The sequence below is a fragment of the Dermacentor andersoni genome, chromosome 10 (assembly GCF_023375885.2).
Source record: "Dermacentor andersoni chromosome 10, qqDerAnde1_hic_scaffold, whole genome shotgun sequence".
In the NCBI taxonomy this organism is placed as follows: Eukaryota; Metazoa; Arthropoda; class Arachnida; order Ixodida; family Ixodidae; genus Dermacentor; species Dermacentor andersoni.
Window position 1 is genome coordinate 129,150,484 of NC_092823.1, and position 72,089 is coordinate 129,222,572.

General features: G+C 43.7%; 1 protein-coding gene and 1 long non-coding RNA gene across 2 annotated transcripts in view; both read left to right on the forward strand.

Annotated features, from left to right (window-relative positions):
• Positions 1–26,049: 26,049 nt before the first annotated feature.
• Positions 26,050–56,691, forward strand: LOC126546257 (venom metalloproteinase BumaMPs1-like). Its single transcript, XM_050194408.2, has 14 exons — positions 26,050–26,150; positions 27,563–27,732; positions 29,823–29,915; positions 30,036–30,150; positions 30,692–30,751; positions 35,703–35,836; positions 36,838–36,909; positions 39,245–39,366; positions 42,311–42,363; positions 45,323–45,431; positions 48,478–48,645; positions 50,217–50,358; positions 51,670–51,783; positions 56,553–56,691. The coding sequence occupies exons 1-14, from the start codon at positions 26,102–26,104 to the stop codon at positions 56,595–56,597; spliced, it is 1,446 nt and encodes a 481-aa protein (XP_050050365.1). The 5' UTR covers positions 26,050–26,101; the 3' UTR covers positions 56,598–56,691.
• A 7,907-nt stretch (positions 56,692–64,598) lies between these two features.
• The window catches only part of LOC129380338 (uncharacterized), an 8,688-nt gene continuing 1,197 nt past the window's right edge, over positions 64,599–72,089 (forward strand). The window contains exons 1-3 of the long non-coding RNA XR_008608331.1: positions 64,599–66,224; positions 68,046–68,119; positions 69,117–69,197. This is a non-coding gene — a long non-coding RNA (uncharacterized lncRNA). The remainder of the gene's footprint in view (positions 66,225–68,045; positions 68,120–69,116; positions 69,198–72,089) is intronic.

The window sequence follows — 72,089 nt, forward strand, 5'->3', positions numbered from 1 at the left end:
GATATGCAACGTATGGCTAATATCTGTCGAGAGGAAGGTGACAATGTATGGTTCAATCGTGATTTGGGAAGTTACCGCAAAGAAGACAATGGGCGAAGAAAAAGACAACAGAAAGCTTCGTGTTGTCTCTTTCTTCGTCTTGTGTGTTCTTTGCGGTCACTTCCCAACTCGTTATTTACCAACTGGCCTACACCCACACTCTCTTAAGTTATGGTTGAAATTTTGCGTTAAATAATTCCGGTTTTATGCAGTTCAATGAAAACAGTCAAGAGGTAGTTTCAATACAGGGCCAGAAAATATCTCGGGTAAAAGAATGCATTGGTTTATGCATAAACGAAGGCAATAGATATTATGTAAACACAGGAAAAAAACAATAACAGCAAAGGGGAAGAGAAATGCAGCGATAATGAAGCACAGAGCCCTATGGTATACACTATATATGAGGTGCTCCGGGGTATGCGAAAAGGTGTAGTGGTTCCAGGACTTACATTTCAAAATGCGGTTGTTTGCTTGAAGTCAGGGGTAGAATCAGGACTCGATGGCAACGAAAGGTCAGTAGGACGCATCGCATTGGGCGCTTGCGGGAAGACTATAAATGACGCGGTGCAGGGTGTTTTTAAGTGAGGGTAGCTCAGAGTAAAATTGATGATGAAGTACTACTTATGAATAGGGAAGAAAGTAAATGGGTTGGGAGGGTGTTCAGATATTTGTGCCGAAAAAAACACTGATTAATAGTGGAGGAAAAGAACTTCGGAGCTTACCAGGAAGCATGCGACAGGTATAGTAAGTGACGCGGCAACAAAAACGTCAAGCGCAAGGTCAGAGAGGCTGAGACAATCTCGTGGGTGGCGGCAATGAAAAATAAACCTGGTATTACGAACTACTTAAAAGGGAAAAGCGAAAACACGAAAGAAACAATTTATGATAACTCAAAGGAAAGCTCTCTACTTTTCGAAGCCAGATCAGCATACCTTAGAATTCGCACTTACAAAGCGAGGGACAACAAGGAAAAAAGCATGTGCTTGCTCCGGTAAAGCTAGGGAAATGCATGTTTTATTAGAATGTAAAGGTATCTGCCCAGCGGTCCATTGGGGCTCCTCTGACCTCCTTGAAGCCCTTGGGTTCAGCACGAGCAGGGGGAAAGCAAACATGTCTGCAGTAGAGATTAGTAAGAGGCGAGTTCAAGTTTGGAGGAAGAAAAGTAAGGAAATGACAAACAACGGAGGTGCACAAAAACAAAGTTCCAGGTGGATGGATGAATGAACTTTATTGTCGTCCTTTAGGGTGCGTTAGCGCTCAGTGGGCGGCTCCAACGTCGGGACACAGAGGGGCCTCTCCGGGGCGTCGTGGGCCCCCTGAACAGCCCATAACTGTTCTTCGAGGTTGGGGCTGCGTAGAAGTGCATCCCAGCGTGAAGAATGTTGCTTTCATTGCCGCGTAACGCGGGGCACCCCCAGAGCATATGATCTAAGTTTGCTGAGTCACCCCATAGTGCACATGCATTTGTTGTCTGAATTTCGGAGTAAATCCTGTGAAGAAGTAGGGGGTTTGGGTATGCCACGGTCTGTAGAAGCCTTAGCGTTAGAGTTTCCTATAGCCATTCAGAAAATTTCGTGATGGGAATTCTTCACTTTTTTAATATAGGTAGGACATTAGGCAAAAAAAGAACAGCTGGATGGCGCAATCCACCATCCCGTTTGAAAGGTTACACTTATAGCATCGATCCATCCATCCATCGCCGTGCGCCGCCAGGGAAAGAAAGGTTTTTCCTTTCGCCAAGGAGAGGAGAAGAAGACGAGGAGGCGTGCAGACGTGTCTTGCGTGCGCTCCTAGGTTTTTCGATGTTCCTGGCGGATTTATGCCTGTGCTCAAGCCAACTTCGATTGGAATCATCAGCGGAAGTCGCCAGGATCACCTGGATACCAAAATTGCGGCAAGTGAACCCAATTTTCGCATATTTTTCGCCTTTGACGCGTCGTCCCGGCGGCTGCGTTCGACCTAGCGTCGACTCCGACCACTGCCCGCCGACCAAGCGTCGGTGCGCCGCGCAGCCGACCCCTGGGGCTTAGCACGGCTGGATATTTTCGGCGAAAATGGAGGTTGTTGTCCAAGGGGAGGATATTTCTCCTGAAGAATTTTCCGAAAAGGTCGGTTGGTTCACGATCAACACAAACCAGCAAGGCGGCAGCCGCGAAGGAGGAAGCCAAGGTGTCGGCTCGGATCGAGGGAGGAGACAAGATGGCGGCCACGGCCACGTGAGCACCAAATCAATCAAGATTGCGGGGAGGAAATTGGCGCTGCGCTCCGTGGCGTCACAGCAACCACGCCTACCTACTGGCCTGCATAAGGTGATAATCCGACCGAGCGGTGGATTGAAAGCTCTATCTTTGGGTGGAGACGTGAAGATATATGAGATTGTTCGAGCCGCTGCGGGCGTGAATTTGAAGGAGGCTATGGAAGACATTATTCAACTTAACACCAAGCAAAACACCATTTTGGTGGGCACCATGAGTGAAGAAAGAATGCATCGGTACCTGAAGATAAAAATACTTCAGGTTGATCAGGCAAAATACGAAGTAAACGCCTACCTGTCAGCCCCCGATGGTAGTGGCAAAGGAGTTATTCATGGGATCCCGGTGGAACACACGGAAGCACAGATTCTGGACAACCTGGATTGTTCAAGGAACCCCAAAATCAGAGGGGTCAGAAGAATGGGGAAGACATCTACCTCAGTTCTGATACTCTTCGTAAATGATAATGTGCCGTTTTGGATCTATTATGGAGGCGGGCTCCTCAAGTGCTTCCTCTACAAAAAGAAGTTTGAGGTGTGCAACGCATGCGGACATCTTGGGCACCGCTCTGATGTGTGTCCGGACCCGGACGACGTCAAGTGCCGCGGCTGCGGTACGGTGAAGCCACCGGATGGACACATGTGCGATCCCAAATGTGCTCTTTGTGGAAAGGGACATGAACTGGGCAACAAGAAGTGTCGCGAGATCTACCGAACTCCGTACATCGTCAGGAAACGCCGGTGGGAGCGGAAGCTCCAAGAAGAGGAGGCGAAGAAAACACCCCCGTCTGGGCGAAAAAGCCGCTCAAGAAGCCGGGAGGGCTTCCGGAGCCGCTCAGACTCCTTCCCTCGCCTCGATCACCCGGGCCGTTCCAGCTCCAGGGGCCGCTCGAGCTCCAGGGATCGTTCCGGCTCCGGGGTCCACTCCGGCTCCAGGGCAAGATCGTCGTCAAGGCCGAGGAATGAAGCCAACAAGCAAAGGGAGGTGAGCTGGGTAGATAAGGTCTCCCCAAAAAATACGGAGTCCGAGGAACTCGCCAAGATGAGAATCACGGTAGAGAAACTCATTAAAAGAGTAGATGACCTCGAAAAGGAAAACGCTATGCTAAAAAGGGAGAAGAAATTAGCTAACGCAGTCAAAACAGCTAACACGATTGTAACCCACCCAACCGTTGAAAGCACTGTGGCGATGCAGGTAGATGACACCCGCTCCCCACCTCTGAAAAGGAAACCAGGCGCGAACGCGCCGCAAGAACCCACAATGGCAGATCTGTGCAAAAAAATGGACGACTTCCAGGCGAGCTGGGAGGCAAAGTTCGCATCAGTCATCCAAGCCATCCAGGCGCTATCGGAAGAAAGCCAGAAACACAGGGCCGCGTTGGTGAGCATTAATAACTGGCAGAGGGAAACAGAGCAGAAGGTACATGGTGGTTCTCAGACGGCTGCGACCCTAATACCACTGGCTGATAATTCACAATTCAATCATGGCCAGACACAATAAACACACAATTTGGCAGTGGAATTGCCGTGGGTACCGTCGCAAAAGGGCGGTCCTACAGCAGCTCCTTCTTGGCAAAGACAATCCGGACGTAATCGCTTTGCAAGAAACTGCAGGGATGGCAAAATTATCGGGCTACATATCATTTAGTACAGATGATGGAAGATCCGGAGTAACCACCTTGGTCAGGAGAAATTTGGCAGTCGTTAAGCACGACACGGAGGTTATCAACGTAGACCACGTCCTTGTTGAACTCATTCCGGCAAAAAAGAAAGAAGGCAGCCTCTTTATTCTCAATATCTATAGCAGCCCGAAACAAAGGAAGGCCCGATTTGGGCCTCTTCTCCAAAAAAGTCTGCGTATTGCCAACGGGCAAGCTTTGGTAGTGGTGGGAGACTTTAACGCCCAACACGCTGCCTGGGGGTACAGAAAAGAAGGAGTTAAGGGAAGGGAACTCTGGCTGGATGCACAGCAAGAGGGGCTCACCTTAATGACCGACCCCCAAACCCCCACTAGAACGGGTAATAGTGTCAGCGTAGACACCTCACCCGACCTCACATTCGTCAAAAACGTGGGAGATGCAACCTGGGTTAATACCCAGGAAAACCTAGGTAGCGATCACTTTATTCTCGAAACAGTGGTGAGCGCAGGCCCTGCCAGGAGAAAAGGCAGAAACCAGCTAATTGTTGAATGGGATGCCTTTCGCAAAATAAGAAGCGAGACGGCAGTGAGTGAGATAAGTGATATTGATGAATGGGCTAAGAAACTGGGCCAGGACGTTAAAAACGCAACCAAAGAGATAACGGAGGACTCTGCACTGGAGATAGCGGACAGCCACCTCCTCCATATGTGGGAGGCTAAGCTCAGCATGGAAAAACGGCTCAGGAGGCAAAGGTGGAACCGCAATCTCAGGAGACGGATCGCTAGGCTCAATAAAGCTATAGAAGATTACGCGCTCAAACTAACCAGGCAGAACTGGGAGTCCACCTGCGATAGGATGGACGGAAATATAGGCCTAGCTAGGACATGGAATCTACTCCGCTACCTGCTGGATCCACAGGGCTGCAAAACAGCGCAGCGACAGAACCTTCAAAAAATTCTTCACTTGTACGAAGGTACGGAGGTAGATCTAATGAAGGACATACAGGAGAGATACATAGGGGACACTAGCAAGGAACCCCTACCTAACTATGAAGGCGTAGGCAACTCCAGCCTAGACGAACCCATCAGCGAGGCGGAGGTCCGGGCGGAGATTGCCAAGCTCAAAACCAAATCAGCTTCAGGCCCGGATGGCGTTAGCAATAAAATGCTTCGCAATCTAGACGATAACTCTATAACTGCATTAACTAACTTTATGCAGAAGTGCTGGGAAGAGGGTAAACTACCAAATCAGTGGAAAACCGCTAAGGTGGTGATGATCCCAAAACCAGGCAAGAAACTCCAGATAGAGAACTTAAGACCTATCTCTCTAACCTCTTGTGCAGGCAAGCTTTTGGAGCACGTTATTCAAACGCGGCTCAATAACTACATGGAGGATAATGACCTCTATCCGCATTCGATGGTGGGCTTTAGGCCCAGGCTCTCTACCCAGGACGTGATGCTGCAACTAAAACACCAAATCATCGATGCGGAAACGGGGGACGCAAAGGCAATCCTAGGGCTTGACCTAGCGAAGGCCTTTGATAACGTCACACATAAAGCCATTCTTGAGAACCTTCAGGACTTGGGAGTAGGCGTACGAACCTACAATTACATTAGGGACTTCTTGTCCGACCGAGAAGCAAAAATCCAGATTGGAGAATGCCAATCGGATGACATTAAATTAGGCAGCAAAGGGACCCCACAGGGCTCTGTGCTCTCGCCCTTTCTTTTCAATGTGGCCATGATCAAACTCCCTGAAAGACTGCAGGCTATTGAAGGACTAAATCACAGCATATACGCTGATGACATTACGTTGTGGATAGCTAGGGGCAGCGATGCCCAAATAGAGGAAACCCTCCAAAGGGCTATCCAGGCAGTTGAGGGTTACGTCGGACCTAGGGGACTTAAATGTTCACCGCGAAAATCGGAACTGCTTCTATACCAGCCGAAAAGCAGGGCCAGTAAGGAGGAACCGCAAATCTCTCTCACGGCTGGGGGGATCCCCATTCCAAAAGTGGACAAAATCAGAGTTCTGGGACTTTTGATTCAGGCCAACAGCTTTAATGGCGAAACAATAAGGAAACTAGACGGCTGCGCACTGCAGACCATGAGGCTGATCCGCAGGATCGCCAACAGGCGGTCCGGGATGAGAGAAGCGAATCTGGTTAGGCTAGTCCAGGCCTTTGTGATAGGTAGAATAGCTTATGTGGCTCCCTTCCTCAATTTTAGGTCATTCGAGAAGAAGAAGATTGAGGGCATCATACGTAAAAGTATAAAACAGGCGCTGGGGCTTCCCATCCGCACTGCAAATGAAAAGCTTTTAGCTCTAGGGCTCCACAACACTCTTGAGGAGATTATTGAAGCAGTGAGGATCTCGCAGTATGAGAGACTTGCGGGAAGCCCTACGGGCAGGAAAATCCTAGCTAGGCTGGGCATAAACTATGAGGGGCAAGAAGGCATCAAAGTCGACCTGCCGCGAAGCGTGCGGAATCGACTAATAATCCCACCACTACCTCAAAACATGCACCCAATCCATCACAAGGAACGCAGAGAGAAACGGGCGGAGGCTCTTGAGAAGCGTTTCAAAAACTCGAAGGACGTGCTCTACGTTGATGCTGCAGACTATGGCAACGGCCGCATGGCGCTAGCTGTAGCGAGCGCTGAAACTAGATTGATAGCCAGTGGCACAGTTCCAACGGATTGCTCTCAGATTGGAGAAGAGTCTGCCATAGCACTTGCAATTGCAAGTACTTCAGCCAAAATTATAGTCAGCGACTCTAAGGTTGCGGTGATGAACTTTGCCAGAGGCAGAATTTCTCCCGAGGCGAACAGAATCCTGCAGACCTGCAGAGATAGCAGGAAAATTGAAATAATCTGGGCACCTGCGCACGCCTCCCTCGCTGGGAACGAGGCGGCCCACGAATTAGCTCGAGGACTTACATTCCGAGCTGGTGGGCTAGCCGAAGGCTTCACGGGGCGAGACCGCTTAGTGTGCTACAGAGAGATCACACAACACTACAGACTAGGGCGGGTTAAATATCCTCCGGCTGATGCATCCTTAAACAAGAGCCAGGCCTCCACTTGGCGTCGCCTGCAAACCAACTCGTTTCCAAGCCCGGTGTCGTGCAGCCTCTGCTACCCGGGTCAGTACTCCAGCCAATGTAAGCTATGTAAAGCCAGGGCTAATCTTAATCACATTCTGTGGGAATGCCCACAGGCTCCCTCTGAGGGAAGGATAAAGTCTTTAGAGCAATGGGAGACCTTATTACTCAGCTCCGATCCGGAGATTCAACTGAAGACCGTCCAACTGGCCGAAACCACCGCTAGGGTCCAAGGACTCCTGGCCGTCGTCTAGGTGGAAAGGCTTAAAGCCTTCCCTACATCTGTTGGACAAATAAAGTTTTACAATCCAATCCAATCCTTTCGCCAACATGCGTGACGTGCGTGCGATGGTCATGGGGTCGGAGGATTTCCACAGGTTGTATATCTACTCTTTCAATTACCATGTATTTGGTTGCCAACTTTCTTGACCTCTTTTTCCATTCTGTGTCGACGCGTTTCAGGTACACATGCTTGTGTACTACAACAATGACTGTTGATTTACCATTAATATATTGTTGGGCAATTGTTGAAACTCATGGTTGTGACCACATGAGTACTTTCATGCGTGTTAGCATGAAAAAAAAAAAACAACCTGTGTAAACTGGTACTGTAAATATTTCTCTCCTTTCAATTCAATCCCTTGCATTGTATGCTTGTAGAATGTGTTTTTATGTATTTATATCATCCTTCAATGTACCTCATGATTCCATGCATTTCATATTTGATATGCACTTCTTTTCTTTGAACGTATTTAATTACATTACTGTATGAACGTATTCCCTCCTGCCTGGGTCACAAGTTGGCCTGCAGTATTCTGTAAATAAAAATAATAATAAATAAACGGACTTCAACAAAATTTCAAAAGTAATTGAGTTCGCTCAACATTTGCACAACAATATTACCGTTGAATGTTCTCAATAAACAATTTATTGGGTAATCTGTGTTGATTTTTGTAGTTGTTTTTTGTTGTGTAGCAGTTGAGTCCAGCATATAATAATTAGGACTCGCATATGAAGACATTCTAAATATTTATTGCGAAGCGTTCCAGCCTCATTTCTGTCACTTTGCGGCAGGTAGGTTCTTCTTTCGGCTCGCTTTCATAAAAAGAAAGTCATGTGTGACGGATAAAGTGACATCGAACGTCGGCCGTCGATCCCGGTGCTCTAACAATTAGGCCACGAGCGCACGCCAGTAAGTAAGCTCTGAAATGCTTGGCGCGTGCGCCGCGTGCCACTTCTTCGTGCTGTTGCTACAGCTGGAGCTTTGAAGCGCCTATCTCCGGGACCGCCCCACTTTCGTAGCTGTTTTCGCTACGTATAAACTGCAACGTTACACGACCTTCATGACCGCCCAAGTTCATAACGATTAAACATTTCTTCGCCGGCGTACAAATGCCATCGTCGTTTTAACATGCACTAGATGACATAGCCATGGTTACGATCCGAAATGAGCACGTTTCGGGGAGCAGAAGAATGCAAACTTCACTTGCAAACACGGTCACTACGCTGATGTGGAGCTCTCCACATACTAGACAGGGCGGCAGGGCGGCCGGCGATAGGACAGGCGCCGACCTGCGACGACGCTAGCTTTGAGCATCTGACGCGCTGTGGGAACCGTAGGATGCAAGCGCGCACACGCTGGAAACATACACGTGCGAGGCCTTCGAATTTCCTTCGACGCACCCTCTGTCCGGAAAGCAAATATATTTTTTTTATCCAACGGCCAGGGTACTAGAGAGCAAACAACAAACGCGCTTTGAGATCGCAGCGCGCAGCCGCTATAACCATTGACTTCAAAGAGCTTCGGATTCAGCAACAGCAGAAACAGTATCACAGCTAATTGCTGTATTTGCGGCTGCTCCCTACTCCCGCCTTGCAAAAGCATGCCTTTCATTTGAGCCTCGCCGAACTGTCGTCCAGCCGCCTCCCAAGCGTGAATGTCTCGTATGTTCAGTTAAATAAAAGAAAACCAAAGGGAAATGAAAGAAATACAGATAACGGACTCATATCATACCTTACTTGGCACCTTGTCATCTGCAAAGGTACTATAAACTATTTTATTATTGTTATTTTTGTAAAAATAACCAAATTAGTAATAATTTGGATTTATAGGTAGCGCTACAAGCGGCAAGTTAGTGTTCGGGTGTGTGTGTGTGTGCGCAACGGCTGTTGTCCCCGTTGTCACTTCGTTTTCAGCCGACTTTTGCAGCAGTACACATGGTTAACGGTAGTTTCGTAGCCGCAATTTTTGGCCGTAGTATTTATTGTTTAGGCTACAAATTAGGTTCTTCAAAATTTATAAAGCGTAGCAGATGAAAAATTATTACTAAATAATTAGCGATTTTTCAGTGCGGTTATTTTGTGTTTTAAAGGTTTTTATAACTCGATACGATAGTGAAGCTGTGAACGGCTTTCGGACTCAGTTACTTGGTTGCAGTTGTGTGGTGGTTCACGCCTCGCGCTCTTCGACGGATGGGTGGATGGATGCAAAACTTTAATGAAGGTCCTGAGGTACGCGACTGAGCGTGCTGCGGGCCGCTCCTACGTTGGGACAGTCAGGCCATGCCCGACCACCGCATCGTGGGCCCTCTGGACAGCCCATAGTTGCGCCCCGGCATCCGCGCTCTTGATAGCGGAGAGCCACCTGTCCTCATTGATTTGTTCTGTGCCTCGTAACAAGGGGCAACGCGAGAGCATATGGTCTAGGCTAGCTAAGTCGATGCAGTACCTGCAAGAACTAATGGTATAGGTGTTGGGATAAAGCTTGTGGAATAAAGCCGGTGGGATACGAGCCTGTTTGCAATAATCTTAGGGTCAGCTGGTGCCTGTGCTCTATTTAACTTCTTCTGTGGAAGGGGAAAGTCTCTCCTGCCGAGATAAAAGTGCTTCGTAATTTCATTGTGTGTGGTCGGTTGATCACTGTTCTCCACCACTGCGGGCCGGCGTTGGAGTTCTCCATGGTCGCGGAAAGCGAGACCTCGAGCCTTGGAGTAGGCCAACTCGTTGAGGTTTGTGGGGCCTCCCATGACGGATCCCATGTGAGCGAGGAACCACGTGAGAGTGTAGGTGGCAATGCTTTTGCCGTCGAGGATGCGACAGGCTTCCTTACACACGGCGACAACGCTGAAGGCGCGGATGGCTGCCCTGGAGTCGCTGAAGATATTGGCATGTTTGTCGTCCAGGAGGGCCAAGGCAATGGCTACTTTCTCGGCCGCACTCGACGACGTGCTCCCTACCGAAGCGGCGTTAACTGTCAAGCCCGTGTGGTTGATTGACACTACCGTGAAATTGTTGCTGTTCCCATACTGGGCCGCGTCAACGAAGCAGCTGCCGCCAGCAAGCGGGTAGCTAACCGAAGGAGATACCTGAGCGAAGATAATCTGATAAGGCTAGTCCACGCTTTCTTGTTATGCCATTTCACGTACGTAGCGGCCATGATAAGGAGGGGGATCATGTCTAAATGCCATGATAATGAGGGGGATCAAGAGCGCGCTCGGACTACCAAACTACACACGCACCGACCGATTCCTGCAGTTGGGTATTCATAATACCCTGGAAGAAAGAGCAGAAGCACAAGAAAGGGCACATATTCTCAGGCTCTCCAGCACCAGGGCGGGCAGACGACTCCTAACAGAGATGGACGTCCCCCCGGCCACTGTCGAAGACACCTACCAGGGCCTTCCGAAAGAGCAGAAAGATAACATCATCATATCGCCCGCCCCGCCTAATATTCATCCCCAGCGCAACGTAGAAGGAAGGAAGGCCAGGGCGGTGGCGCTCCTTCGCCGCGCGCTTTTTGATGAAAGAATTATTTCATTTCGGACATCATGACGCACATTTTAGTGAAATGCTTTAACGACAACAAGTGGGAAGTTTATTCGTTGAAATCGTTGGCTGAGCCTAGCTACTAGTCTTCGACTGATGTGCGAGCCTGGCTGTTTTGATGAGTTGCGCGGTAGAGGTCACGATGCCTGTTGGAGGAAACGCACCCCGAAACAGTCGCAGCCGAACTTCTGCACACAGGTAAGTAATCTCGTTTTCTTGAGCACGTAGCTTTTTTCTATTTTGACATTGACAAGCGTGAGATGTTAAGCACACCGTTCACTTTCTTCAGGCAAACCGCATGCCCCGGAGCGAAAGCGCGCGATACGCACGCTAACTGCCACCGCCACTTCGTTTGAAACAGTGGTAGGCGAAGAGGCAGCAGCGCCCCACTTGCGTAAAATTGCATTGCTTCATTTGTTCCTGTCTAATAACTTTTCCGTAGCTAACCTTAATTTGTATGATAGAACACAATTGGAACATAAGGATCAGCTTCTCTGCGCAGTGCAAATTTTGTGCAGTGCCCACGCCATCTTTCATAGGGGTTCACGAGGGCCGTCTAAGCGCTTGTTATCGCATTCCTATACGTGAGAGGCGCGCTGCCTTTCAAGGTATTTTGACAGGCATTACGAGCTTAGAACCGCGGCAAATAATTGTGCAGCAGGTGTGCAGCTGTGCTATGCTTGTACCACACTCGTACCGGAAGGCAGTGATGCACTTCACGATTACTCACTTCTTAACTATGGCGGCCGCCGTGGCGATTTGGGCCTGTTGGTAGCACTCCGTCTTTCCGGTATTCTCACGCACTTGCGATATTTAAAAGCTTTACTATGGTGGCCGCGTGACTGATTTTTGCTGTGCGGGGAAGGTGAGTTACAGGTGTAGTTTTTGTGTTAAGTGGCCTCAAACTCGTGTCGAACATCGAGCCGCATAAATGACACATGGAATCGCTTCACACTTCTTTCTTCCGACGCCACTGTGTCACATAAGTCATTTTATGTGTACTGAGAGGATCTTGTGAAGTGTTATGCATGTCATGCTGCATTGATAATGTGGGCCAATGAGGGACGGGAGCTTGTTCTAAAGCTTCTTTAAAATTAGCCATTCATGCCTGAGCAGTCGGAGTAACAGCACCACTCCCTTCTGTTACCTTAAGTCACAAGTACATCGCTATATGTAACACGGTTGGCGGCTATCTGCCACACGCTCACATTTTGCATTTTCGAAGGCTGAGGACGGTCACGTAAGCTGTACTATAAAGTCATGCTTGACACATATTTGAGACTCACATTTTAGTGGAATACGAGTTGAATATTGTATTCAATGCGGGCTTGAACAAAATTTGGGCGCGGTTTACATGCGTATCTTGTACACTGCGCAATGTCCCTCATTTCCACTTCTTTATGTCTAATATAGGGCACCATGTGCTCAAAGAGCTCCAAGAAGAAAATGAAATCTTTAAGGCTAGTTCGAATGTACCTCGCCGACTCATGACAAGTAAGTTTTGCTGAGTAATTCATAAAATTTCTAATCCAACGCATGGAGATAGGTGTTAGTTATTCATTACTTCTGTCTTAGATCTTTCATGCATGGCTGGCCTTGAAGTATACTGCTTCTTGATAGAGGCAATAAAATGGTAGAAAAGCCTCGTTAATACATGCCAGATTAAAATGTACGAATAGTTAAAACGTGGTTGCGACAAATATTACCGACCTGGTTTTCATAGTGCTTAATCTATTGGCAGATTGCTTAACCCTTTACTGCACCTTGTTGCATTTACGCAACATTCTGATGAACGGCGTTAAAAACCGAAGCAAAGTCAGTTTGGAGCTGCCTGTACACGTTGTTGCATATCCGCAACATTGGCCTGTAAAACGCGCCACCTTGTGCTGCAATCTGTGCTAATCCTTCGCATCTTCTACCAAAACAAACGTGGCGGAGGCTGCGCGCGCCCGCGAGCAGTGATATAGGTAAGTTTTACAAATTGTAAATGTATTTCTCCATAGGACAAAGCGCAAAAAATATTCTCACGCTATGCTCCACATCCTTCTGACTCTGTAGGTTCAAAAAAACATTGTCATTTCGGAATAGTTTGTTCCTGGTGACACAACGTTGCTATGTTGCACAAATGCAACAACGTGTACATGGTTTATTTTCTTCGGAAAAGTGCAATGACTACGAAACGCTGGTATGGCCCAGCAATTCCTCCTGATGGTGAAGGCAGTGGCTATTCAATTAGTCACGACAGCCACGAGTGTAAGTCCGTTTCGATTCAATATGCGGAGAAGATGTTCTCTGGTCGAATTTCCTTTCTTCTTTTCAAAAGTACGCTGTGCCTCCGCACGTTGCCGTGTCACGTCGTCACGAGCACAGCTTTACGTCTGTGCTTCGATGTTCTACATTTTGACAATAACCCGAAAACACTGCATTGTTTCCTGGCTGCACGGGAATCTGCATGACGCACTGCAGGAAGTGTGGGAACCATCTGTGCTGCACAAGCATGTACAAGTGCTTCTCTTTGTTCCACACTAAATCATAGGTGCACCAATGATTGTCTCGTGCAAATAAGCATCTGAGTATGAATCGCACTAAATCTATCTTTTCCTTTCAACTTCTTCTTTATTTGCACATTGTTGCAAATATGCAACATACCCTTTTTCTGCAAATTGAAACCACAGACATTCGCTAAAGTAAGTTTCCATGGGAGTACAGGTACTGTTATGCTTCCTTACAACTCCATGAATAATATTTTGAGGAAGCAAAAAATTGTGCAGTAAAGGGTTAATCGACACTGGTACCCGTCGCAATATTCCGGTGGCTGTGGCATTGTGCTGCCAAGCTCGAGGTTGTGGATACGATTCCTGCAGTGGCCGCCGCATTCCAAAGGAGCGGAATGCAAAAATGCTCGTGCATTATGCACAGTATGCACGTGAAATTTTTCCAGAAAGTCAAAATAATACGGAAAAAAATTATGGGGTTTTACGTGCCAAAACCACTTTCTGATTATGAGGTACGCCATAGTGGAGAACTCCGGAAATTTCGACCACCTGGGGTTCTTTAACGTGCACCTAAATCTAAGTACACGGGTGTTTTCGCATTTCGCCCCCATCGAAATGCGAAAAAATAATACGGAGTCTCCCACTACGAACTGCCTCATAATCAGATCGTTGTTTTCGAATGTGGCACATCAGAATTATTTTTTTTTATTCCATAGTGGCTCATCGTATACCATACGGTTAGTGTGATCACCTTTTGTGCTGTAGCGGTTAAGCGCGCCTCGATTTAAATTGCGGCTAATGATGCGGCGCACCGCGAAATATATTTCGGCTCTTCGGGATGTGCGGAGAACGGCCAACCGATAGGTCGCAGCTTCCGCTTGGTGACTGTACACAGATACACTGCGCAAATGAACAGAAGTATGGTGACGACGTCGGCAAAGAACACAGTCGCCGACGGGCTCGCCTAATCGCCTATCACCGCCAAAGCTACCACAGTAAGCATCTTTATCTAGCGTGGCGTGTTGCCGTTGGAAGCGTACAGTACACTTTTAATAGGCGATAACCGAAACACGCCACCGTTCTCTGCTGCCTCTTTGAGCTGGATCGATCAAAATGTGAGTTGCTTGCAGCAGCGAAAGGAGCGCCAAACGACGCGTTCTCGCCTCAAGCCAAGCGCCGCACTCGAGCACCGTTTGCTCGGCGAAGAATGACGCATGCATGAATGACCGCGCAAAACACGCAAGGGCATGTACGTGACTTTCTGCACACAAATCGCGCGGGATGATCGGAGCTACGCGGGAGCGGATACTAGGCTTCAAAGAAGCGGCACAGGTTCTCACTCGTACAGGCACACTCACGCTCGCATCGCTCTCGGCGTATTTTTAGGTTAGTCCTGGTGCTAGACTTCTACTTAAAGATTCGATATCTGCTTGGTATCCGCTATGTACGGTCGTGTGGTCTTTAGTTTCGCGAAAGAGCCAGGAATATTTTTCCCCGCTGTGAAACAAACATCACTGTGCGTGTCTCAGGTAACACTTACCATAGCAACCCATTTCTTCCTTTTCTTGACGGCACTCGTAAAAAGCCGAAAATTTTTGCTTGCCAGTATAGTGTGTACTTCTATTTCGTGCGTAGTTGTGTGCAGTGCGTGGCAGATTCTTAATCCACGTAATCTCATTTTCTGTCCGCATTCCCATCTCTCAGGTTACACATGCAGCAAATGCCCAGGTGCTAAAGTTCTACGTCAAGAGCAGCTTGGCGTCGTGCAAGAGACACCCGTTGATATGCGGCTGATTCACTGGGAAGCTCGCATCCCTCTTTCCACCCTCCATCAAGTGGAATTTTTTAACAATTTTTTGTGCTGCTCTGTGGGGTAATATCTGCCGCATGGACGCTGTGAAGGCTTACTTTCGATTTGCTCTGGCTTTTAGTTGTAGAGGATTGGCTACCTTTTAAGGGGAGGTATTGCCTCTTTCTTGTGGGAATGTTTACCAGCCTAGCCAAGTGATACGTGTGTACTTGAAACAGAAGCACGAAAAGAGGAGGACGGTGGACGACGAAACGGATAGGAGCACACACGAGCGCAGGCTCAACAAAAAGTTCATTTTTTCAGACAGAGGTATTAAACACACTGGTCAACTTGACAAAAATAAAAAGCTATGCATGCGTGGTAGAAACAGCCACCCGCGACAGGAAAGAAATATGGAAAAGCCATGTCATGTAGAAAAAACGTGCGTGAAAAACGAAAACATTGTGACAAGTCCTTCGAAAAAGCGACATTTTTCCGATAAGTGATACTTCCCAACGAGAAATACTCTTAAGAACTGCACCTCTTTCCCACTAATGGTAACAGATAACTTGGTTATGCATTTGTTTCGTTTGTGATCAATAAATATTGCTTAACTCCTCTGGTGTTGCAGTATAGGGCAGAAATAACGATTGTTTCATCACAAACACCAGAACACAAGAGTAATTATGGAAGCATTATTTATTGATCACGAGGAAAGTGCCTAAGCAAGCTTTGTGTGAGCTTTAGTAAGAAAGAGTTGCTACAGTATTTCTAGTTAATATCGCTTACAGGACAAAGCTTTCAGTTTTCATTTGTATTTTTGTTTTTGAGGCACATATTTACTCTACAGGACATGTCTTTCGTTCCTTTTTTGTTGTGCCGGTCTGTTTCAGCTGCGCATCAATAGCTTTTTCTTTGTGAGGGTGGCTAGTGTGCTTAAAGTCTTTGTCTTCACGAATAAACTTCTAGTTGAGTCAGTGTTCATGTGTGTTCCTACCTTAATTCATCCTTCTCGTCTCTGTTTGAGTGGTTGTCAAATATGTATGTACACCGAATTGCCGAAGTGTCGATAGAATTGATACATGAAGTTATTTGCGTTGTTTATTTCTGGAAGAACGCTATAGAGTGTCATCTTGTTTGTTTTTAACACTGATGTACATTTTTCTCGTTCAAATTCAAGGAGTCCCCTGAGGAAGCCAGTAAAAGTGATGGTAACTTTATTTGTGTGTAAGATTTATGAATTTAATCCATTCAAAGCGTGACATGTCACATGCATGTTTGAAGGTACGAAGGATTCATAGTTTTTAAACATACTAAGCTCGACTTTTGGGTTCTCATGACACTGCTTTTTACTGTACTGCATTCTCCAGGCGCAGGAACCTTTGTTATGCCGTAAGTGCATGTGTTCTTTTTGTATATATTGGAGTAAAAATTTACGTGACCTTAAACATGCATCTATATCACTTTGCGTGTATTTTTTTTTCAACACGGGTGCTGTATCTCCCTCGTCTTTGTTACTGCTTTTTCCCCATTTTTATGAAACTTTTGTCTATTTTATGCAATAAAATCCTGGTGGCACTTTCGTAACATTTTACCTGCGCAATTGAGGTAATTGGTGTTTCGTATGTGCATTTATTTGCGTTTTTCACTGTCTCACCAATCTGGCTGTCCAGTCAATGGAACCTTTTCTCACCCTTTATGACTATTTCTGGGCTACTTGATAATGTAAGTGCAGATGACCATTTATTTGGCTGTTTGGAATTGTGTTAGCTGTGTGTTACTACCAATTTTCTGTGCTAAATAATTATTTTTCTCTTATCGTTCAAGGTATTAGCCTCGCCTTATCTCTTTATTGACAGAGGTACCACTTAATTGCTCGGTATAGTGAAAAAGGGCTCAAAAAGTGCTTTCATTAGCTTTGTGCAAGTCCAGAAACATTAACTGAAAATCAGCTCACTAAATTGAGGAAATGCCACCACTAAACTCTTCTGTACCACAAATTAACATAATTAAATGGTGTACAGTTAGTTCTTGACTTGCGCCAGGGAGTTAGGCTGTATTCAGTACACAATAGCTTTACAAGTTTATTTCTGAAGAAAGGAAACCTGGCTCGTCAGAAACGCATGATTCAGATGTTCATCACCATACCAGAGAACTTTCTAAATGATGTCTAATCAATTAATAGCTAAGCTGAGTGAGGTGATCTTATAAAATAATTGGGAAACATTAAAATATATGCATCTCGAAGACAAAAAGCTCAAACAGACAAGTCTACTTTGGTACTACATTTAATTTTAATTGTGCTGAAAGACGTGTGCTAAACCTTGTTATATATTTACGTGAAGTCATTTGTTTCTAGTCTGGTATTTTGCCGTAACTCTTCCTGTGATGTGTTGGTGTTCGAAACATTTTAATGTAACGTATTCAGATGTCTTGTGTGTTCACACATGCAAGCCAGCTTCATGAGTTCACGTGTTCAAAGTTTTTTGTTACAAGGGTAAGATCGAGCCCTGCCTTTTGAGTCGCTTTGCCTTCTAGTCATAAACTTTAGTCACAAGTGAAGACCACAATGATTGTTCTGATTGAATTCAAATGTATAATTTTTTTCAGATGTATTTAGACTGTTAAGCGTGCTGTAGGTACTAGCCTTTGTCTCCAGGTTTCATGTAGTTGTGCATTATGTACTGCAATAATCTTTCATGTGCACGCATCTTTAGTGTAAATAAAGGTACTTCAAATTTATCAGTCTCTCCTTTGATTTTTTTTTTTGTGGTAGGGAAAGTTGTGAGCAGGCACCGGGGCATGCAAGTGTGAATATCAAAGCAGTTTCAATATATGAATAAAAGTCCACTAGCCCAACGAAATGTCAATCATATTTCAGTGACCAGTTCTGAAATCTAAATGCCATCGCAACTGGGGAACAATGTACTTGTCGGTGCTGTGGCAATAATAACTCAACAAGTCAACAGAACTACCACAACGTCAGTTCAATGCAGCATCAACGGTAACCCAACAATCATTCAACAAAACGAACACAACGACCTGTGTAAGCACAATAGACTTTCAATGGGAACTTAACAATTATTCAACATTGAGACACCCAATGGTGTTTCAATTAAATTTCAGTGGCCAATGTTCAAGAGTCCTCAACACTGAACCCAATAATTCTCCAACAAACTCTCCATGATTCCTCAGTGCAAAATTCAACATTGACCAATGATATTTCAATACCTTCTCAATAATTTTTTGTAAGGCTTAGCCATCCATCCCTTTCACCCGTGTTCCCGAGTCTTTCTTCAAAACTAATTTTGCTCTGCGCTTCTCTGATTTCAAACGAGGCCCAACTTATGTCACCCTGCACTGCCTCATTTGTGATTTTGCTTTGGGCTCCCAAAGCCAACCTGCGTACCGATCTTTCGTTACCTTCCAACCCCTACGAGATAACCGATTTCAAGCATGGCGTTTGCGAATGTTAGCATTAGAAAATGAAACGGCACCTGTTGCGAACTATGTTGACCTTAAAATGCGACATCAGCATTTCACATTCATGAAAAGGGCCTTCTTTTTCTCGCCACCTATGCCAACACTACGAGTCGCATCACGTTCTTTCTTTAAACCGCCGAAGTGGCGACCGGCGGCAACCACTCTCGTCCTCTCCGGTCGCAGGGACAGAGGTGATCGTATCCGACACCCTGTATCCTAGCAGGGTCACACAATGACTCACGCAAGTTGGACACCTGCATCCTCTGAACAGCTTGCTTATTATATAGAGCTAAATAAATAGCTAAATAAAGAGCTAAGAAAGTTGGTTGTGGCAGCGGTCCCGTATTTCATACAATTTGTCATGTTGAGTGCCATTTCTACGTGCATTATCTTTCTCAGGAAGATAGAGTTCGTAAAACGCCTGATGCGTACAGAACTACCCGAACGAGCACTGGAGGCCCCCTTGCTCGCCACACAGTCCGACTAACAGCGAGTATGCGTCTTTGTTCCGGGACAAGCCAGTTTACGCAATGCGTAAGCCTTAACATGCCTACATATATTTTGTGCGTTACAAAACACTACCGAGTTCCAAAATATCGAATTCTGCTATAAACTAGTAAGTTTTAGACCACGAACAGATAATAAAAACGTCCCACATATTTATTAAAGGCTCTCTCAATTTGCTCATTCACGAAAACTGATTGAAAACGGCAGTTCTGCACAATTCAACGTAGCAGAGACGACTCTCCTATGTAAAATTTCGCACTTTGTCCACAAATGATCCCTCAAGCACTACTTGAAGAATCTAACCTGCCGTCACACCTTCGAACAGACGTGCAGACAAATTAATTGGCCTGGCCAGTCGTCAATGGTTGCAAAAGCCAGCACACACGGGCCTATACATGGTTCCGAGCAAAATAACGTATCGTTCTAGCACTAGTGCAAGTAGTAAATGGAATATCAGGCGGCAGTGTTTCGGGAAAATATTGAAAATGAAAATATTTATCCAGAGTTTAAGAATTAGTGCTGCCTTTTGCTGAGCACGCACAAATAGTGTTGCGTGCGTGCGCTTCCGCGTGTTTAGGTCTCTGTGGCATTAACGTGAAATCACAGGTTAGCTGTTCATTCATATTAAGGTGGTAGCAGCGCTAAGGAAAAGCACAGCTGATGGGGACTCAAACATATCTTTTGACAAACAAAGAATTACATATTTCGATGGGGGCAAAATCCACAAACGTTCGTGCACTTAGATTTCTGTGCATGTTATAGAACCTGAATTGGTCAAAATTAATCTGGAGTGACGCACTATACGGTGTGCCTCATAATCAGATCGTTATTTTGGCACGTAAGACGTCAAAAAAAGTATCGAACAAACTGCGTAATAGAACCAAATGCTAACTACGCGAAATCTCAGTTATACATCGTTGTGTATACTGGCGGATATCGTGATATGTACAATTAAACAACTCAAAATTGTTGAGGTCATAGTGATTTAGAAGGGATGGAAGAGTGTATGAGAAGCGTCCTTTTCCGCAGTTTAACGGACTGTGTCTACCTGCCAATTTTCTCCATGACGCGCGGGAGAAATGAAATGCTAAACTCGTAAGTTGGCTAAAATGTACATTGTTTGGTGTTCTTAAGAGTTTCTGATTTAAATCTTGTGCTTAATGTATAACTGCATATCTGGTGTACCTTAATTATTCTTGAATCGCAGAATAAAACGTTAGTATATGACACAAAATGCGCATTGAAAGTATTGCAAACGCATTTTTTATCAACCAAGTACATTTCATTTAAAGTTAGTGACGGTCATTGTACCCTATACTAGTTCACAATTATTTAAACAAGAGCTAATGAGCGAGTAATATTGCAGATGCTTGATTCCTTTTGGAAGCAAATATCAAAGTCGAGCACTTACACCTGTCAGCTGAGCTAATCTTGAAGGACATGCCTAACATGGAAATTCCAGCTGATATTCCGGAACAAATTGTGCCCAGACATTTAAATTTGTTAGCAATTTCCATAGTGCGAGTACTCAGTACTATGTCTTGATGATATGCAATTATTTTACTCTATGGCCGGAATTTAACAGCTTTTGTTTTATTTTCGTTAATACGCATAGCATTTTCTGTTTTCATTGTGCGGTTACAAGTTATTACAAGTACCTGCATATCATGCCCTGAAAAATAATAATGCTGGAATCATCAGCATATAAAATGTACACCCTTGAGCAAACGTATACGGACCACAGGGTCGCCGTAAAAAACAGAATTTCTTCGCAATTAACATGCATAAGCGGAAATTGACGAGTGCGATAGAAAATTCGTAGCGCCAAGTTTGAACTGCACTCTTTGATTTCAAGTTGAACTTAGAGACAGAGGGGAAAATGAGTGTTATCGTGCAATGCTTGGTCCGTATACTTTTGCTCACGGGTGTACTTGGCTTCGCAAATAATGATAACGTCATGAAGACAGACGTTAAATAATAATGGCCCTCAAACACTGCCCCGAGGCACTTCACACAGTACAGGTTTCACGCCGGAATAGGAGTTTCTTATCCGTAAGGCTTTTTGTCTATTCGATAACAGGTATGCTACACCCACTTTTCCTGGCTGACTGTTATGCGTTGCATATTGCAATCACTCAGTTCAGCCCTTGGGCGCGGCCGGGCAGCCACCATTGGGGGTATGAGCCACCATAGTAGCTCATACCCCTACACTAGAGCTTTATGCGTTGCATATTGCAATCACTCAGTTCAGCCCTTGGGCGCGGCCGGGCAGCCACCATTGACCTTTAGCGCAACCACGTGACGTGACGTCACGACAGCCGGAGGAAAAGCTGGGCCCCAACACAATATGCAACGCATTCTTGGCTTAACCAAGCTAAGCCTGGCCATTTTTTTCATGCTCCCCTTTTGGTTCATCGTCTTCTTTGCTTCTAACCTGAGTACGTCTAGAGGACACCCAGTATCGACCGTTCCGGTGGCTTAAACTTCAAAGATTTTATTCTTGCGATGGCTGGAAGACTTCTTGAGGGCATAGATTTGCTTTCATTAGAAATTACCTTCTATTGCAATAGCAAATACATGGACCTTCCAGCCGAAGTTTTACCGTTGTAGAACAGAGGACCTCTGGAACAGAAGCTTGATACCCCAACCATTAGGCCACGGATGATTGCCTCAACTTGCTGAATAGAACGCCCTACGTTTGGCCATTTATTTAATAAACAAACGTATCATGTACATGCCGCGCTGATGACCGTGTCCGCAAAGAATTACAGTGTTACGCGCCATGAAAATAGCTGAAATTTCAAAGCGAACGCCGCTCTTCTTCTCTCTACAGTGTATTTACTCCCAGAGCACTCCCAACCAGAGAGTCATGGTTCCACGCACCCGTTCCACTCGCTGTGCAGGTTTTGTCACTCACCGCGACTGATGAACCAAGACGGAACGGTGAAAATAAGGAAGCGGTGCTCACGCCGTGGCACGTCCCTCAGCTCCGGCATGGGAGAAGACAGGGAAAGAACACCGCTTCTAAACGCTACTGGAGACAGAAGGAGAGAGTGACTTCGTTGGCAGTGAGTGACTCTTGCCTCCATAATCATCGGATTTGAAAGTTTATTTCGGTAAAACGCTTCTTAGACAGCGCTTTGTAACTTCCAGTGTATGACTGAAATTTACAATGGGGCCATTGTCAGGGGCCCTTAAAGGATTGCCGACGCGCAAGAGACTCTTCATAGCCGCCAATCACTGTTTCTTTTTCTACCCAGCAGGATATACCTTGCGTGCTGCCTCGCACCACTATGCCTCACAGGCGTATAGTTTGAAAAGTCGTTGTTACTGCCCCTCCAATTCGTAGCTCATACCCAGCAAGGGACATTGGCCCCGAAATCTGTAATAGATGGAGTGTTTGCTGCCCGCCTAATTCGTGGGTATGATGCACACTATGGAGGATTCGCCAAGAAATGGGTCGGTTACTTCAAGTTATAACCACAGAAAGCTTTCAAGACTGCTGTAGAGTAAGTGCTGTTGAAAGGTCAAAGTATATGTAAAAATGAAAACACTTATAAGGAAGGATCAATCGTCATTAGTTGAAAAGCACACACAACAACAAAAAAAATCGAAAAGATAGACATTGAACAGGGCATTTCTTTGGACTACATAAGAAATTCCTGCACTGTGGGGCGACCAACCTTGTAGCTGAATCCCAGAGTAGGGGTCCCAAAAGAAGCAGTCCGAGCGCATCTCTAAACCTTGCTATCACTCTCAATGCTTCACTCTTCGGGCGAGTCTGCCAGTTTTTTATTAGCCTAGACTGTGATTGGCGGCCTTAACTACACTGCGGCTGCCAGCCTGAATTCGGCCAGTTAGTGCCTTTTGCAGGTGCAAAAGGTACTAACCAAATGATGCCGGTAACAATCCACGGCTATAGAACAAAAAAATTGAAAGAGAAATACGTCAGTGGCACGAACAGTCTATACTATCTGCCAAGGAAATGGGCATACTTGTTTGCAAAGCTATGACTACGTGCATTTCCCTGGCGTATGTGCGGCCGCGCCTTTTATTGGTCAGAACCATTTATTGGTAATGAGGGAAATATGGGTTTGATTCCTTCATACGGCAAGTTTTTTCGTCCCCTTTAATATGTCAGTTTAATTAACGATAACAACTATAAGCCCCCATGCGCTGTCTGGCATCACTGCCTGTTATTTCGTACGATTGGGAGTAAGAAAAAAATAAAGCCAATCGGACCTCCTTATTCCTCTCGTTCAAACGTTTTATTGCTGTTATTAGCGCCTGTACTGTCTGTTACGGCTTTTCTCTAATTTTATTATTGTTCGTTATACTAATTTATTAATAATGAACATGAGACCGATATTTTATTACGCTTTAAAGAAGATTTTAGAACGTTTGTTTGCTAACTTTCTTGCTTTTTTGTTTCTGTGTTTGTTTGTCTGTGCGGATGGAATGTCCTTGAGTGAGACACAGTCGCGTGTCGAGGAAGCCTTTTCGTTAGTTGCCTGAAAAAATTGTTTGGCCTTCGTGTTTGAAAGTCTTAGACAAACGTGCTCTGCGCTTAGGATAATGTTATTCTTGTTGTGTAGAAGAAACGCGGCAATCTGTCAGGAAAACCGTCAAGTGACGAATTTTGTCAGATTTGAAGCAGGCTGAAGGTGTATATACGTGAGTCATTTTTTGAAGCTTTCTGGCCTTAGAACGCGCCTCGCGTTATTTTCTGGTTCGTGACACGAATGTAACGCATATTTGTACTCTTATGTTGACCTGCTCGCTGTGCTCTATACCGCGTCGCACAAGCGCGGTATAGATGGCACTGTGCATTTTGCAACGTCTTTATTCTCGTTATTTAGAACGCTGTTAAAGCCACACCGATGTGGTTACGACGTGTCAAGCGCATACTCGAGCAAGTTGATCGACTACCTTTGGTATATAGAATATGCAGCAATTCTAGGCATGCCAAGCGAGAAAGAGGTCTTCAAAGTCGTGCGCTGCATTGCCGCACAATCCGTGAAAGCCTTTGCCGTGTTCGATTGTGTCGCTGGCATTTTTTGAAGCGCTGCTCGTTAAGTAACATGGGTGGATGCCAAGGGGGATGATGCCGTTGTCGCCGATAGGGACAAAGATCACAGCACTTACGCTTTATTTTGCAATGGCATTTCACGCTAATGAGGAGTAAAGCAGAGCAACTGTGTAGACTTTTACTTTTATGCGTCCTTTGCTCTTTTTTTTTTGCAGCATCACGTTGCGTTATAATAGTAAGATATTATACACTTTTTTTATTTTTCTATAAGGCCGACGGTCCCCCCTTGCGCTAAATTCGTGGTCGAGTTGTTTACGTGAAATTGTGGCATTCCTGACAACAGCAAATATATAGAAGAGTGAAAGCAAAGAAAGTATGTATAGAAAAGCCGGGAGTTTAACCAGGAGCTAGATCTGGTTGGCTACCCTACACGAGAAAAAGGGGGTACGGGTAGGAAAGAGACAGAGAGAAAGTGAAAGGAGGAAAGCGAGCCGAGCAACAACGGAGTAAACTCGGTATGCTACCCACCGGTAGGAGACGGTGTACTTAAACTCTATAACATGAAGGCCTGTAGACGACAAGAACTTAAGTTGCGCAAATGCGATAAACAGGGCCGCGGCAAAACGAGGTGCCTAAAGAGCGTCTCAAAGCAACCATGAAAAGGTCATATAATGTTTGCTTTTTTTTTGCATGCGAGAATGTAAGGTTCGCAAAATGACACGGTGAATGTTCTTTCTTCAGAACGCTGTATTGCCGCTAGAGGCTAACAAAAGGATAATATGCGCTCTGTTTATGCTTTGACAATATGATCGCATTTTTAAACGTGTTCCCGCGATATCCCGCATTCGGCCAAAGCTATAGCAGTAACAAACCAAAGCACTATAGGGCACATTCCTTTGTTGTTTGTTAAGAAAACAATGGTTTGTGGTGTCATATGGATTGCTACCATTAGTTAAGAGGGGACTTCGACTCAGAATGGCATTCGTGCTGGAAATGGGAATGACCGCGTTGCCGAATGGAACGGCTTATTTAGCTTTTTCCAAATGTGACCCAAGAAGCTTCTCGGTTATTCGATTTTTCCGGCAAATGGCATATCCAACTATCTGGTACTTCGAATTATTCTTCTATTTTCTGTTTTCCTACTTATCCGGTCATACATCTGAAATTCTTTGAGGTGCACATATACAATTTGATAGCTACAACTAGCATCATTCATCACACTAATGCCATATACATTCCGGACCAGATTAGTTTTATTAAGACTCTCTAAGGAGCACGAGCATGTACGCCGAAGTGACCGCAGCATTTTATACAGGGCTGCAAAATATCAGAAATACAGTGATGAACGCGTCTTGCCCGTATAAAGCTCAACATTACTCCAGTGTTTTCATCAACTCTGAACTATGGCCAACCACTAAATGTGAGAAGATCTTGTTTGCTTTCGGCCTCTGTAATGTACTAGCTTGCTTAATGTAGTCGCCATGCGTTTCGACCTGCGTAATTTACTACGACACCGCTAGCTTTGCTTCATAAGAACATCAGGAGCTATGCAAACCTTTCTTCTTTCTTTATTTATGTTTGCTTTGAAGCACAGAAACAGTGGATTTGATTTTAATGTCTTGTAAAACGTCAAGTGAACGCGAGTCATCTGCCCTTTCAGCAAACAATGGCCTACTTCAACGATCTAGAGCGAACGACGGTTAAGATTAAGGTTGCGGCTTTATAAAACGCAAACATCTTCAGTCTCTCTATGAGGTCACAAAATAAGCTCGTTTCGAGACGTGGCCTTTGTTCAGCAGACACCTAAAAATTAATCGCATACGAACGTTTCCATGCTATACCGTACACAAACATTTATGCAAAAAAAGAAGAAAACTGCGCAGGTAGAGTTTGATAAAACAACAGCAGTGAAAATCTGGCTAGCTAACTGAGAATGACGCAGCATGCTTTTCGTAGCTGTCGCTTGCGGCTTTCTTGGCATAACGTTCGCAGGTGAGTCTACACCTCTGGGAACTATGTGCACATAAAATAGCTCACCACTAATATTGAACCAACATCGCGGCCAAAACCCTAAATCCGCGTTAAGCCCACATTGGCAGTTCATGCTAGAGGCAACGCATAATATTCACAAGCTTCGAGCTGAATTTCACATAAGAAAGTGACAGTCCAACATAAAAAAAAAACGAATGTCTGAGTTTAGTGTGGAAAAAATGATTGATAAGCTCTGTGAATGCATCTACATTTTCCTAGCTTTCAGCGCGTACCCGCTATAGTGCGATTAGTGGCTTTGGCATTCTGCTGCTTGGTTGCGAGTTTGATCCCCGGCCTTAAGCGGCCAATCCTCGGTCTGAGGGACGTGTAACAACTCTCGTAGAATTCGGGTTCGCATTGGAGGAACGCTAAGTGGTCCAATTTAATCCGGAGCACTCCATTTCGTCGTCCCCCATAACCCCCCTCCCTCCCCCCCTCCCCCCCGCCCCTGTGGAGATCTGGGCATTAAATCCCTCAAGTTGATTTAACGCATACCCTATAGACATCCACCATGGAAGTTTTCTACCAATTGGTTATTAATCATTTTTCAATAGTTCTTAGGCACTCTGAGAAAAAGACACACGAAAAACACAAAGGGCACATAAGGCGCTTCCAGTGTCCCTCGTTGTATCTAGCTTGCTGTCGCTCGAAGCCGACATCTCTCATATAGCCGTCAGTTCGACTATGTAAATTACGACTAATATAAAATTTATAGCACGAGTTACTGTGGCCTTTCACTTGCCGATAAAACGGATCGGCTACTTGAGACGTGGAACAGTCCTTGGAATTATTTACCATCACCGTACTAGAGCTACGCACATAACGCGTTTTCACAGTCAGCCTCCGTTGGAACGGCATGGTAGTGTCGTGGGATCGAACCCGTAACTTTGTGCATAGTTAGCCAATATGGCGAGTGCTTTGAAAGTTCAAAGTCCAACTTTCCACTACATAGTCTGTAACTACGGCGCTCGCTCTTCTCTTTTTGAAAAATTCGACTGCTTAACTTCCATATACTGCCCTGTGGGTTTTATCAATCAGTTTTGACCGTCTGGTATTTTTTAACAAGCACCTAAAGAACGATGTACTTGCATTCTACACCCTTGAAATGCGGCTGCCAGAACCACAAATCGAGATGGTGAGCTCGTAACTAGCATGAAAGATTAAGATGACTGCATCAGGTAAAAACAGAGACGCCAGCACAAGTAAAAGGAAGGAGACGGGACAAAGCCCCATCTCTTTCCTTTCCAGCGCAACGCCATAGCTAATGAGCCACTGTGGTGATTGGCTCATTGCGTTTCAATGGCGAATATCTAAAATCAAACGGCAAGAACCACGTAGTAATCACTAAACTTCTTTCTGTGATTTTTTTCTAGCTCACTTCGAGGAAGAATTAGTATACCCAGAACTATTGCAGGAAAGGAGTGAAAGTGGACAGCTTGTGTTGCGAATAAAAGACACGACTTTGCACTTAAAGAAAAGCTCGGTACTGGCAGATGACCTCTTCGTGGGTACAATCGTCGACGGTGACACTGAGTACACCCTGGTGAGCGCATTTGACTACCTACTTTTTCTTATACATCAGCTGCGAAATATAGACAGTTAGGTACCTGAAAAAACCGACTATACTAAAATGTTAGCCAATAAAAGCAGGGAAAAGAGCAACAAAATTACAAAGCATTGTCGTAACAACTTCATAATGAAATAGCGAAATGCTGTCGAAGCAATTTCATTGAACAAAGGTAGAAACGAAGACAAAAGATTATAAAAGTAGAACAACACAGGCACGAGAGGTTGTAGTGCATCGAACTTGGCCTCAGTCTAAGTATCATGCCTAACACACTTTTCTTTACAGTGAAGCTGTTTATGGCTAGGGTTCCGTGAATTTTTCGTGTGCGCCAACAAATCTGGGAGAGCAAATAACTATCATAATTATCAATGGCTCGTGCCACGGCTAGCGCGTTCGTCGTCGTCGTCGTCGTCGTCGTAGTCTTCTTCCACTGCTGGCTGCGTTTCCGCTCATCATGCTTTCGTTCACATAGTGATCCTTCCTCTGCGAAGGTGCTGACGGTGCTGGCCCACTGCCAGTCGATGCTTTGATTTCGGTGTCAAATTTTTTTGTCTTAGAAATTCGCGAAATGGAAACACGAATTTACATAACGAAATTGTAACATGAATGAACGCAGATGCATAAAAATAAATGTGTGTGCGTACATTTCGTCACGATGACCACCGATCAAGACAATAGAATGTTTTAATCTAGTGTTCGCAGCCAAACGCAAACGCATTACGTACCTAAATAAATAGCGTTTATCACTGCGCATGCTCAGAACGTTATCTGGATTCTGTGGTTTATGTGCGCTATGATAACGTGCGTTATGTGGCCCGTTTAACGTTCGTAGTGTTTACGGGCGCAAAGAAATAGCATTGTCAACCGCCGTGGTTGCTCAGTGGCTGCGGTGGTGGGCTGCTGAGCACGAGGTCGCGGGATCGAATCCCGGCCATGGCGGCCGAATTTCGATGGGGGCGAAAACACCAGTGTATTAGCTTTAGGTGCACGTTAAAGAATCCCAGCTTGTCGAACTTTCTGAAGTCCTCCACTACAGCGTACCTCATAATAAGAGAGTGGTTTTGGCCCGTAAAACCTCATAATTTATTTTTTTTGTTAATAGCATTGTCGAACATGGAGGGACCCATGGCTCCCGCTTCAGCGTAAATTCTCGTGACGGCTACGCCCTCACTCTCATTGATCACTAGCAACTATTGAAACCAGGTTTCGCTTTCTCTAAGATCACCTGAAGCGTTAATTATGACCGCATAGCGCGCACAATTTATGAGACCATTCGGCGATTCCGGTGCCCGTAGACTCAACTAGACGCATCCACATAGCAACAACAGGATGACTGCTAATGAATTGTCTTGGCTTGGATACATTTAGAACGAAGCAGCAGAAGGCGCCTTGTTTCATAACGTCTTCCTTATGTTTGCGTTCTTGTACGGTAAACACAAAGTCTGGAAGAGACGCGCACCATAACATCCCGCAATAGTGCTTGCGTTGGACGTAGGTGACGCGAGAAACGCTATTCTAAACCTGTCAAATAGGTGTGTTCGTACCTTTGTTGAAAATTCTGTGTTACCACTTTGTCGTATGTGATACACAGCTTCGCTAGTCATCCACCTTCACAGCGTGTAATGTCTCATTATTTCTTTCTTGGACAGTTTTTGTTGTATGCAATGCAAAACTACACAAGAACTGTGCGAGCACTACATATCCAAGAGAGAGATAATAAAAAATAAAAGGAAGAGTGGTTAATCCGATTAACTGTTCCGTTGGCTACTTTACACTGGGAGATGAGTAAGGGCCAGCGATGGTCTAGGTCAGACGATCGCTGTGTAACATGAAACAGCGATGGCCGGGCCTAGAAAGCACATACTACACCTTGCTACAATGAAAAACTAAAAGCAATTCTGCATGTGAAATAGTGCCAACGACCGACGATTAGTGAGGAGAAGATACCAGCTCTTCTGAAACTCGCACACAATGCGTGCTACTTGCGGAAACCGGTCTCTTCAACTCGCGCCGTGTACCAATTTCTTTCAATATTTAAGAGAACGGACTATTCTTTTTTTTTTCAGTGGAACGGAACCAGTTTAGAAGAGAACCTGTACCATGACAGCGAGCAGCAATCATCGATTATGCTTTACCAAGATGACCGGGCATTAAAAGTGGTAAGATTTGTTAAGCACAAGAAACGAAACTAAGCTCATTCTGGATGGGCAGCGCCTCACGGCCCTAATGCGCTAATAATTTCAGCGTGCATTTTATTTCTAGAACTTCTTCTGTTTCAGGAGGGAATACTTAACCCAAGCTGGAGAATCGCGCCACTGTTGTCGATCGAACGTTCTGAAGACGCTCCAATACCTCACACGCTCTACCGAGTTCAAGAAACGGACCATAGGAATGGTTAGCAGTTGCTTCAGTTTCTTGAGAGACGTTCCTGGAAACGTTAATGCATGCAATAGTTTTTTTTTTACACAGTGGTTGCGTTGTAGTAGTCTTCCGGTTCATAACTATAATTTATTTATTTATTTATTTATTTATTTATTTATTTATTTATTTATTTATTTATGATACCTCAAAGGTTCCGTAATGCGGCAGTCCTACACGATGTGGAATTATAATGATGATGATAATAAAGTAGACATATGTTGACTGCTTCGAAGAGCGCGGGATTAGCAGGAAACACAATGTCCGCAGGATGGTTACTGAGGATATCAGAATGTGCCTAGTCTTATGTCAGCAAAACCACTTATAGGCTAGTTGCGAGTCGTATCTCTAAACATCGCCTCCTCATTATCATTTGTGCAACCATGTAATGTCCTGCGAGAAGGGGGACCCTATCGCCTCACAAGGTACGGATTGTTGAGAGAAAAACTGCACCCACCGAAAAGTAGGCGTCCGTCTTCCTGAATTTGATTTTTTTTCATTGCCTCTTTCTTTCTAGATCTCGCTTTTCGTGACCTTAATATCGATATTTCTGTGCTGAAGAATACGTATAGAAAATGTAAGTTCTTTTCTTTTTTGTGGCCATCAACCATCACATCCGTGCTTCAAGCTTCATGCTTCTCATTATAACGTTCAACATAATGTGAGCCGGGAAGGCATAATCACGAAGGCCTATGGCTAGCGCTTTCATTTATTTATCACTTTACCTACAGCGCCGCAAATGGCGTTACAAGGGGGGGGGGGGGGGGGGATTGATATAGTGCAACAAAAGGGGAAACAAAGAAAAAAATACAGGTGAATTGCCATGTGCATAGAAATCTGTGATAACACACGCACTCACGGAAACAAACACTGCAAGAATGATCCAGAAAAATAGAAAGGAGTAAGTTTTGCTTAAACATAAACATACATCACAGGGCCTAGTAATCACGAGAATACATTATTTGAATTCGATTAAATTCACTTTCGCATTAATTACGTTGCCCACGTAGATGCACTATTGAAGCAACGAAAAAAAAATTGCATTTCCGGTGGCGGTGGCAACTTCTCGTGGTAGTTGGTTCCAATCCGAAATTGTCCGGGGAAAAATGACATTAAGTCTTACAGTCTTGCACCTTATTTCTTGAATTTTGTTGACATGGTCTCTTCATAAAGAAACATAATCAGGAGGAAGTAAGTACGTTTCACGCCGTAGACCTGCTTGATAATGAGAAATATTATGCAGAAATTTCAGTCTTAGCATTTTCCTTCGTTTACCTAATAAAATCCAGCCAAGGTTCTTCTTTGCACGCGTTACACTGAACTGTCTTGGGTAATTTCCAAAACCATACCGAACTCATAAATTCTGCACTCTTTCTATTCGCTGAATGTCATTTTTGAGCCAGGAATCCCACACGGTACAGGCGTAATCAAGCGTGGACTTAATATATTATGGGAACAATATCTGTTTAATTTCTGAAGGAAACCGCTTGGCATTTCCACGAGGGAAGCATAATGTCCGGCATGCTTTGGCTGTAATTTTTTCAATGTGTCGGTGCCATGATAAGTTGGAGGCAAATATGAAGCCAAGGTATCTGCATTCTCACACGGGAATTAGAGCACTAATGTTTAGCAAGTACTTGTAATTGTGCGCGAATCGCTTTTTTTTTCTAAACGACATGCGTACTGTTTTTTTAAATAGATATGTATGCATACCTCAAGCGCTGCAGCGCTGCACCACTTAACTACGGTGTTCAGTTCATGTTGTAAAACAGTATAAGCCTGTTGATTAGTAATAACGCGATAAATAACACAAACATTTCCCAACAGGCACACATGGGAAGATAAGCCAGCATCTATATCAATCATATAAATCAGAAACAGCAGTGGACCCAAAACGGCCCACTGTGACACTCCTGATGTGACATAAACCTTATGAGATCTTTTGTTGCTAATAATTACGCACTGACGTCTAGTACTTCACTATTCTTTGATCCAGCAAATTACTGTGGTTTAATATTATACCATGAAAGCTTTTCAAGCAATAGGTGATGAGGTGCAACAACAAAAGCTTTCTGCAAATCCAAGAACATGACATCAATGGAGAAACCTATGTCTAATGCACTTGCTAACTTGTGTGTTAATTCAGTGAGTTGAGTGATGGATGAATAGCCACGTCTAAAACCATGTTGATTAGGGCTTAGCAATACGTAGGCGTCGATGAAGTTCATAATACTAGTAAAAAGAATGTGTTCAAAAATTTTGCAAATGCAACTCGTTAAAGAAATAGACCGATAATTCGGTACAGTACTACGTGGTCCTGATTTGTGCACGGGTACAACATGGGCTATTTTCCAGTCATCAGGCATGATGCTTAGTTCTAAGGATTTATTAAAAATACCATGTAGATATCGGGACACAGGAGAAGCGCTTAAAGAGACAAAACCAGGAGGCAAATTATCCTGCCCAGCCGCCTTAAGGTTATCAAGGCGCTGGAGTGACAATTATTCTCCCCTTGAGCTAATGACATCATCATCCATGCGTTCAGTATATTTGTGCCATAGTTCAGAAATATTTCACTGTCATGAGAGCGCCTCCCAAACGCTGACCCAAAGGACGAGTTATAGCAATTGGCTTTAGCCACGCTATCGTGAACAACTGTACCATCGTGGTCAAGCGAGGGTACTGAAATTTCGTTTTTGCGGCTAGTTTTAATAAAATTCTAGAGTTGTTTAGACCACTCCTTCATTCGCGAAATTAAAGTGTCAGGCTATGAGTATTTTGACTGTTTCATATGACTCTTCAATTCATCTGCGGTTCTTTTTAGTTCTTCCTTGAAAGAAAGCGGATTTTTTTTATAAGCTTCATAAGCATGCTTTCTTCTCCGACCAATTCTGCGTACTTCCTTGGAGAGTCACGGCTTGCTTTTACTATGTCTTGATGCCAGCCACCACGACCGTACAAACGGCTCACGCAGCTCAAGCTTTTTGTTAGTCAATACGAACCAGTGTTCATTGACGCCTTCCGATTTGGAAAGCGTTAGAAATGGGTCAGAGTATGCGTCCAGTGCAGGTAATATCTCGTTTACAGGCACTTTTCTATAGCTGTATATACGCCGGCATCCGCTACTTAGTGTCTTTGCGTATCTGAGATTCATCTCACACAGAACGACACTGTGATCAGCTATGCCCAGTAATACATGCAGGGATTGCTCTGCTCAGGGCACGTTGGTCAAGAAAAGATCTCGCACACTCCGGTCATGAGTGGGCTGTGTCACTATAGCTGTGATTAAGCAAGGAAACGGCACATATTTATCATCTTTTTTCTCGTCATATCCGCTGCATCACTAGGCTGTCTTCTAGAAATGATTCAATTGAAAGGGCATTACTAAACCCTCTCGTTCCTGTCCTATCCACGACGAGTTGGATCCAGTTGACTGAGGTTGATTCGGATTGCGCGAGCACTAGGCGTTGCGTCCAAAAACGCGAAGAAAAATCGGCTCGCTCGACCATTCTCGCAAATGCCCGAAACGGTTAACCGGTGAACCAACACCAGGTCGCGCAAAAGTTTAAATGCTATACTGCAAACTGTCCATTCGTTTAGAGTACTTTTAGGGGGTACAGAGCTCGTCAAGTTTTTTTCTTTGTTTTTCCTTTTTGCCTGTGGCCCTGATAACTGTACTTTTACGTACTGTTAGCTTATAAAGTTTGACATTGAATTTGAGTCCCATGAAGCGTTGTTTGTTGTTCCTTGATTTGCAGAAGCAGAACATTGTGAAAGAACAAAAGAGCGATTATTCTGTCACCTTACCAAATCACACATTTCATCACGTTTTATGAACGCATGCACGACCTATGCGGCGTCAAGACAATACGCGGTAGCACCGTTGACCTTTGTACTTGGACCTTTGCAAGGGCCGGCATAATGATTTACACATAAACAAGGCGCCCACCCGGACATGGACTTTTATTAGAAAGCCTAATTATTTTGCTACCATATGTGCGTGTGTACGTGTGTATGGTGTGCAGGCGTTTTAATAAGTTATTTCATACGTCCCCCATGTAATCTGAGGTAATATGTTAGGCGTATAGCCAAAAAACATCTAACTTTAAAGACAGTTTCTCTTTCTCTATTTGGCGCTTGTTTCTTGTTCATACCGCCTTACTTACTACATTCACCTCTATACTTTTAATGTTGTTTTACTTAGCATCCACTAAGGAAGAGAAACTTATTTGCGAAATTTATTCACTTGCTATGTGAAATTATAGTGGCGCAAATAGCCTTGTGTGTCGACCTAAGACTTCGGTCGAGATGCTTGCTGGTGTTAACATCATTATTCATAATTTTCACTCAGTTAATGAAAAATCTTAACCTCGTTTCACATAAACGTATTTGAAAAAATTATGTACTCTGTTAGTGGAACGTAGGTGGGACGATATTAAGAGTACAGTGGTCCAGATGCTCCATTCTTAAAAAAAATTCATGGAGTCTGACCACGATCCTCTCTCTGTCCTATGATCTCGATACCGACGTATACGCTCGGACGCCAGTATCTTAATTATAGAAATGACGTTCATACAGACCCCTGGATACCCCCTGTGTGCGTCTTTAATAAAGCTTTCAAATATAACCGCCGAAACAAGCATATTGCACGCGAATCCACTCGCAGACTGGATACTGCATTTGCTAGTTGATTGTTGCTGCAGTACATCTGCAACAAGCTTTTGCTTTCACTAAATTTTCTAGAAATTAGTGTAGTACATACCATTGAAGCAATGTTTGCAAAGCTGCAGGGCTGGTAATGGACAAAATTTCTAACAGCCTTCACACCTAAGCAGATGATGGCTGGGCCTTCTAGCTAGCGGATTTGACGAGAATCACAGCGCGCCGCCTCCGAGATTTTCAACTAAACAATCTGGCGCCGCACAATCTCGGAGGTTACGCCAAAGAACCACAATGGTTGTTAGCGTTCTGGCTTGTGCGTTACTTGCGGCGAGTGGTAGTGGCCGCGTTTTCTTTTTCACTTTTGGCATAGAAGCAGCAACTTTCCGCTAGCCGTCTGTGATGCATCGACTCGTATTTGAAATGCGAAATTCTGCGCGGAGGCTGCTGTATTCTACATTAACTGAAACTATGTGTTTTACGTAGCCGCAAGTTTTGTTGCAGTTGGCCTTCATAACTGCTGGTTTACTCTCATTCCCGTCTCATTCTCTGCCCTTGCTCGTTACCCCCTGGGCAGGGTAGCCAACCGCAAGTACATCTGCTTAACCTTCTTCCCTCTTTATATATACATTATTTCTCTCCTTGTCTAACTGCATCATGCTGAAAATACTTATTCGTCGCCTAATTACAGAAATATAGAGATAGAGACATTGACGACGACCCCATCTGTTCTTCAAACTGGCATGTTTATGGGCCAGACAAGCGAATAAGTACAAATAGGGACGCGTTCGCACAAGGCCAATGACCACTCATGAGACAGCGAATTGTAAAATAATATGCTATTTCTAATTTATGGCACTGCACTGCAGATTGGCGTAATCCCAGGAAGAAGCTTCCAAAGGAGTACGTCGCTGAAATCTATTTAATATCCGGCAGCCACCACCAGAAACACTTCAAGGAAGATAAAAATCTCATCGCCTACATGGCTGTACTGATGAACGCAGTAAGCTCGATATTTGGTGTTATTTTCGTGCATCATATTGCGCCAATTGCTCTTCCATGCAACATACCTATACAGTTAACTCTCTATGAAGTTATGCTCATGGAATGACCCATCGGATGCAGAAATGGGTACCGTATCCAAAACTGCCATCGTACATGTCTCAATTCCGATGTGGTCAATCTTTATCAGATGACAATTTAGGATTAGGGCGTATGTCGCGCCACGACGTTGGTTTTTTTTTCGGTACTTCTCTTTTACTCAGTCTTATACATTGCAATAATTCCTTCTTGCCACAAGATCCTAAGAATATTTAGCAACCAGTACACTTTGTCTAGTAAGCCCTACTGGGAATTGTTTCTCAGGCGCTCTTAACCCGTTCTGCAGGCACCATAGTGGCCTAATAATATGTCGTCACAATTCATCATATCATGGGGCTTTGCGAAAAATACTGGGCAAAATATTACCCGGGCAAACACGCCGTACTTGTGAAATAACGGGCCGTCTATGTCTAAATTATAGCCATCTGAGTGCATTAGCCACTTTTGCATGAAATATGCACTCAAAAGAGAAAAAATTTTGCTGTATAACTCACTTAGATTTCTATATTACCAATAAAGCCGCTGTCACCGTGCGAATAAGTTTGATAAGCCAGAACAGACCTAAAAACAGCTAGCGTATAACGGAAGTCGCGCAAGATGCTCTGTACGCATAATCGCAAGATTTAAATGCTGGGTGGTGTTTCTGTCTCAAGAAAAAAAGACGTACTCACAAGGAATCAAGGACCCCAATGAAAATTATTGACTGGTCATTTCCTGGAATATTTGTGACCTCAGTATTGCCTGATTTTCCGCACTTAGAAATAAAGAAGGCTAGCTAATATTGCCCTTTCAATACTAATTTATAAACCGTAGTTTTAAACACTTCGGATCAAGTTGCCAGAGTAAAAGCGCGAGTTTATTTTCATGTCATTTATGATCCTCATAATCGCACCTAATTTCTAGGTGAACGTATGGTACGAAGGAATGACCAAACCAAAAATCAGGACCAAAATTGTGGGAATTTCACGAAATAAAGTAAGTATGAACCTTTCTAAACCTGTGGGTACCATAATATAATGCAGCGCTAGAACTGTATTGGTACTTTATCATCACTGGCATAATTATCTAATATTGCCCACAAATCCATTATAGAAGCAAACAGACTTCAGGACACTCCTTAAAAAGAGAGCTGCGTTAAGCAAAAGGGCCTTCCTACACTACGTCCCCTCAAAGCATCAAGGACTAATTATGTATTAGAACATGGAATGATCCATACATCTTATACCGCAAGATTCAGGCAGCATCTCACGCCAACCTGCCCAAACGTTTGGACACTTCTGAGAAATTGGCCTTCTCGGAAAGCTTTTAAAGAAGGTTCTGTTCGTGATATAAAAAAACCGTAATTGTAGCCATCGCCACATATATAAAACTTTATAACGGCTACTTGAGCCTTTGATTTTTATCTTCGTTATTTTTTACTCTAGAATCTGTAGAATGCACAGTAGCTTGTCAGCGGTAATATGCACACCTGCCAAGACATATGCATCATAATAAATAGCTTTTCTCTCTTTCTCTTGTGGATCAGCACGATACAACTAAGATGTTCATTCTAGATCCTGAGGACCAAAGCTAGAGGGTTGAAGAAAAAATCGACTAGACCTCGTGATCGAAACACACCTCATCCCACATCTAGCGCTGTCACTCCGTTCGCTCAAATAAGCGGGAGGACTGGTCGAAAAATCATTGTGTTACAATTCGGTTTCATTGTTTTCAGTTTTTATTTTCCCAATTTTTTTCCTTTTTACTTCAACCGAGAAACTTTGTTTTGGTTCCATCAATATCTTTTCAAAGGGGGGGGGGGAATTCAGTGTTTTATTTGTGGTTTATTTACGGTTGACTCATTTTTGCGTGAAGTACCCTTATTGTTTTTCGGCAAGTATCTTGTTCAATAACTATGCGCGAAAGTGCTGTATGACTGCTACAACGTGTGCCCTTCAACACTGTGGCAGTTTCATTCAATACATAGAGTGCCACTGTTCTTAAAAAGCGGTCTTGCAAAGGCACAACACATGACGTGACTATGCAATAGTTACGAATGAGGGCATTTGACATTTTAACGCAAATAAAATTAGTTTTCATTTATAATATAATGCAGATACCACCCACACGCTAACAGTACAAGAAAAAATTATCGATTCAATACAACGTCTATTTTAGCAAAACTGTACTTCCGCAGTTGATCCATCACAGTGGTACAGCGTGAATATACAATTAAAGGCCTGGATCCGAGGTGAACCTCTTCAGATAAAACAAAATTCTGTAACTAACCTCGTAATTTTTGAGTTTGTTTTAATCCAGAAATATGAACCGGATAGTTACAATCTATATCTTGACAGCGGATGGCTGTAATGAAACGAATATATAGGGGCATCTATAATATTGTTTGCTGTTGAAAAGGTAAGCATGACGAGAGCGCGGCAACTATGTCTCAAACATGCAGGAAACCTCTTTAAAGGCGCCTCCTTACTAATGCTGTAGGCAATGACGTCCTTGTAGGATATGAACGATCCCTTTCTCTTCGAAGGATGGTTCTACAATAAAAGGAAGCTCGGTTTCGCGTTCTGTAAACCTGTAACTGCTTGCTACCTAGCTGATAGTTTCGGGTGCGTAACACATGTACTCTGCATTGTTGTGCAAATTAAAAGCCATATAGAACCGAAGCCCTCCAATAGTACAATTTAATAACAACGGGACGTTTTACAGCCCTTGTTAAGCTCCCGAAAATCAGGTTCTCTTAAGATTTGAGTCGAATATTTCTGAGTGTATTGCAGTTCAAACTTCGCCAGTTTGGAAGTGTTTGCTGGATGTTTATCATACACTTACTGCGTTCAAGGTCGGTGAAATACAAGAACTTTCGATTGCTACAACCCGATCTGGATTGAGCTCGATCCTGATCAGGTGCCAATGGACAGATTCTCTAGGTGGGGATTTTTCTTGCTCCACATCCAGTCACTCGCGATTCCTGTGTGGTGATCGAGCTTCTCGATCCCGATCCTACATTGACGTCTGCACTGCGATGTTTAATGCTTATTAGGTGTATTTTTCAAGTAATTCGGACCCACTGAGCGTCATCTGGTGTGGTATAGATCATCCAGCTTGATCAGCATCTTTGGACTGTGTAACAGCGATTATCGTTGATCGCGATAGTACGTTTGATCACTACAGTGCCTGTGTGATACGAGTATGAGATAGTAGAAGAGACGCACCGCAGTAGGCGGCATCGCGCCCACTGAACGACGTGAATAAGGAACAAACTGCGCGGTAGCCCTGTAGGTCTGTTGCAATGCCACATTGATATCTTTTTTTTCAGGATCTCCGAAACGAAGTAAGAGCCGGCCGCTATTTGAACGGCCGCCTCACTTTAGGCAAATTCCTAACGCACGTAAATAAAAGCATGCCAGGAAATTCGGACGCTGTCTACGTGTTCACCGAGTAAGTGCGCTGGTCAGATAGTGCTGTGCGAGTAAAATTGCTTCGTTTGGCAACCCTGTCCGGCAAGCTTTTCAAGTGTTCGCGTGATTTTCATGCGCACGCTAAGGTTTTACCATTGTGCTTGCCGTTGAGCTTTGACGCATGCGGGGAAGGTTTTCGGGCGAGACTTTGCGTACACTGCCGGCCTTTCCGGACCATGCAGAAAGAAAAGTTTGACAGACAACAAAACATATGAAATCAACAAAGGTCAGCAATTCGCGACAGCGATGTGACAATAAACGCGAAAACAGAGAGTTCTCAAAATCTACTAGCAGAAGTGAACATCCTTCAAGAAGGTCATATTGCGTGTGACAGTTTGAGGGACAGTCCAAAAATAAAACGCCCACGGACATAAACAAGCGTTTCAGAAACGGTCGGCAAAAAAAGCCGTCGCGAACTGAAAAATAGCCGTCACGAACAGAAAAGTTAGTATACGTGGCTGCTGCCTTGCGAATATATTATTTCTGGATATATATATATCTATATATATATATATATATATATATATATATATATATATACAAAAAGTTTACATGCGGGTATCAACAAAATCGCTCCTATAAACCTCATATGCTTACCACATATCTCCACTTCATTCCTGTTTAACAAAAAAAACATTACTTTGTTCATAAAACCTGCACATGTAACCTATGTTCACAGGCAACTCTAAAGCGCACGGAGGTAATAATGAAATGACTAACTATATTTGCAGGATTCCTTCATCTAGTTTAATTTCTTTAACTCTTTCCTCAGCTTCCGTCACAGGTTTTATTTATGGCCAATCTTCCTGAACGCAGATGTCCTATTATGCCCGGTTCCTGCATAAAACAAAGAAATAAGATTGGCTCAGAGATATCTGTAAATAACACCAATCTGTTAAAGTCTCAGTCTCAATTTATTATTATTTACATACAGTCGTGGGCTATAGATAATATGCAGACGAGGAGCCCAAAGTCAAACACTAGAACGGGACCTTTGGTTAATAATAAGAATGTGGAAACATGCGGAAAATGAGCAAGCTAGGTAAAAAACACCGTAAAACACAACACAGAAAAATTAACCAAACGAAAAACAATTGTCAGTGTACAATCCTATAGTGCATAAACATACCGGCAGAGATACTGTAATGAGCGATGAAAACTCAGTTATACATTTAAATAGCCTAACGGCATGGCTAAGTGCATGAAAGGATGAATATTTAATGGTGTTCGGTCAAGCAGTGCATAGTTTTATAGCCGCGAATGACGATGGCATTTTCCCTTAGAATGAATCACAGGCCGTAGACAATTGCAGTTGCGTGCGAACCGAATATTATTATTATTATTTTTAATGAGATTTCTGGAATGAATGAATTCAAATGTAAGCTTTTCAGTAAGTAAGTTATAAAACATAATTGCCAGATGATAGTGCTAATTATGACCACAAAAAACAAGATGGATGTCGTTTTCACGAAGTAATGGTGCTGCTAGTAGTGATAAAGCCGCTGGTAATGATAATGCGTATTGATTGGTTTTATAAGTGCTAAACACATGAGGTATGACATTGTTATGACTTCCCCAGGAAATAATGCCGTAATTATTGTGACTATGACTGAAAGCAACATATAATGCTACTGACGCGTCTTTGGAAAAATATGCCATTGATTTGATTATTGCTCTAATACCGAATGTGCAATCTAGTTTGATGCCCAAAAATGATACGCAGTCAGTGACGAAAATGTGATGACCATCCAGAGTTATCTCAGGCATGCCGGGGAGCATTCTTTGGCTTGATCAGAAAATCATGAATTGAGTTTTGGTAGGACTCAAAATTAAATGATTCGAAGAACATCACGGAACAATCTGTTCGAGTTGGTTGTTCAGTTTAAGATTGTTGAAGATTCATCACTCGAGCAGATGGGAGCATCGTCTGCGTATAGCACGCAATGTACAGGTTTAAGACAGGCGGGTAATTCATTAATATATATGGAAAATAGTAAGGGACCTAGTATGGAGCCTTGTGGTGCACCTTGATTAATAACTTTAGAACCAGAATAAGCACTTTCTGAATAAACTGTTTGTTCTCTGTAATGCAGGTAACTTTTCAGAGGTTTTATTACTGGACCTGTAATTCCCAGGGCTTCTAGCTGAGTGAAAAGTATGTTATGATTCATCGTACCAAAAGGCATTAGTAAAGCAAAAAAATACCGAATCAATGATGTTACCAGTATCTATTGAGTGATGAATGTAGTCGGTTATGGATATTAAAGCCAAGTTGCAGAGAGTCCGCTTCGGCTGCGGGAGGTTATGGGTTTGATTCCCACCGCCGCAGGGCACCCACTGGTTCTGAGATGGGCACAAGAGCACCTGGCGTTCGGCTTCCTTCAGGGGTGAAACGCCTGGGATAGGAGCCTGCGCCCTAAATTCCCGTCGAAACCCTCGTGAGCCCAAAAAAAGAAAGTGATGTTTGACCCGCTCCCATGGTGGCCATTTCCTATGTGGTGGCCATTTACTATTGAGGTGGGGACGCCTTCTAGTTGAGGACAAAAGCCCTTTCCAAGCATTTTGACCCCGTAATGACCGAGCTTCAGGCCAGGAGTGCGCTTGTACCTATTTTGTACCCACAGTCGCGGTGGATGCTCTTCAACAAGGCCATCCGTGGATTGAAATGGTCCGTGCTTTTGTGCTCACGAGGGTGTCGACAGGAATTTAGGACGATGGCTCTTTTCCCAAGCCTTTTCCTAACCAAGAATATATATATATATATATATATATACCTTAAGAAAGCGTCGACGCGTGGTGCCACCATGGGTCTCGTTCTCCACTTCTTCAGTTCAGTTCCCTGCTCTACCACATATGTGGCAATAGGGATTAGCTTGGTTAGACATCAGAACATACAAGTACAATACTCTTTCATACTTTTCTAGGCAAGACTTGGCTACAATACCACTCATTGGCAAACCTGAGGGCAACCTTCTAGGTAAGGGCTTGCGTTGCAGAAATCAATACCTGTTCTGTCGTAAAATAAAGGAAGGCACGAGAGGGTATACATCCTGCTTGTTTATTAGGATATTAAGTAAACTGCTCCAGCCACTGTTCCTTCTTGTCTTTAGACGAAAATGTACAAGCCTTGTGTATTTTAGCGCTATTTGCGTTGTCTATTAGCACCTATAACTGGGGCGTGTGAATATTTCATATTTCGAATACGAATTGAATAGTCTTCGCTGCTGAGTGCTTATTTGATTAGAGTATTCACTATTAGAAATTGCCCAATATTCGTTTCTGCTCAAGATTAACTGATAGCAGCACCTAGTGGAATCACGAGGCAGAATGGTCGAGGCAAGCGCTGACCTCCAAATGAATCTGGTACTATCTGCTAATCGTACGCTAATTCACGGCTGACGGACAGGTGCAGATTCACTAAAAGACAGCAGTTCCTCATCAAACACATACAGCCAGCCATCGTCTTATTTAACAATCACTTGTCCCCATTCAATAAGAACGCCACCGCCTTTATGCAGGCTACGAATTAGTCGTTTACAATGTGGCAAAGCGTGTTTTTGTTTATTTTACAGATCTCATCCCGGTTGTATGTTCTTAAGATGACGTTCAGTTCTATAGTTATTACTCTTGGTTCCCTCAATGAAAGTAACACAGACGCGCATATACTGACATGATGCTCTTTTCTTTTATTCCCGTATTGGTTGTGACCCAACAGATAATATAACTAGCATTTACAAATCCCTCAGTTGTGAAGGCGGCCGGTTGTCAACAGAAGTGCGTGCACGCAAGAAAAAAATGTTAAAAATAAGCTTTTACTAGACGCGCTTTAGTCTGTACATTCATGAAGTGCAACTTTATGTTTCACTTTCCTGGGAAATGAGAAAATATTCGGCATCCGAACCAATATGTGGAAACCGTTTTTCGTCAATACTGTTATTCAATTTCGATTCGCAAACTTTTCTTATTTGAACACCCTGGCCTATTATGATTACAGTGCTATATTAGCGCACTTATTGTTTGCTTATCATCTCTGACTCATTTCTTCTAACACTTTTTACTTATTCAGGGTTGGGCGTGCCTCTCACTTCGTAGTAACTAGGCTAGCCCTGCTTCATTTACACCGCTAAAGGGAACCAACTCACCACATTTAGCACAAGCTGCCTTTAAGTCCCCGCCTTGCGACATGCATCACCAGACAAAATCGGTGGAGCAAAGCCGAGACATACCGAAAGGCAAAAAGAGGCAAAGGAAAAATATGTGATGACGTTAACTAGACTGTCCAACGTGGCATCCCGCTCGTCGTGAGGATGCGGCCGAGAGACATAGAAGACAGTTTCGGATAAATAAACCAATTCAATAGAGCAACTGCACGAACAAAAAATTCAGAGTGGCTAGCTTATTGTTTTTTTTTCATTTTCTTGTCTGTTAGTCGCAGTCATAAAAAGTGACTAACATTGAAGCCAGAGGATGTGCAGAGGAAGTTATTTGCTTTATTTATTTGAACATAAATGTTAACCTAATTCTTATGACTATTGTCATTTTTAATCGAACAACGCCGCCCACGGAGAGGTACCGGCTAAAACTCCCACGGCTAATCATTCACGCGTACACAATTGCTCAAGGAAGTGGGTGGAGGGATTGCGCCTTAGTAGCTTAATTGGGGAAGCCTCATCGGCGTAACCTGGAAGATGTGGTTTCATTCGCACTTATGGCAAGTTATTAAAGCGAAAGCCTTAAGTGACTCGTTGCAGTGACTCATTGCCGAGGAAAGCAGCGTCTAGTCCAATTTGACAAATAATATCATCGTCAGGAATGGCTCATACCCCGTAAGCAACGAAACATGGAATGGTTGAATGTGTAGGAGGAAACGAAAGAAAGAAGGAAGAAAGAAAAGAAAGATAGAAAGAACGAACAAACGAACGAATGAAATAACGAAAGAAACAAATGACGAATAAAAGAAAAAAGAAAAAGAACAAAGAACGCACGTGCGAAACGAAGAAAGAACCTCTAGTTAGTCCATTAGGTGCTCGCACGTGTCCTTCAAGAGGTCGACCTACAGCGCCACACGCTTACTTCACAGTGCGATCCGTTACGCCTTGCAAGAAGTCTGACCCCTCCGATTGTATAACTTAATGCACTACCACGTGTGCAGCAGGCTCTCGCCTTCACGTGTTACAGGCGTGTAACATGCTGCTGAACTTCTTGCCACCCACTTTCAGTTTCGCCTTTGACCTTCTTACCTGTAGATTTAAATTAAACGTAAAATTAATTTCGGCTACGCTTTCCATTCTCTGTTTCTCTGCACACGGGTGCACTAGTTGAGGCACAAGCAAGTCCACAGTCGGGCACTCGACTTTTTGATGCGAAAGCGTCTTAAAGCGGCTTATTGAGCGAAAAAGCCTCGCATCTGTCGTCTGTAGCGGAAAAACGGCTCTTGAACTCGCGTTGCCATTGGCTGCCACGTCACGGAACGAGCACGCCTCGACGGGGAATAATGGGCGAAAGGGAACAACTTCTGCTGCGCTAGCCCGCCAGGTGTTGCGTGAGGGAAGAGGGCATCGCCGCGACGCCACGTCACCCTCGCTCTTGGAAGCCTGTGTTCTCCGCGCGTTCTTTGTCCGCACAAGCTCTCGCTTCCGTTCCATACCTGCAGCTCGGTAAGGCCAAATCAAGACGCGTCAAGCGTCTCAATGCGCTCGCTTGCCCGCGCGGAGTTCGTAATGGTAAATACCGCTCAACGGCGTTCAATTAGGCGTTAATGCTTTCGCATTCGCAACTAATAAGAAGTGCTTAGGTGTCCTCGATCTTTTTTGCGAATTTTTTTCAACTTCTGAAATGGTCGTGTGCCCTTCTGGGCTTTTCAGTTGTGAGGCTGTACACAACGGACTTCTGTCGTTCTCCGTTGGTCAAATGCGTCTTCACTTTCCCGTCTACAGGTATCGCAGCCATGGCCACCCTTTGCACTCCTTTGAGGGTCGGCATCGGCGAAGACATGGCGGGCACCTTCAAAGGAGTTTACACCGCCGCTCATGAAATTATTCACATGTACGTATTTCGTATGATTCTATCCACTTCCTTTAAAGGAACAAAAAATATAGACCACACTTCTGGCAACCAAGAATTATAAAAGATTGTGGTTCTAGGCCAGTTGGTGAATCATGAATTTGGGAGGTTACCGCTTCTTGGTGTTTCTTTCTTCGTCCCGTGTGTTCTTTGTGGTAACTTCCTAAAATTGGGAAGTATAGTCTGTATAGTACAGTCTGTCGACACGGTCACCCTGTCCTTCATCTTGGCGTTCTCCGGTCGCCTGAACTGGTTTGCAGCATTGACGTCGAACCAATTCTAGAGTAACTTTTAATACTTAAATGAATGCATTCGTTCCGCTTGAAACATCAGTTCTTTGTTCGATATCAACCGCCAATGAAAAGCGAATAGCATAACAATTTCCTAAACTGTCTCAATGGGTATCACTGCAAGGTAACACGACCCATATAACAAAATGTACGTGACAAGGTGTTAACATCTTAACAACCGATTTTCACTAATACCGAGAGTCGCTGGCACCGTTAAAAGAGTCAAGCAACATGCAAACTAAAAATAAGAGGAACAGACAAGACTATACAAGTCAGTAACGACTCGTGCTAACAATGTTTACAATTACCACTTTTTTTTCTCTGTACCACATCCTACTCTCCTTTTAAACGATGCTGACAGCATCAACATTTCATTCTTCTGTTTGATTCTTACAGTATCCTCAATAGCTTTGAAAGCGGAGGCCTTAAGTGGCTCGTTGCGATGGCTCATACCCGAAAAACGCGCCGTCTAGTCCAGGGATGCAAAAAATCCGTCATGCAAAAAAATATCATCATCAGAAATGGCTCATACCTCGTAAGCAAGGAAAGATGCAATAACTGAATGTGAATGAAGAAACGACAGAAAGAAAAACGAAGAAAGACAGCGTAACAAAGAACGAACAAAAGAACAAAGAAAGGAAGAAAGAAAGAACCTTTAGGTAGAGCATTAAGTGCTCGCGTGAGTCGTTGAGGAAGTCGACCTGCAGTGCCATGCGTTTACTTCCCACTGCCGCTCGTTATGGCTTGCAAGAAGTCGGACCCCTCCAATCGTATAACTTAGTGTAGTACTACGTGTGAAGCAGCCTTTCGCCTTCATGTGTTGCAGGAGTGTAACATGATGCCGAGCTTTCTTTTGTTTCGTATTGAACGCTTCCCGCTGCAACAACGTATTTAGCTGCCTCGAGTGGTGGTAACATAAATTGAGGTGATATTTTGTAGGTTATATGCAAATATTGTCAGTATATTTTTCATACACTCTTGTGCTTTCCATGTCCATTAATGAGCACAAGAAGGCGGGGATAAATATGCAACGAAAAAAAATTCCCCGCTTGAAAAAGATATCATCGAATTATTAAAAGGCCCCGATGTCTTCTCGCGACAGGAGTGGTTTCTGTGGCCTCGAAAAAATCAGCTTTCGCGTAAAAATGAAGCATCGATTAGGCTTCATACAAAAGTTGCTGTTACTACGGCAAATTCACATTATGATACAGAGCTTCAGATCAGATTTCATATAATAGTCGCTTCGGTGGCAATTTCTATTCGCAAGATTTGATGAAAGTGTTCGTCGCAAAGACAAATTTTTTTCTTCTTTCGTTTTTCTCCGGCGTTCCCTAGCAGCAATGATGGTGCTCAGAATGGCAAAAAGTCTTGTCGCCTACGCCTGAATAAATGTTCAGCAACGAAAATCTTTAACTCTCTGACAAAGTTCATCAATGTCACCTCCTCCTAAAATAAATAAGATCAAAAGGGCGAGTGTCTACCTTATGCGGCAGCTGGCATTCACAAAACGGCTGAATGTGAAAACGATCGTATAGATGTAATTCAATAGACATTCACTAACCGCTGGTGCCAAAAGCTCCCTTTAATTAAATGAATATACGAGAGAAACTTAGACACCTTATAGTGATAATGGCTACACCTTTCTCTAGGATATCAAAAACAAAAGATGTATAATATCGAAAGAAATGTGACAGGTTCGGGAAACGAAGAACGGAGTGAGCTAAAGAGACTAAAGAAGGTATGGCTTGTTGTCCAAGGCACGCTCGTTCTTACAGAGACAAAAGGCGACTTGAACCACAAATAATAATGACTACCATAGAGGTAAAGATAAATCTGAAAGCACCCGTCACAATAACTCAGACGTTTGAAACTTTAAGTGGAAACACACGCATGGGAGGCATAATGTAAGCAAATGGGAATTAATAAATATTTTTTTTTTCTCGGAGACTGCTTTACCGATCTTAATGAAGGTTGTTGTATTTGACAGAAAATATTTGGAATGTCATCTCTAAGTAAACTCTTTATTTAATCTGTGAAACTCTTCAGACAGATTCTTGAAGATTGAAACATTTCAGGATATTGAACCGTCGAGTTTAGAACTCTGTATCTCCGCAATTAAAATCGATACCACAATGGTCTGAACGAGACGTAATAACATATATTTATCGGACAAAATTGATCTATCACGCACCGTTATGCAACATATCGTTAAGTTTTCAGTAGAACTCTATCAAAGCCCTCGTAAATATTAGAACACTTTTACATAAGCTGTAAATTCATATATTTAGTTTGTCCGCTTTAGATTTCCTAACAAATAAAGCTTACAGAACTAAGACATGTGCTTTTCGTTGAGAGGTACAGGTTTGTAAACTTCGTGTTTCAATTTCGGTTTAAACAGGGCAGTTCATGAGAATTTTTGTGGCAAATTTTGAGTTCTAAACATGAAGTACGCCTGATACAGTCAGTACAATTTAACTATCTCTCAGACGCAACAAATTTCATTCAAATCAGCAGTTGTCTTAGAAAAGCATTTCTTCGCTTCGTACGCCCTTAAATATAGAAATAGAATTTGCCACGCGGTGACGCTTCCTCTTAAGCACAGTCACATGATAAAGTTCTCGATCAATAAACCTGCCGATCCACAAATCAATACATGAGTAAATTGCTGTTGCCACTAATAAACGAAGGAATATTTTTCTCATATTTTACTGAGTCGGTGAAAGCTTGCGTCTTCTTAGCTTGGGCTCATCTCACGATGGAGGCATAGGCGCCCCGTGGATTCCCAACAACAAGGGAGGCCGGCCATGCTCCTGGAAGCAAGGATACCTGATGAGTTACGTGGATGGTGGTGTCAAGAAATACAAGCTCTCGCCTTGCACCAAGGCGCAGATTCGGGGACTCCTCAGGTGCGGTCGTTTGCAATCAATAAGTCTTTCTAAGTTTCCCTGAAAAGAGAAATGAAGCAGCGGTAGCTTTCATAAGAGCTTCGATCAAGGGATGCTAGTTGGTATGGTAGGATTTTACGCGGTATGATTGCACAGCCAAGGTGGCACTCACGGGGACGCCGACACAGAAACACGACTTTCAGAAGGGAATTCTGGTGCGCTAGTTGTGCTTTCTTAATGAAATATCGTAGCGGAAAGGCACATACAGAAAGAAGGCACAAAGACACATGATCACAGGCGCTCGTGACGTGTGTCCGTACGTCTTCTTTGTGGGTGTGCCCTTGCACGTGTGCCCTTGCATTATTTAAACATGAAATGAGGCCGAAGAATGCGCAACGTTGGCATTCGCTTCATGGTCTCGTGCCAGTGTTCCCTGTGTGATACCTTAGCAGCAACCCATACCACTACACAGGTAGCTTTCAACGCAGAATCCGCAAAGCCTTTACTGTTGATAAAAGCGTGAACGTACAAAGACCACTGACGAACACAGGATGATGCCAGGATTGCACAAAGCGCACGAAAAAAAGAACGAATAATGCGTAGGCAGAGCACTCTCGAAGCTGTAGGCAGATTTCTCTGTCCAGGTTTTATTCGTTTCATTTCTCTCTTTGTTTCCTTCACGTGTGTATTTTTTTCTTCTAGGTATGATTGTGCATGACATTCAGTTGCATTAAACGCAACATCTACGTGTACTCTTGGAAAAACTCAACTGAATCCTACCAGAATTTCTATAATTATTTTTCGAAGGTTACGTATTCTGCGCAGAAGCCTACTCTGGATTCGCCACTCCTACTTACCCAGATATGCGCAAAACTGGAAACAAATAAGCTTTGCAACAAAGAAAACAAATATGTCATCTGAACGATTGCTTGACAACACTCATTAACTTTATAGGTGACGATGCTGATATGATACTGTACATTCAGAGCTACATGATAATTCGTTGCATGTTGCAGATTAGTAGTGCTAACATCAAATAGCTATATCATAACATAAGCGCGATGAACACGAATGAACGAATTAAATTTTATTCCATTCTTCGCAAGGAGGAAAGGAACAGCAGGCTAAAAGCAACAATGGTCTCTATAGCTTGAGTGTGCTAAATAAACAAAGAAAATAAACATAACAATGGTAGGCATAAACAGACACATTTCATAGCGCAGGTATGTGAACACGGCAGAATAGTTGAAGCAGCTTACGTGTATCTTTAGCGTAAATTGAAACTGCTGATAGAAAAGTCTGGTACGCATAATTACGCGGGTACTGGGACTTTCCATCGCACAGCAGCTGGTTTCTACGCATGACCTATTCTACAGTGCACGCTCCTTGGTTTCATAATTAAGCCAGTGTAACAAACAGGGGGGACACTGGAAATACAACAACGGATGATAGTCGTTGTGACGAGAGCGAAACATAGTTTACTCTCATTGTTTACAAGCGTTAGCTCGATTCGTCTTGAACAATTACGTTAACGAGTGACGACGTTTCATCTTCATGGAACGTTTCCCGGACTTTTCTCGATTCGGATACAGAATCGTACCGGACAAGTGCTTAGAGGAAACTGCGTCATTAAGTGTGAAAACCCGACGCAAAATACTTCCCGGTCAAATCATGACTGCGGAAGACTTCTGCGGCGGTCTACTGTCAGACGAAGGACCAGGTGTGCCAATTCAGGTAAGCTAAAATTTTTGTTTTTGCCATTTCTCGTTGTGTTTCAGTATTTTGTTATCAATAAAAAGAGTTAGTTGTAAGAGTAGCGCATATCGTATTAGTTCACCACTTCTCCCGGCGTTGTCCCACTACCGAAGTAACAATGAAGCCTATTGTGAACTAACTCCAATTGGCCCACATCTCTGTTCTGGAGCCTGTACAATCATGCATCACTGCTGAAGCTCTTCAGCCACGAGTCCACATGATGCCGTAGCACTTCAATGTTATAGGTATAGTACTCCAGTCCTCGCGCTTTACTAGCAGATTCTATCGTATTCTACACATGTCGCAGGTCGGTGAGCTTGCCGAATTATCATTACTTTACTATTATACTTCCATAACAGCGAACAATGATACCTGAAATTGGGCGTTTACTCTCAAATTATGAGGTTCCAGATACCGAGCGATTGAAAAGAGCGCAAGCGATTTCTTTTTCCTAACATGCAAAGGCGCTTACTCCTCCATAATTCCCGAATTATTTCTCATTCTCGGCGCTCCTGAAAGGACCGCAATATTACCAAGACGCATAATGTCGCCAATTAACACGGCCGTGACGATTACGTGACCTATGTGCAAGTGAAATACACGTCTTCCGCCCCTCCGCCTAACTGAAGACTCTTCACAGTGCTCATTCGTCCAAAGTCCATGCATTAAAGGAGCAGTATGTTCAGGCTCACGTGAGATAGAACAGCCGCTCATAGCTATACGCATTTCTAGAGTTGATCTATCTTATCGTTCTTCTTTTGCGTTTGAAGTCTCACAATAAAACTAGCAAACGTCCACCATTCAGCTATATTTAGTAAAAATGCCGAATCCGAAGCGTTAGGACCCATTCAAATCGGTTTCGTCGAGAATGAAAAAAAACACATGCATTTTGTGATCGCACTGAATTCAGTGAAGGCAAATATTGCTTCATCATGGTCAGAGATCTTATACGCACGATACCGCCAATTTCGGCCACTTACACGTAGATAAAGTACGTTCTATACGGGCTGTTTTTGAAACAACTTTTCAACTTCGACAGCACTAAAGTGTCACCAATTCTGTGACGTCAATAAAAATGTCGCCGGCAGCAAAATGTCAACATTTGTCGCTAAACAGACAAAAGAAGCTGAATGTTGCGACGAAATCGCTGAAATGGAAAAACTGGTTTCTATCACTGCCGCTTTTGACGGCTTTCTGGCCGCTTGTCTCCTCGCGAATGATTATTTCAGCCATATGCGTTAGCGTTTATTTATGGTCTGTATAAAAACAACGTTGCCTTTCTTTCTACAGCAACCAGACGAGCTCGAACAGTGCAGGATGATGTGCTGCCTGAAAACATCATACGGGGCTGGAAAGTGTCGAAAGGAATTTGTTCCTGATGGAATGAGCTGCGTACATGGGAAGGTAATTCACATTATCACATACCCTCACTCTGATGTGGCATATTGCAACCAAACTTGTAATTAATGGACTTTCGGCAACAGGTCTGGTGCTGAGCTGACGGTGTGCTGGCGACGGCATGTTCTACATTAAATGTAAAAGCGATGCAATGTATAATAGCGCTGTGACTTTGCAATGAAACATAGTGATTAATAATTTCAACATAAAGGTTACATTGCGAACATCTCATCTGAACACACAGAAACTTATAGCGTTGTTTTAGTGCGATCGCAATTACATGCAAAATCCAACCGAATTGTTGCAGTCGGCGTCGTCGGGAAACTCAAAATATTTTTAAGTAATTAGTGACATCTGCATATCCATGCCGGGAATACAAGTTATAATGCTACCTTATTCGACCGCTAAAGGTACTGATACTGGGTCTTGCGTGCTTCACCAAATTATTCCTCAAAATATTGCGCATGGCTGCCCGTAAACAAATTTCATTATGCGTAGCATTCACAGAGCGTCCCTTCTGTCCTAAATATTCTCAGACAATGTACCGTGTTTACCCGCATAATTTGCGCCCTCGCATAATTTGCGCACCCCTCATATTTAGCCAGCTCTACAGACGCAAAAAAATTTACTTGCATATTTTGCGCTCCCCGTCCCACTCGAGCGAGCTCGCCGGTGCGCGAGCACGGAGAGACTTTGGACGACCGCACCCCTTGCCGCGCAGGCGAGTGCAATAGTCATACACAAGACGGGCTGCGAGTGCGAAGTCCCTTCTCCGGAAGCCCCCGAACTGCAGTTTCTAGAATATTTTATTCTAGGGACCATACCCGAACACGTTAACCTGTTCACGGGTAGTCGGAACTGCTCGAGCGTTTGCCTCCTTCTATCTCCCCATCTCTCCCGCCGTGAGAATGCATGCACGCGGCGCGTCACGGATTATTTTCTGCATCGGAGGCGTGCGAGGGCCCGTCGCGCCAACTTTTTCCCTCGTTGCCCCTGGTTTTCTGCGTCCGCGCTGCAGCGCATCTTTGGTTGATTTCGCAAGTTTAACGCAATAGTGAGCGAGAAAGGCGTCTCGTTCGTCAACCGGCTGCGAAAAGACAGCCGGCTGCGAAAAGCAACGCTCCATGGTTATGCTTGCCGTGACAGCTGATGGCCGAAAACTACCGCCGTTCGTGATCTTCAAGCGGAAAACATTGCCCAAAGTGAAGGTTGAAGGCCGTATTCACATCCGCGCCCGAGAAAAAGGCTGGATAAATGAAGAACTGAAGAACGACTGGCTCGACATTGTCTGGGGTAAGCGACCAGGGGCCTTACTGCGATTGCCATCGCTGTTGGTGCTCGACAGTTTCAAAGGCCATCTCGTGAACAGGCTAAAGGAGAAGTTGCGGGACACGAGGACTAACCTGGCTATTATACCGGGCGGACTAACATCTCCTCTGCGGCATTTCGATGTCTCCGAAAGTAAACCCTTCAAGGACTACGTGCGCAAGGTGTACGGGGAATGGATGGCCGGCGGAGAGCATGGGCTCCCTCCCACCGGCTGAATAATGAGACCGCCACTAGAGAGGTCTGCGAGTGGATACTCGCAGTGTGGCACCTGGTTTCTCCCAGTATTGTCTAGAAGAGCTTCAAGAAGATGAACGCGCTCGACGGAAACGAGGACGATGCGCTTTGGGAGGGCGGTGAGAGCGGCCGCGACGATGATTCCCAGTCGGACCTCTCGACCAGCGATTCCGGCTAGACCGTACATGACCGGATCTGGCTGGTTAAAGTACGTGCTAATTCTGTTAAATAAACAAGTACCATTCATTGGTGCTATAATTTATTTTCTTTTTGATGTATATACCGCGCGCGTTACTACATATTGCACGTTATTTCCGATGTGTTCGCGACATCTCCGCGTAATTGGCGCTCCCCCTTTTCGGAGCTCTAAAATCGCGAAAAAAAGTGCGCTAATTATGCGAGTAAATACGGCATATTAAATAATAACGTGAAAAACAATATCAGTGCTCGAACCTCAAAGTGATCTGGTTTTACTGTCGTGGGGTTCTCTACGGGCATCATTGAAAGGTACCTGTACAGCGCAACAAAGCACTAAGACAATAAACGAAGACGAAGACACGTGCTAACTATCAACAACGAAACTTTTACTTGCGGGATCGGTCATACTTATACCCCCAAACAAACACGTGCACACTATGAAACAACCATGATGATTCACTTACGTACATGACGGTATGAAAGCAATCTGAAACCGATACAACAGGAAAACAGAAGAAAATCTAAACGACATATGAAAATGGAGTTCAGGCTTTATTCCCTGCGCAAATAAGCCAGCTCTCTCGCGGACAATGACAGTGATGGTTTGCTGATGCATTGGTCAGCGACCGAGAGGATCTGCTCCATTTCTATTATTAGCTTTACCCATTCGCGCTTATCCCTATCTATAATAGTGTTCGCTTCTTGTGTCTTTGTTTTGTTGTGCTATACAGATACCTTTCAATGATGACCGACCAACAAGCCCATATCGCCACCCTCCATGGCCAGCCTAGTGGCTGCCGTGAGTTGTCATTAGAGGACTTATTCAGCGTGTCAACCCTTTTAAGGGTGCCAGATATAGTGGCGCACACGCGTATGTCGCTTCCGCGTCAGTCGTGCAGTTAAAACACCGGCCGAGAAGTTCAAGCGCAGCGCTAGACCCTGCTATCACAGTCGGCGCTCCGCCCTTGCAACGAAACTGGCAATTTCATTCATACATTCTTTAACCAGTAATCCGTAAATTTTGCGTCTCGCGCCGCGTTATACTGACTACACGATCGAGGTAGGTTCATAGGGCTGTGACGGTGAAAGCTTGCTCCACAGTGCTGCAACGCACCGCGTGTGGGTGCCGTCGCTACAAAAGCCGCCACTATTGACTGCACGCGGAGAGCAACTGCTGCTGCGTTCGAGCGAGGCCGTGAGCCAGCAAATGGACCCCGTGTACTTCCGAAAGCTGTGAGAACTCGCATATACTGCTTCGCTGTCTTCGATGCATCAGTTGTGACATTGACATGCATCTCCGAAAGAATTGTTTGAAAGAAAGCGCACGAGAATACTGAAACTAACTTGAGAGTTGTCCCACTGGTGCGTTCTTATACTTGTCACTGATACGTGCCATGTATTGGGGTAGTTGGTGACATTTCATGCTGCTTTGCTGCAGCGCAAATGCAAGACGCAAGACATAGATAAACATGACGAGGGCAAGAGTCTCCCTCGTTGCGTCTATCTGTGTCCTGCGTCTTGCATTTGCATGGTACCCAAGTATGGATATGTGGAACTGTATGTATTTTGATTGGGCTTTCCTAGTAGTGAACAGTAGGAGCTAAGCGAAAGATGTTGGCCGGTTACAGAGCCCAGAGAGTTGCGTAACTGCCTCTTCCAGCAACTTTAAATTTCAGTATTACTAACTTCCTCTGAATGTACACCCGTGAGCAAAAGTATACGAACCAGAGATTGCGCGATAAAACTAATTTTCCCATGTGTCATTGAATTTATTTTGAAAGTAAGCAATGTAGTCCAAACTTGGCATTACGAATTTTCCAGTGCACTCGTCAGTTTCTGTTTATGCGTGTTAATTACGAAGAAATTCTGTTTTTTCGGGGACTCTGTAGTCGGTATACTTCTGCTCACGGATGTACAAGAGAAACAAAGAGGCTCGATTTTTTAAATCGCGACGATATAATGTCGACAGGCCATGGATATTTGTGTGTATCTAGTATACATAAATACCCAAGATAGCGGGAGGATTGATGGCCGTAACCCTAGGACAATTAGCAGTGCAACAAAGACGTGATGCGGAGGTTCTGTGTTCGTCTCCCATCGATGTCAAGTTATCCTTTCGTCAACTTTCATTTCCTACTTTCTTAATTATTGTTTTAACACTAATACTGTCACTGTGTTAGTGTATCAAAAATGCACACACACACACACGCACACACACACACACACACACACACACATATATATATATATATATATATATATATATATATATTTCTTTATTTATTCACTTTTTCATTTATTTATATCAGCGAAGCATATAATCACATGATCCGGCACAGAAATAGCTCAAAGAATAGAAGCACGTAGGAAAAATATCAGGACTTTACTGGCGTTTCGAACGGGATGCGGCATTCATCCATATATATATTACTTACAAACATATATATTCTCTGTTGGCTTTCTATGGTTGTGATTAACTTCGCTTGAGGATCACCAGCCTAAATTGAGATATATACATTGCTTTACACGCTCATGCTAATTAATGACTGAAATAATGTGACATATTTATTGTGGACATACTTGCATGTATCTCATTACTTCTATAACAGTGTGTCGAATAGTGACAATTAATCTATTATAAAAGCAGGTGAGCATGTGCCGCTACCTGATTTGCATCGTGCTGGCGAAACAAGGAATCTCGGATGAAAAGATACTCGCTCTTCTGCGCCAATGACCACTTCAATCCTTCTTGATTATGCGAACACATCTCTAATATGGAGGTCTTGTTCGGAAAGCGAAAATAGAAATTAGGCATGGGAAACAACCTTGCGTATTCTTGCTGCGTATTATTTTTATTCTTTGTGTTCATGTTCAAAGTTCTTCAAAGTTAAGCTTCAACATGAACTTTACGTGTTATTCTGCATCACAATATTAATCATTTGTGCATATGCTCCGATACTTTCAATAACGTCCTACTATAGAAAAATTCTTAACTCTAGTCTTCTTTATTACAGACCTGTAGAAAGGGAATTTGCGGATACCATGCTTTGGATTCGTGATTCCTCATGCGACATGCTCTCACAAATTTTGCCGTGGACAAGGAAACAATACTGAATATTTTATTGCGAGAATAAATGTACTTGCTCTAACTGACGTGGAATCTAATGTATGAAGTGCGTGTGTCTGATTCGGATCTCTGGTTATGCCTGCTATCGAAAGAAAGTAGCTTTATGATGCACTTTTGTCCTTGTCTACCATTGGCATCGGACAGGTGTAGTTTAATGCAGTAAAATGTCGCAGATTGTTGCATAAACCACAAACCTCAATAGTGAGTTTTAGTAATAGTTCAATTATGCATTCTGATATGTCATACAAATAATGTCCTCATCTTTGAGCAACCTAGCTCAAGAATTGTAATTTTGGTAACTCCCAGAGTTGATTTTTAAAACAAAATTGGTGATAGTCTTCACATAAACACCTGATATACAGGGTTATACGCACATTACGGGGATGTTGAGAATAGATCAGGGTGAGGAATCACAATAATAAAAATCGGGATACGCTACTGAAAAGTGAAACTGGAATATCGCAAGAGCTGTCATTGCCTCTAGTTTCTTGTTGCGGGAAGCCAGAAAGGTTTCATTAATTCACGCGTTAGCCTATTTTTTCCTTCCACCCAGAATTATAATCTCCTCAGATCGTTGTCCAGGCTTGCAGGTGCTGCAGTGCGGTGCTAAATGCGTGCTTCCTTTCTTTCTTTACTAAATTTCATGCTCTCGTTTCCCGTTCACGACACACCAGATGGTTTGCTGGTTGCAATCTTCATACGTGCCATGATGCGCTTCTTTTGGCATCCTGACTGACCTCCTTGGCACAAGAAATACGTGGGCCTGCCAGTTTGCGCGGAGATTAGAAAACAGTCAAAGCACCATACGCGCTAGTCACCTTTCTGAGGTTACTGGAAATGTAGCGGACATAAGGCATCACTTTTTCTCGACGTTTCTTCGTGATATGAGGGTTGACTCTCGCACGTTGTTGTCCCATGTATTTTGCGAGAGGACTTATTGGATAACTCAGTCGTACCCAAGAAAGGTATAGCCGGGTACCAACGAGGCTCGCCAATCATCTGTCCAGGCTATCCTGTATCGCAGAAGGACACACTGAAATCGCATTTTAAGCAGTGGGCGCCAGTTCTTTTCCTCACTACCTTGGAGTGCGCGAAATCGTACGAGATAGTCCCTTTGACGCACACAGACTTGGAGCATGGCCTCTCCGTGCTACCGACTAGCAGTTAAAGTGTATTCAATAGAACTATCACCATTAAAATCAGAGGTCTTTATCATTAATTTTAAATTTTGTTAACCTATAGAGAAACCTTGAGGAATATGCTGTCATCAGGTGTAATGAAGTGTATAATCTATGCAGGCTAAAAAAAAAATAGGGCACAACAAAGGCGCCCCACAAAAATCATTACACATTTTGTTGCGTTGTGCATGCCGGTCGCTGTTAAAAGCTGCATTATAGATGTAAAATACCGGCAGAGACATTTAACCTCACCGGCCTTCCTGGCTGCTCTTCCTATTCCTCTATCTGTCTCTGGAAGAGACGCGATATTTAAAGTGATATATGCGCTGAGTCTTGGAGAACCGTGTCATCTTTCTCCTCAATGCGCTTACTTGCGTAACCAATCAAGTGACTCTGAAGCGCGGAATAAAACAAATCGACAGTAGCAAAGAGATTGATATGATATTTTGCGTTTGGGTCCTGCGACATGAACGCATGAGAAAGTTGGTGCAGCGTGATGCCAGACAGCTGACCTAAGGTAAAGTCTCTTGAACTCGCACTGTCATTGTAATTTATTCGCACTGCATGGCCCACCCGGAATCTACATAATTTCCGTCTTCAAAAAATTTTTCACAAGGAAACCGTAATATCAACCAGTAGTGAAAATACACATGCTCTGGTGAGAGAAATTTCAGTAAAGGGTGGAGAGGTTAGCCTAGCAAAAGCTTTGACATGCTATTACAGGTTTAATATATAGAACAATAAATTAAAAGATGAGAGAAAAGAAAGAACGCAGACCAATGTACTCAAACAAGAAACTCAGAAACGGGCGACAATCAGCAGCATGAAATGAACAAAATGGAAAATAGAGCTTTATGGTGGCATCGCTAAACAGAATGTTATCCACCTCCGTACTTTTTGGCTACACCACCGAGATGGATAACATTATGCCTATTGACGATGTCATAAACCCATGCTTAGCACTTTGTTCATTTCATGCTGCTCACATGCTGCCCATTCCCGTGTTTTTGTGCGAGTAGATATGTTTGCCTTCTTTCTTTTCTCTTGCCCTTCTATCTATTCTTATGCGAGGTGAGCATTCTTTAATTTTACATATTTTTAAAGATCCTCTGGGGCAGATGGCATAATTCTAGTCATTTAGGTGGATTATAGAGGCGCGGACATCGCTTGCACAAGAAATCGAAAGACATTATCAACTAATAGACAGAAAATTGCCGAATAACTTCCCAAATTATTTTCATTACGGCACATATTGCAATTTACTCATTCTTTCCGGTGAGGAGTTTGTAAGGCATAACCACTTGAAAAAAGTTTTGAAGACGTTGGGTTTCTAGATATGGGCCACCAAACTAGCGGTAAAAATGCAAGGTTAATCCACTTTTTTTTTAGCAAACGGATCTTTTATATATTGAAGCACAAATGTAACTGGAATGCCCATAGGAGTCATCGCACACTTTGATTCGGCAATGAACATCTAAAAACTAGTGTCATCCCGAAAATTCATTCTACATGCATATGTCCTGCCAGCTCGCCGGCTACAATTTGTAAATTGCAATATGTGCTGTAAGTTAACTTTAGGCCGTTGGACAGGGAATTGCTTATGTTGGTTTAATATCGGTTTTATTTTCACGTGCAAGTAATGTCCGAAGGACTAGAATTATGTTATGTGCCACAGACGACTCCAAAAAAAATTCTGTAACACCTAAAACGATCACTCGGTATGTTAAACCTATGGTAGCATGCCATACATCTCGCACGGCTAAACTCTCATCCATCACTAATATTTCTGTCACTAGGACGCACGTATTTTTCCCTGCTGGTTGATATTATGGTTTATTTGTGTTACACTTCCGAAATATGCAAGTTATGAACACGGTAGATGTGCTACACGGTGTGAATAACATGTTGTCGCGCCCGTATTGTCATATTTCTTCCTTTTGTCTGTGTCCCTTTGCGCATTTACCAAAAATACGATGAATAATGTACGATGACAGGTGCTTCTTAAAGAGATTATCGCCCCAGGTTACCACTCTGGCATAGCAGAGCTCCAACATTGTGAACATTTCAGCACACGGGACCTAAAAACAATATATACCATTTTGTCCGCTCTTGTATTCCCAGTAGAGAAGCATTCGCGTTGGCAGGATTATTAAACATATATCTTTAGGCCAACATCACATCTTTGAAACTTCTTGTGGCAGAAAAACCGTAAAGTTTTATCAATTTTTGGCGGTTCCAACAAGAATCCGCTGACAAATTGTAGCTTGGACCTTCTTTTGCGGACGATGGCTCGAAAAAGTGTGCATGTTGATGAAATTTCGCATTGAAGACAAGGCCTCAGGTGTCAAATTCTTACTAATTTTCTTGCAGCTTCGGACCAGTGCTTATTCCTATTAATCAGTTTGCGTACAAGCTTCTTCGTTAGTATCTTTCCATTTTTTTTATTATCCGGTGATATCTCATAACACCTTCAATCACGCAGTTTTTCCTGGCAAAATGCATCCGTCGCAGAGAAGGAAAAGGAGAGATTCAGATGGTGTGTACATCAAATCTGTCAGCTGAAGCGCTAGCATTAAAATGTCAAACTCTGAATGGCAAATAATGAGGGGTCAATGAACGCTGCCCAGCTAGCAGTGAACAGAAAGGAATATTTTTCATTTCGGTCCTATGGGCTAAAATGCTCAGATTGCTGGTGCTACATTGTGCCAGACCGCTCGCTTAGGGCAACCGATTCTTGAACACGCAATGCCACGCTACGTTATTCCCACCGCATAGCCCACCCACCCTGCACACAACTTGAGAATTCCAAGAATGTAGCACGAGAAAACTGAGTCTATTGAACACTATGTAAAAATACGTTGGCGCTTGTGAGATAAATTTTATTATTTATAGTTAGCGAGGCTAGCTGTGCAAAAGGTTTGGCAGGCTATTACATGTTTAATATTTAACAACAGATCAAAAGACGAAAGAAAAACAGGCCCACAAGCATTCACTCACACAAAAACTCGGAAAAGGGCAGCAGGGAGTACCACATGAACAAGGTGGAAAAACGGACTTTGTGAAACCGTAGATGAACAAAATGTTAACGATCTCATACCTATTGTCTACATAAGAAAGGCATATCATTTTTTTTATCAGCGGTGCCATAAAGCTCCCCTGTCCACTTTGCTGACCGCATTCTTCTCCCTCCTGCCCCTTTCCGAGCTTTTGCTGGAGTGGTTGCGCCTGCAGTTTTTCTTATTTTCTGTCGTCTTTTGATCTGCTGTTATATGTTAAACCTGCAGTAGCATGCCGAAGCATATTGCTCGGCTAATCTTCGCCAGCTGTCACTAACATTTAAGCGCACATGTATTTTGACATCGACGTGTCGTGTCTGGCCTCTTCATAAAAGAAAAAAGAAATCACGGGTCTGATGGTGAGATTCCAGCAATATAGCGCTCCAGTACATGCATACTTCTCTCATGCCAACTAGCCCCTTGAAGCTGTGGGCGCATGCGTCAAATGACATATATAGCAACCATTTGCTTTAAAAATCGAGAGCATATGTGCGCGCGCATGTTTCCATTAGCCTGCTTACTCAAGAATAAAACACGTGAATAACTGTAAACCTTACCGCTCTCCTTAGAGCGTGAGGCGTCGCTTTTAGAAGTGCCACAGGACCAATTTCCCCCATTTTTTTTTCTTTGTGGCATCTAGCGTTTTGAGACGATATATGTGGCATTGTACCGGCTTCAAGATCGGCTCAGGCCCTAACAGAACATCTTGTAGAGCATTCCTTCGCTGGGGTACAGTAAATTAAGCACTCCTCCAACCAGTGCTGCCGCCGCCAAGCCACGTACCATCACTTTCGCCCCATCGCCTTGTCTTCTTCACACCCATGCTCGTGTCATGCACACAAATGTTCACCTCATATGGACTTGTTGCGGAATCTGGTAAATTTCGCGGAACACCAGAATGTGGAACCATGCAGACCCTATAATTTGGACCATGTGCTTTTCGGTGCTAGGAAGATCAGATTACTCGTGTTCTTTAGTATTATGTAGCATTTATAACCTCACAATCTGAAGTTAAACGCCAAACTTAAGCTCTGATCAACCGTTGCCATGTAGGTGCATTAGCAAAGTAAAGGCCCACTACATACCCTACGTAAATATATTGTTTATTTCTAGCTCGCACGGACAATAGACAAACGTGAAGTGGATTATTAAACAATTCACGCCACGTTAGCTTTTATTGCAGTTTTCCAATACGCTTACGTTAACTAATATTTACTCAAAAGTATTAGTCCCAATTTTAGCCACCTTGCAGCAAGCTTCAGAGGAAGTTTAGCCACCTTACTATCTCACATTAACGCTATGCTTCAAAAAGTTCATGGTAACACTGATAGCAACAAGGGTACTAGCCCCAAGATACGCGATCGTAAAGTTTGACGCCGCAATATATCATGCACATATCCGGCAGCCGGGTCTGTTCGTACAGTCATCCAAAGCCGCACAATCGCGCCAAGAAAAGTTGAATTATTCGACGCAGTGCCGAACACTGCGTGCATGGGATGTATTAAACTGACTCGCCTCGGCGTTCCTGTCACCAGGCTAGAATATTTAAACCTTCCTGTTTCTACTCGGTTTAAAAGAAGCTCACAGAGCTGTGCGCGCGAAATGGCCCACGAGTGGCTACAATATGCTGCTTTCGTTGTTTGTTTTCCTGTCTACGCAAGTACTCAAAGTGTTTGCCGACTTACCCTACTACCCTGAAATACGTTTTGGCCTTCAGCGTTACCAGGATCTCAGCACGGTAAGGGTATTTCCATATATTGCGTGTCGTCTTATTTAATACTCCTTAATGTGCGATCTGTTAGGTGTACAATTTGCACATGTTGTGGCCTATGACGTAAGTATCATCATCATCACATCAGCGTCATAATTTGTTTGGTACAATAAGTCTCCAAATAAAGCCACTGCGTATTCGCCCCGTCTTGGATTGATCGCGTGCATATGATGTGTATCGTCGTCCTCGTCGTTAGTGAAGGCCATGCCATAAGTTAGATGAAACAGAGAACAACGCGAATAATTCTTCTAAACCCGAGCAACATGGCTTCAAGCGCTGCGAATAACCATGCCAATAGTGAAAGCTAGAAACAGCTCTCTCCTATGGAGTCGATTATGACACTATTCTGGTCACCACAGGGTTGCGCAACCCTGTAGTGAGGAGAAGAGGGCCATAATCAACTCCTGTGGTGACCCTCTGATGACCAGAACCCTGGCTGAGCCACTGTTCAAAAATACGTAAGCCAACAAAACAAGTATGCCAAACGTGAGTACCACCAACGCGAGCTATGGTAACTACGAAATAGAGACAACGGCCTATATTGCGATAGTGCTCATTAATTAGGCAAGAAAGCGATGAAAATGCTGCATATAAATATCACCTGCAGCACCCAAAAACAATCTTGGTGTAATTCGGATGAGTAAAAGTCCGAGAGAAAGAGAGAGCATGATCTGCATGTGCGTGTGTGTGTGTGCGTGTCCCAAAAATTTGAACATAAATAGTATACTACGGCGATGTTTACGCATCGGGTCCTCTAGAGACGAACAGCGACGCCTGCCAAACCTTTTCTTCAGTCGAGTAAGTGTGGAGTCGAGGGAGATTCTACAATACGAGGGTGAGCGTTCGCACCGATTCGTGAAGGCTTTACCATCCTTTCTGAAATTTCCTGCATGTCATATGTATAATCACGGAAGAAAAAAAATGATGGTCGTAATCAAAATAAGTAGCACCATTATGGCAGCAATAAAGGCGGAAAAAGAGGCATAGCTCCGCGCCGATATGTCGGAGGCAACAGCCATCATTCGCTTAATTAGAGCATGCTTGATGACAATCATGCACTACGATGAAAGAGTACAGGGTGCATACATAAATACAGTGGGAAATATCTACAATGTTTCCGCAGCTAACTTGGCTTTTCACAAGAAAAGTATAAAGTTATACGAAGAAAGGGGTCTGGGCAAGGAGACACAATCTCTGCAACGCTATTCGCTAAATGCTTAGAAGTAGTCAAGCTATTAGACTGGGAAGACTTACGAGGACCAAAGGTGAATATCTCAGGAACCTTCAGTTTGCAGATGACATTGTCCTGTCCAAACGAGAAGACGGGCCGAGCGTCCCGATTTTTATTAATCATATCACGAGAAGCCAACAAACAAGGACACCAAGCTAGGACAACATATGGGAAATTACTTGTACTTAATAATTGAATTAAAGAAATGATAAATAAATGACATGAATGTGGAGGAAAATAAAGAACTTGCCGCAAGTGGGGAACAATCCCACGTCTTCGCATTACGCGTGCGATGCTCTAACCAATTGAGCTACCGCGGTGCCGCATTGTCATCCTCTTTCTGGCGTATTTATTTGTTACTGCTAGAACTTACCCTGGCAGTGTTAGCCAGCGCCATCACTCACAAACCTTGTTGGCTTCTCATGATATGATTGTGCTGTCCAGCAACACTGGGGAAGAATCACAACAAATGGTTCAGGACCTTAACCGAGAAAGTTCAAGAGTAGGGTTGAAGATTAGTATGCAGAAGATGAAGATAATGTTCAATAGCCTGGCAATAAAACAAGAATTCAAGATCGCCAGTTAGCGTCTACAGTTTGTACAGGAGTACATTCAGCTAGTTGAATTACTCACAGGAGACTCTGATCATTGTAAGGAAGTTTACAGAAGGATAAAAATGGTTTGGTGTGCATGCGGCAGGCGTTACAAAGTCTGACTGGGAACCTACTATTATTGTCTTTAAAGAGGAAAGTGTATAATCATTGCATTCTACCGGTGATAGCATAAGGGGCCGACACGGTTAGCAAAAAAGCTCGTGAACAAATTAAGGACCACACAAAGAGCGATGGAACAAGTGTTAGGGGTTACGCTAAGCGACAGAAAGAGAGTGGTGTGGATCAAAGAGCAAGTGGGGATATCCGATATTGTACTTGACACTAAGAGAAAAAAAAATGGAGCTGGGCAGGCCATGTGATGCTCAGGGTCGATAACCGGTCGACCATTAGAGTTACAGAATGGGTGCCGGGGAAACGTAGGTGCAGTCGAGAACTACATAAAACTAGGTGGGGTGATGAAATTAGGAAATTTGCCGGCTCAAGTTGGAATTGGCTGGCGCAGGACAGGGGTAATAGGAGATCGTAGGGATAGGCCTTCGTCTTGAGGTGAAAATAAAGTAGACTGATGGTAATGATGATGATGGTGATGCTTGATGACGCCACAATACAGCGCCGAAGCAAACACAGAAGCTTCTTTCATGCGAGTAATAATTGTGCGTAGGATGGAAAAGAACAAGGAGGGATCATTAGGTCGCGTAGCCAACCTTCGCAAGCCATCTCTGCAAGAAGCCGCCCCCCCCCCCGACCCCTCCTCCCATTCTTGCCTTCGTTGATCTAAAAGTCTTCCCATAATACGACTCTGTGCTCGGCAGACTCAGCCTATTATGTTTGGTTCGCGGTAAATATGAATTGAAGTGAGCATGTTCGGATGCCTTGCTAACCACTGTGTGCACATTTTCTCCCGTTAATCTTGTGCAACTTTCATCGCGTCTTGTAGCGTACGCACGTCTAACATTGTAACATACGAGTGTGGTTACCGTAGACGGGGGCATCACATTTGTTTGTTGTTGTTGTTTTTCAGAAGAGCACGCTTAGTTGATGGAGATATGATCAGATGTTGAGCCGAACTTTATTTTTTTTTTTGGGGGGGGGGGGTTACAAAGTATCACGTAATGCTTGCTTCTAGGTTTTCCTTTCTCGATGAAAATCTGCGCCTCGATAGCGCAAGTTTGTAAATGTGCACCTGAGGCGCCGAGTAGTGTGCGAGAATATGTGCACCCTATCACAAAAAATTGAAAGCCAGCTGCCTATTGCGGAAGGCTACCCATGGATATTTACTTTTCCTGCGGTCGTAAGGAAACTTGTGGTGGTAAGTCTTGTTAGCAGCAATTTCATTCGTAGAACGTTTATTTGTTTCTTTCTTTTTTCAAATTCGTGGGCTTTCCTATTGGCGTTTGCATAATGCAGCAATCAAACCACTGCGCATGGATAGACACAACACACAATGTCTTTGTTGACACACTATTTCTGGCACGACGGAATAGAAATATAAAATTTTAGTGCAGTTTTAGGTCCGTTTCATGAATTCCCTTTCATATTAACGTCCTCCATGTGCAGTGTTTACTTGACAAGACAAAGTGGAACCTTCTATACAGAAATTTTGACGATGACAAGTACTTCGGAAATGCAAAGTCTGTCACGTTTCGTGACCTCGGCGTCTTCGAAGACTATACGACGTCCCTCTCGAATGCAAGTGGAGTCTCACACTCGTAAGTGACATGCGCAAATTTCGCACCTTTTTCAGGCATTTAGCTCTAAGAAGTTTTAAAAATGTTGGCCGATGCGACGCACACCTGTGCATCGGTAATAAGAAAAACAATTATTTGATGTCTATTGAAATGTCTTCACTGCTCTTTCTTCATTTCTGTATATCTCAATGCCTCTCCCTGAATGCCCGCTCCTACCCCGATCGGTTCCTTGAACTTATTTCTCCGCACTCGGCTGCTTTTGGTGCTGACTTCTTCACTTATTACGACTTGTTCTACTAGTCTATTCAGGCACCTTTCCAGTGGCACATACGCATTCTGAGGAATTCACCAAGAATGTTCAAAAGGCCATTTCCCAAGTTGTCTATTCAGACATGTCCTAAATATTAATAAAGACTGCGTGGCGCATTTACCCACACACTGAAAGGCCTGCATACGTAAACCATGTTCCAGTGAGACAATGCTTTTCGCAAGGAGTAAGAATGAGAGATATATCTATTTATTACGAGAGAAAAGCTGAGAGGTCGGCCTTAACCAAGGTCCTGACCTGCTACTCGGTGTTGAGGGAAGGCGAAAGGGTGTAGAAACAAAGAATGGAGAGCAAGAATGAGACCACACGTGACTCAATAAGTGTGTACTGTATACGACAGAAATACTTTGCCGTTATGACTGACACGTCGCTTCTGTTGCATCAATCATAGACGACGTTGTTTGACTACTGGTTGTCTCAAGTTGGGTTATTATCCCACGTATGCGTGTGTTTACCTATTTACTCCCTGTGAGTCGGCGCCATAAATGAGTACGTTGGCAATGCCAACCGCGACGTCCTCGATGCCTTCTTCCTTTTTGCGTGTGTCCTTATTCCGGTAAATACGTATTTCTGCAAATACCAACTAAGCCTAGAAGCAGCCGTCTTGAAGCCCACGTCCAGTGGCACATATACAGCTGAGCACACCCAGTGGCGCTGGTTGTGTATTCCGCAAGACAGCAGCCAACAGCCAGGACCCGCAAAGTGGGGTGAAGAGGCAAATAAAGCTTCGCTTGAGAACACTGTAGCGTGGTCGAATACGAAGAGGTTGTTACGGCTTCCTCTGACGTAGATAAAGGCGACTCGCGTGCGGACTTCGGCACCATGTTATTTCGCGCTTACTGTAACCGACTATCATTTGCAAAATGCCTGCGAATGTACGAGCGAATGTACGTGCGAATGTACACAATGCAAATGAAACAAATAATTTGGAAGCTTAGCTTCCCTCTGTCTCCCGTTTCAGCATGTTCGTGTTGTTTCCGTAACACTTTCTAAGTTGTGCTAATTCATGAAACTTTTACGCAAATGGTTGCTCCGCGTTATGTGTCTTCATGGAGATTTTTTCTTCTTTTTCGCCCACGATTGCTTATTTTAGTAAACACGTTGGACAAAACATTGTGTAGGCTCTTTACAATTATTGCAAATGGTTTTGCAGTTACTGTCCTCTGCTCCTATTTCCTATAAAGTTTTACGTCTCAGCGCCAGACGAAGACGCTGCGTGCTACTTTCCCACTGCAGTCTTTTTTTTTACTCTAAGTATGTGAATAAACTAAATGACTCATATGCAAGAGCCACGTTGAGTCTAAACGTCGCGTAGACGCTTGAATTTTCAAAATTGGACGGACGGTTGTATTTTTTGTGCGAATGAACGCCGCTGATTTCACGATGACAGCTGCACTGAAATGGTACTGTGGCTGGAGAAAAGTTAAATATTGCACTGTACGTAAGTGTAAACGCAGAACGCTTTGTTTTAAAAAAGTGTGAATACTTAATAATCGAATTATGTCTTTTTTCAGAAGCAAGAAGATTGTCCTAAGTTCAACGCCAAGCTATAAAGCCAGGAACCAAATTCTAATGAGGCCTGAAGAATGTAAGTAACGGTAATAAAATAGCCGATATAAACTCACTCGCGCTTGCATGCAATCCGAAAAGGCATTTTTACACGTTTTCTGTACCCAGAACATCGGATAGTCATCACGAAATTAGAGAGAGAAAGGAAGATTTATTACATGAAACGCAAACGGGTCAACCTCTACAATAAGAAACAAATAAATTTTTTAAAGTCTGGCGTTTTAGGTGCCGTAACCATAATATGATCATCAGGCGCGTGATAGTGAAAGACTTGGGATAAATTTTGACTAGCTGGGGCTGTTTAACTTGTGCCAAGCGTGTGCACAGCGCGGGCGTTTTTGCATTTCGCCCACATCGAAACGCAGCCACCGCGGCAAGGATTTCATCCCGCGCCTTCGGGCATAGCGGAGCAGTGTCAAAGCCACCACGCCCGGTAGTTAAAGCACGTTTGTGCGCAATAGAACCAGAGCACGATGCAGCTAACGAGTTTCGTACATTTTATTGTTGAAAGCCAAATAACTTCCCCTATGCATTCTCAGACAAATCGAGTACCGCGAATCGCTTTATCTTCTAGCCTAACAGGGAAGCAGACAGTCCGCTCAAATAGATGACGAAGTATTTGTATTTGACATTACCTACCTTTTGTTCAGTAAAGAACTCACCTGACATGCTCTATGACATTACCTATGTATTTGGTTGCCTCAAAAATGCAGAGGAAATGCGGCTGCCTAGAATTCCCTAGTCCCTCCCCACCTCCATCTTGCGTCAAGCTGAAAGAACAAAGCAGTTACGCCTTTGTGTTAGGGACAGAATATATACATATACATATATATATATATATATATATATATATATATATATATATATATATATATATATATTAGCAGTTATTCTATTCGCTCTTAGGAAGCGGTCAAATGTTTAATAGGAAATCTTAGACGCTGTTCTTTGTTTCTTGCAGCATTTTCGCCGTTTTACTGACTTCTTAGTCACAAAACCGTAAATTCTTTTTGCAGCACATATTACTGCGAAAGTACACGTCATATACAGGGACTGTCGAAAGTGCATTGTCCTACGACACCCTTACGCAAGCAACGGTGAGTTCAGAAGGTTTTTACACGGTGCCTGTCGAAAAAAAAAACCGGCGAAAAAAAAAAAACCTGCAAGACAACTTTACGAGCGCATGACCACCTTGCTTGTACTCAACGGGAGGGACCCAAGATTGGAAGGCCACGTTATATTTCCACCCACATTTCCCGTGTACGAAATCATCGATTCACAAAAAAAGCACAATTCACAAAAAGCCTTCACAAATTTGGCTGAGGGTTCCCTGTTGCAGCATTACAAGGCTAGCTTGGCCAGCCTGTGAAACTTGTATCAACTCAACATGTGCCAACTCACCCAGTTTTCCTTTTTGCTGAAGTAAGTGGTTCGTATCGGCGGTTAACAGTATGAGAAGAACAATTTCTTTAAGCATAACTCTGCCACGGGACGAACATAAGTGAAGGCCATTACATAAATCGTGCTGAAAAAGAAATCAGCAGCCCTTCCACTCAGTGAAGAAGGACGAGCAGCGAAGCTGTGTTGTGTTACGTCAATCGACGCATCTATGTATTATTATTATTATTATTATTATTATTATTATTATTATTATTATTATTATTATTATTATTATTATTATAAGGTGGTCTAGGCGAAAATGACGTAACCAAAACACGCAACGCGCACTGGTGGTAGCAGTGTGTATAGGACGCTGGTGGCCGTTAAACAGAGCCTCTACGCGAGCTACGATATGCATTGACTGGTGCGCAGTCGAAAGAGTGCACAAAACAAAACACGGTTCTTGAGCATACTTCCTTGTTAATTAGCTGAATGAAACTTGGAAGGACTACAGTTTTATTCTAGCGAACAAACATAGGATTGTCCATTTCCCTTCCGTAGAAGCCCATGCACGGACAGCACCACGGGAATTCTGCAATATTTACAACTTCACTGTGAACTACGGTATCACGAAGAGTAGATGAAATTTGGCATACTGTTAAGTCTACTTAGTGCCTAATTGTAGTACAATTAAATTTGGGCTAGTTTTGTCAAACTAAGTGTTACAGCCTTTTTTCTATAACCATATCCCCACCGTTGACGGCCATGTATTGGAAGCAGGTGGGAATTCTGTAACGTTCACTTCACTGTGAACTAATTTTGACAAGTAGTTGAAACTCAGCGTAGTGATAGATTCGTCTTAGCGGCCAATTTCAGTGTAATTTTTTCAAAGATATATCTGCATTCTATTGATAGCTAAAGAGCATTCACGAGAAACTGGACGCGAAAATTTTTTTCGGGTCGACGTGGCAAGTAGACGGACGGACAGCTACCACAGCCACAGGGTATCTAGATACAGCTTTGCTGTAAAAGTGCGATATATCTCCAAGCTATTCAAGCAGTACTTTAGTCCAGCTTACACAAAAAACAGGTGGGGGAAGTTGTGCACCCTAATTAGCCACACAAAACAAAACGTCAAGGAGCAACAGATATGGAAATCACTGACTCTGTAGTTGTTGCGAACTTTATGTGTTCATTTATTAAACGATGAAAGCATGGGCCAATAATTCACCGAAGAGCCAGCTGTCCCGAAAATAAAAAAGGAAATGCAATATACTATGAAATATCTCTAGAAAAAATACAGAAAGAAAATATATCGGAGATATAAAACATTACATAACATAGGTCTGCCCTCCTGCACCAATAATCACACCACGATATCTTAGTAGCACGCGAATGTCTGTTCATTCCCAAAATGAAAATAACCTGGCAAGCGGCGCATACTACATCACATCACCACTACAAACAACGTGTAAGATATCGACAGTACGTTCCGCCGACGAAATTAGAAAGAACTGGTGGAAGTTAACGTGAGTGTGCAGTACGAAGTTAGATTACGAATCTATTCACGATGAGTTGTCTATTTAAAAGACTGCGTAAGGTCACTATCTACTAGAAAGCCACGAAATCCTGTAACAGCGAGTCCGTATTTTCCCGACCACAGACAGAGAACAAAGGCATTGATCACTGTGAACTTGCTACCACGATAAATATTGTACAAGACCCTAACAGATTTGGCTCAGTGATTCCGGCCCCTCTGCTCACATGGATAGGTCCTAACGGTGAGCAACAGTCGCTCACCGGAAAGGCCACAGTGCTTGCGCGTAACGCTTACACGGGCCCTGGGAAGCGGAATTGCCGTCCTCAGACAACTTGCGAGCCAAAAAAAAAGTAAGTATTGTTGCGAGAAAAGGTGAGCACAATGACGTGATGAATAGGACAGAAATTCAACATCCGCGGGAATTTGATTGAGAAAACGTCGCTCTTGAGTTCAAGGGCACAATCAGCGTTCTACATCACGTTCTCAATATCTAATGTCAAGGTGGCGGAGATGTCCCAGCCGATTGACTGGAACCCGACGGTGCGCCCACTTGGCTTCCATGTGATTTTGCAGCCGAACTGTGTCTTTGCAACATGGACAAAAATAAATTCGAATTCGAGAAACACTGTCCCCAGCAGCTCCTGAGAGAAGAGTACCTTAAGTAAGGCTGCGCAATAAAATCCCGCTAATAAATCTCCACGGGTAAAGTACGCATACACAACAAACCCGAACCAGAATGGCGATGAAGAGGCAGGATACAAGTAAATGTCACCAATTGGAATGGTGACAATGGGAATGTTTGAAGAGCGAACATTTCGAATCGTGTACAAATATTCGACAAGAATATCAGATCCCCTTCCAAATATTACCTCGTCTATTTGAAATTTAAAGGTTGTGCGAGGCCCATTCAGAAAAAGGTAAACGGAAAAGAAGGCTTGTTCACGTCATGCCGTGTTAGAGGCTACAAGAACAACAACGACAAAAACTACAAGTCGATGAATATTGTGCCATTCAGAGAACTGGGCGTGGTCAACTTAAGAGCTTGTAAACAAGAAGCAAATTCAACATG

Bases quoted from the DNA above. Each gene is read 5' to 3' on its own strand.
- LOC126546257 (XM_050194408.2), top strand. From the start codon at position 26,102: ATGCTTTTCGTAGCTGTCGCTTGCGGCTTTCTTGGCATAACGTTCGCA. The intron at 27,733-29,822 runs GTGAGCGCATTT...TTTTTTTTTCAG, and splicing joins GTGACACTGAGTACACCCTG to TGGAACGGAACCAGTTTAGA. The intron at 36,910-39,244 runs GTAAGTATGAAC...CTTTTTTTTCAG, and splicing joins TGGGAATTTCACGAAATAAA to GATCTCCGAAACGAAGTAAG.